At 36.4% G+C, this 72,089-nt stretch overlaps 1 protein-coding gene across 1 annotated transcript; it reads right to left on the reverse strand.

The window, feature by feature from the left end:
- Positions 1-4,435: 4,435 nt before the first annotated feature.
- On the reverse strand, positions 4,436-34,686 carry LOC132010101 (uncharacterized). Its single transcript, XM_059388060.1, has 7 exons — positions 34,580-34,686; positions 26,605-26,746; positions 23,525-23,618; positions 19,041-19,159; positions 16,258-16,379; positions 13,076-13,273; positions 4,436-4,743 (listed from the first exon to the last, which is right to left on the reverse strand). Exons 1-7 carry the CDS (start codon positions 34,603-34,605, stop codon positions 4,632-4,634), a joined length of 813 nt encoding a protein of 270 aa, XP_059244043.1. The 5' UTR covers positions 34,606-34,686; the 3' UTR covers positions 4,436-4,631.
- Between the last annotated feature and the right edge of the window lie 37,403 nt (positions 34,687-72,089).

Consider the following 72,089-nt stretch of genomic DNA (forward strand, 5'->3'; position numbering starts at 1 on the left):
TTTTCTTACTTTGGCTCTTTCTAGTTACCTTATCTCGACCCTTCCTCCTTCCTCCATCCTCCTGATCCCACACATCCTGCATATCTACTGTAAATAAAAATAGAACAGGATGGGGGATGGGGTAACTGGGTGATGGACATTAAGGAGGGCAGGTGATGTGATGAGTAGTGGTATTATATACAACTAATGAATCATTGAACATTATATCAAAAATTAATGAGGTAAAAAATTTGACTAATCGAATTTGAATTTAAAAGAGGAAAATATGAGAGTACTCTCAAGAACCTGGAAGTTGAGAAAAATTCCCTACAAGATGAAATTGCTGATACTTACTTGAGAGATTTAAACAATTGATTGGAAGCTGTAGAAGGCAGATATCATCAGTTCAATATAAGGAAGAATTTCCTACAGATTAGGATGGGCTAAACATAAGTTTCTCAAATACTTATAATTCTTCGATTTTACCAACTATGACTGGAAAATCCTTTACTGAATGTTGTAGAGTTGATATGAGCATTCACTGGGGTCTGGTGAGGAGGTGAACTAGTTGATGTGTAAGTTTTCTTCAGGCACTGAATTAGCTTCTCTCACTGAAATTATTTTAACAGAGGAGTTACCTGCATTGTGCCTTCTGTCAGAAAGTTGTCTTGGTTATACAGTTTAATCCCTGCTACTGTTTTGAACTGAGACATACAGATAATCATGAGCCTGCATACACATGCCATTTAGGAAAAGAATGAAACTGAGACATAATATTAGATGTGAGATGCTAAAGGACATTAGGTCATTCCCTTTTTTTCAATTGCCCTCCCATGTGTTGGAGGAGAACTGACTCTTTCGGAAGGATGGATGGATCAAGAAGTTTTAGAATGGGAGCTTGTTGTGGTTCTGTTCAGTTAAATACAATATGGCTAGAAGTTAGCCATCTTTTCTGCCTATGCATAAAATTCCCACAAATATAGCTCTATTGCTAATAATAATCTCTGTATATTTCCCGACATAGTATTTCCCAAGACAGTATATCTGCCAGTATGCTTAGTCCATGGGAGAAAATAACTCAGATCTCTAGATATTATAAAAGGTGCAAGGAAGTATTGAACAGGTCAAATGTGCAGACTTATTTGAAATAATAGCAATACTATTGTTGGACAAAGCTGCTGTCACTAAGGAGAGTGAGAAACTCAATTTTAGGTTTAATGTTATTCAGTTCTTTGACCTCCCGCCAATCAACTCCCCTCTGGCATAGTTAGGTATCACCAACTGAAGTTAACTCCCTCTAGCCACACTGCCTGTAAAATACGTATAGCTTTTACAACCAGCCATGAGAGTGCAACCCTACACAGGCTACAAAACACAAACTGTTTCTCAAAATTTCTGCCTGCAAGTTATCTATATCATACTTAAATTTCATTGGCCAAATCAAGTTGCTTGACACATCTGAATTCAAGGAGTAGGGGAAATATACACCTCATCTAGGCCTAGAGGACAATGGATATTGTTGAAGAGTAAAGCACTCAATCACATGACTTTAACTTTTAGAACAGGAGTCAGCAAACTACAGCCTGCCACACATTTTGTAAATAAAGTTTTATTAGGACACAACCACACCCATTCATTACATATGATCAATGGCTGCTTTTGCATCATAATGGCAGAGTTGAGCAGTTATGACAGAGACCATATGACCAACAAAGCCTAAAATATTTCTTCTCTAGTTCTTTACAGACGATGTTTTCCTACCTTTAGATTTAGAGAAGCAGAAGGATATATGCATAAACATCTAAAATGCAATGTGTCTGCTTTCTTTTTTTTTTTAAGATTTTATTTATTTATTTGACAGACAGAGATCACAAGTAGGCAGAGAGACAGGCAGAGAGAGTGGGGGAAGCAGGCTCCCTGCTGAGCAGAGAGCCCAATGTGGGGCTCAATCCCAGGACCCTGAGATCATGACCCAAGCCGAAGGCAGAGGCCTGACCCACTGAGCCACTCAGGTGCTCCTGTATCTGTTTTCTTATTTCATGATTACAGCCCTTTTAGGGAAGCAGGCAAGGTATACATTTAAATAAAAATCAAGTGGAGGTATTATTAAGAAAATGTGCCCTAAGACCAAGATTTTTTTAAGTACTTTGGAACTGCAAAGGAAACATCTGATTGAAAGGATGAGGGAAGATTTTTTAGAGGAAATAGTATTTGGAATAAGTATTGAAAGGAGGAAGGATTTTCTTAGGGTTACCCTCCAGGGAAAAGTATTGCAGAAGGAAGGAAAGACCTGAACAAGGAAGGTTTGGGGTATGTTAAAGGAACGGAGAATATCTGATTGTGGTTAAATATTGGTATTTATGATGGTGTCTGAGAGATGGTACTATCCCTGGAAACACAAAATATTATCTTGAATTTTTAAATTAGAACTATTAGAAATTTTTAAATTATCTTGAATTTTTAAATTTTAAATGGTACTATCCCTGGAAACACAAAATATTATCTTGAATTTTTAAATTAGAATTTTTAAATTATTATTAGAAGATGCAACAAGGGTGTTGAAAAGTGTTCAGGCTTTGAACCTTGCCTTTGTCATATGATAGTTGTGTGGCCTACCTGTGTCACCTTAACCAAACTATTTAACCTCTCTGAGCCTCAGATATCCCTCCTAGTGAAGTGAGAACAGTTAGACCCTCATAGTTTTTTAAGGATATAAATAATGAATGTACAGTGTTTGTGCTGTGCCTGATACAGAGTAGGTGTTCAAAAATTATAGCTGTTATTATTACTGTTTTTTTAAGCTATTGTCAATCTGCTTTGACTTTTGCAGCCTGCCCATTCCTAATTGATGTATGCTTTCTGAACTTTATGCCCCTTTTCTCTCTCTCTTGCTCTCTCTCTTTCTATATTTCCATAGATATATATATTTATATTCATATATTTATAGAATTATAAATTATAAATTAATGATTCAATAATTTTAATATTTATAAATAATTATATTACTAAGAATTATGATTTATTATCATATATTTATTATATATTACAATTATATAACTAATATATGCTTATATATAGATAAATATACATATATATAGAGGGGGGGGAGTGGTGTGAAAGAGAGAGAACACATGCACATGCATGGTGGCAGGGGAAGGGCAGAGGGAGAGACTCTATTGCAGACTCCTCACTGAGCCCACAGCCTGATGCGGGGCTGGATCCCACAAGCCGTGAGATCCTGACCTGAGCAGAAATGAAGAGTCAGATAATTAACTGACTGAGCCACCCAGGTGCCCTTTTTGCCCCTTTTCGTGTCATGTTTCTGGCTGATACAACCTGCTACTATTTGCTACCTGGAGAGATCTGTTACTATTTAACATCCATCTCAAATTATCTTTTCTATAAAGTCCTCAAAAGGGCTTCCCATAATTTAAAACTAAATCTTTTCCTTCCACTTCCTCCCATAATATTTATAATATATTTTATTATATTTTAGATCTTATGTGTGTGTTGTCTACTTTAGTCATTCATAAGTCTTGAGAGAAGGAACTTTATCTTGGTCTTGTTAGATTCTTTGTTGTATAATTTTATAAGCAGTTTTCACTCATAGTAGGATGATCCAGAAAATATTTTATTTCATGGTAGTAAGCACCTAATTGAAGAGCCATCTTGGAAAAGTGTTAGTTCTGCAACAAAGTTAATCTTTATAAATAATAAAAATAAGATCAGAAGTTGATCTAATTGTTGACCTTTCTCTAAATTTTGAAAGCAATTAAATTTAATTGTATTCTTTCCCTTTAATATATAGGGAAGGCAGCTTTAAAGTTGAATTTATGAAAGTCTCTGAACATAAAGAAGATTTACCATTATTGTTTATTTTCTAAATATTTAATGAATGGCCTGGGACCTTCCTAAATTTCTGTTGTATCAAAGTCACTAATGATTGACAGAATGTTCAAAATGGAGAATCCAAACATGTGGCTTAAAATCACACAGTTGTCTCTCTTGCTTTTGATAGGCCCAGATATTTGAAGCAGTACTCTCAAAGTAAAAGACTTATAGCCTTGAGGCTGGAAAGATGAGTCCCTGGAGTATGGAGGAAAACTTAGAGCTTTTATTTATGTTAAATTTTTATGCCATCACTTAAAGATCTCTCTTTTAATGTTTAAAATATTCATTATATATTTCTCTAGTATTTTAGGTATAAGATTTCTAAATAAAAATTATATGTATATGTTCAAAATTTATTTGAAGTGTGAATACTTCAAATATACTGTTGGAGTATGGAATTAAAAACTGGAGGGTGCCTGGGTGGAGAGCCTCTGCCTTCAGCTCAGGTCATGATCCCAATGTCCTGGGATCGAGCCCCGCATAAGGCTCTCTGCTCAGCAGGGAGCCTGCTTCCCCTTCTCTCTCTGCCTGCCTCTCTGCCTACTTGTGATCTCTCTCTCTCTCTGTCAAATAAGTAAATAAAATCTTTAAAAATAAAACAAAACTGGAGATCACTAATTTAAAGGAAAGCAATATATAAATATATCATATATATGATATATACATGGTAAGTGACATATTGATAATATGACAATATGTATCTCCTGTACTTATGAGTTTTTAGAAACAATAGTGATTGCTTTCTTTTTATACAAATTGCATTATGATATAATACACATTTTTGAAAACATATTGGCTTCTGGTGGTGAAGAATCTTCTGGTAGCTTCGGAATTCCGTCCAGCATTTTTAAGTTTGGCAAACAGGAAAACACTCTAAAGCAAAAGTAAAAAAAAAAATAAGTAACTATACTGAACAAAAGCATTATTGATTAAGAGATGAGTGTCTATCATTTTATTCTTTTTTTTAATCTTTACAATAGTGTTATAATAAAATACTCTATGTTCATTGAGCTGATCATGCTGCTGTAGCTTGTCCTCTTCGGGAGCTACCATATAGTTCTACAGATCATAATTATAGATCAGAGAAGTGGTGCTATGTACAGTCTGTTTTTATAAGAGAATTTCAGTCCCATTTTACAATGTTCTATAAAGGGGAAAAATGAAGGAATTTAGCCAAATAACCATGAGAGAAAGAATGAGATAATGATATGTGTGCACATTAGAAAGTTAAAAGTTTTTTTTTTTTTTAAAGAAGTAAAGTTGTTTAGTGATAGTTAAGGAAGAATTCTGGCTCTAAGGCATAAGAGAAGAGGTGGGAAATAGTCTTGTCCTGAGTTATTTTCTCTTGATAGAGAGCATTTCTGAAGATCACATTTCAGATTTACACAGTCACTTCCAGGTTCAGGAAGGGGTCCCGCTCATCAGCCCAGTTAAACAGTCAAATGCCTAGCAGAATTATAAAGCAGTGTTTCCTTTCAAGTGGATGGTTTTTCTAGATACGGGAGTTCTGTGGGCTCAGACCAGAGGAAATGCATATTAGGACTTGCCCAGGATGAAAGATACCAGAACCTGTCAGTAGACATGCTATGTCAACTAATGGTGGTGTTGACCTCATTGGGTGCTCTCATTGGCCACATAATTTTCTTAACACTAATTACTTCCTAAACGTTATCTTATTTAATCCTCACACCAGTTCTGTCAGGTTTTTGTCCCCTGTTTTAAGTCATTTATCCAAGATCATAAAGCCTGTGGGGGACAGTACAAAGATGAAAATCTAAGCCTTCTGACCCTAATGTTCAGACTTAGCTGACAGGAAACCCTAGCTACTACTTTTCAAAAAGTCAAACTGTGGTGAACTCAGATCACATTGACTTCTGAAGAAGAGTGAAAGAGTTTGTCTATGGTTGTCCCAGGACATGGGGCTGCCTTCTACCTACTGGGACTTACGCTATGAGCTTTATCAGTAAGTTTTTTCTCTTTTGAACTGTGCTTTCTTCTTATTGGAGGATCTGAGACAAAGGAGGAAGGGAAAGACAGTCACAATTCTAGGTGACAATGACCAAGAAAGTCTTATACTTAAATAATTCTGATTATGATGTAAAGGGACACTGAAAGTCTGGCCCAAATCCTGGACACAGAGATACCCAGAGACAGAATGAAATCTGTTATAATCCTCAAAGTGTGGGTTTTGGCTAGGTGACTGAACCCAAATTTGGATGAACTTGGGAGTTCAGTTTGGTTTGGGCAGATCTTTCTGTTTAAAGTATCCCTGTACTATGCAAGTCAATACAATCTGGCTTTTTATAGCTTGAATGCCAGTCTGTATCCACCTTGGACTCAATCCAACAGAGTTAACATTAGAAAATAGAAGAGCCTCATTATATCCCTCATTCTCACATAACTCTATACCACATCATAAATCTTGAAGACAGATTTATAGTGAGACCTCAGGGCATATCAGATTTCAGACAGTTAATCTTAATTCTATTGTTGTAAGGCATCCTTTGAGGGGAAGCAAGTAACTGAATTGGGAGCAAAATAAAATTCCATGTATAAATTAACAAAACTAAAATGTAATACTAATCAATTTTCTTTATGACTAGAAAGGTGCCTTTTTATGAATGATGTTGAAATGTCCAGCTAAACCTCCTCTGACTATAGGAAATACAATTTTAAATTTCAAAATGTTATTATAGTTAAATCTTCGTTCAATTTTAAAGCAACTGTGCTGCTAGTTTTCACTTATGTAAAAGCAATTTGAGAATTTATTATCACAGAACATGAATTTTGCCTTCAGTCTATAGTCATGGGGGAGACAATGGCAGTAATAAGATTTATGTAGGAGCAACAGAGATTAGAATTCTTATTTTGACAATTTTTTGTTATACATCAGGGTTTAGAGTCTAATATTATCTAGGCCTCAGAATATGGTTGTTGTCATGGGAAAATGGCAGTTTGAGAAAGGAAGGTAGTGAGAACTAGGATTTTATTGAAGTCGAATGTAGATGAAGGACATAATCATAGACCAGGTACACACCTAGAGATGATCTAATCCTTTGTATGACAGATTCAAACTGAGACATGAGTTGACTTGTTATCTGGGGACAAATACAAGTTCTAAAACTCAGTGGCTTGTTTTTGCCCTTTAAATTCCCACAGGTGGTGTTGGGAATTAGCTAGGGAAGAAGGAATTTTCTGCATACCCCAAGGTATACATTGCATTATTACCATTAGGAATCTTCCAGTAGTGACAAAGAAATAAAATGGTTTATTCTTCACAGGCTTTCAAGGACCTTCAACCAGTGGGGTAGATTGAATCAGTCACTTCTTTGTATCCATTTAATTGTGCCCTTGTGGCCCAAAGGAATGAAAATAAAGTCAAAGAATAGTGGTGCCTGGGTGGCTTAGCTGTTTGAATATCCAGCTGTGGATTTTGGTTCAGATCATGACCTCAGGGTTATGAGATTGAGCGTGGCATCAGGCTTTGTGCCAGGTATCAAGCCTGCTTGGGATTCTCTCTCTCCCTTTTTTTCTTCCCCTCCCCTGATCACTCTTGCTCTCTCTCTCCCAACAAAACAAACAAAACAAACAAACAAAACCCAGAGAATAAACCATTTATAAAACTATCACTTGGACATTGATAGGAATCTGTACATAGAAATCTTTAAAAAAACATAATATCTATTAAACATTATGAGAGAAAACACATAGGATTTGAAAGTCTAAAATGAAGCATCTTTGTATATGTAAAGTTACATTATAAGAGAAGCCTACAATTTTAAAGCAATCATAAATTATCTGAGAGAAGAGTGTATTGTAGAATTTTTTTTTTTTTTTTTCTCATAAGTTTTTTTTTTTTTTTAATTTTTTATTTTTTATAAACATATATTTTTATCCCCAGGGGTACAGGTCTGTGAATCACCAGGTTTACACACTTCACAGCACTCACCAAATCACATACCCTCCCCAATGTCCATAATCCCACCCCCTTCTCCCAAACCCCCTCCCCCCGGCAACCCTCAGTTTGTTGTGAGATTAAGAGTCACTTATGGTTTGTCTCCCTCCCAATCCCATCTTGTTTCATTTATTCTTCTACCCACTTAAGCCTCCATGTTGCATCACCACTTCCTCATATCAGGGAGATCATATGATAGTTGTCTTTCTCTGCTTGACTTATTTCGCTAAGCATGATACGCTCTAGTTCCATCCATGTTGTTGCAAATGGCAAGATTTCATTTCTTTTGATGGCTGCATAGTATTCCATTGTGTATATATACCACATCTTCTTGATCCATTCATCTGTTGATGGACATCTAGGTTCTTTCCATAGTTTGGCTATTGTGGACATTGCTGCTATAAACATTCGGGTGCATGTGTCCCTTTGGATCACTACATTTGTATCTTTAGGGTAAATACCCAATAGTGCAATTGCTGGGTCATAGGGCAGTTCTATTTTCAACATTTTGAGGAACCTCCATGCTGTTTTCCAGAGTGGCTGCACCAGCTTGCATTCCCACCAACAGTGTAGGAGGGTTCCCCTTTCTCCGCATCCTCGCCAGCATCTGTCATTTCCTGACTTGTTGATTTTAGCCATTCTGACTGGTGTGAGGTGATATCTCATTGTGGTTTTGATTTGTATTTCCCTGATGCCGAGTGATATGGAGCACTTTTTCATGTGTCTGTTGGCCATCTGGATGTCTTCTTTGCAGAAATGTCTGTTCATGTCTTCTGCCCATTTCTTGATTGGATTATTTGTTCTTTGGGTGTTGAGTTTGCTAAGTTCTTTATAGATTCTGGACACTAGTCCTTTATCTGATATGTCGTTTGCAAATATCTTCTCCCATTCTGTCAGTTGTCTTTTGATTTTGTTAACTGTTTCCTTTGCTGTGCAAAAGCTTTTGATCTTGATGAAATCCCAATAGTTCATTTTTGCCCTTGCTTCCCTTGCCTTTTGCGTTGTTCCTAGGAAGATGTTGCTGCGGCAGAGGTCGAAGAGGTTGCTGCCCGTGTTCTCCTCAAGGATTTTGATGGATTCCTTTCGTACATTGAGGTCCTTCATCCATTTTGAGTCTATTTTTGTGTGTGGTGTAAGGAAATGGTCCAATTTCATTTTTCTGCATGTGGCTGTCCAATTTTCCCAGCACCATTTATTGAAAAGGCTATCTTTTTTCCATTGGACATTCTTTCCTGCTTTGTCGAAGATTAGTTGACCATAGAGTTGAGGGTCTATTTCTGGGCTCTCTATTCTGTTCCATTGATCTATGGGTCTGTTTTTGTGCCAGTACCATGCTGTCTTGATGATGACAGCTTTGTAATAGAGCCTGAAGTCCGGAATTGTGATGCCACCAACGTTGGCTTTCTTTTTCAATATCCCTTTGGCTATTCGAGGTCTTTTCTGGTTCCATATAAATTTTAGAATTATTTGTTCCATTTCTTTGAAAAAGATGGATGGTACTTTGATAGGAATTGCATTAAATGTGTAGATTGCTTTAGGTAGCATAGACATTTTCACAATATTTATTCTTCCAATCCAGGAGCATGGAACATTTTTCCATTTCTTTGTGTCTTCCTCAATTTCTTTCATGAGTACTTTATAGTTTTCTGAGTATAGATTCTGTGTCTCTTTGGTTAGGTTTATTCCTAGGTATCTTATGGTTTTGGATGCAATTGTAAATGGGATTGACTCCTTAATATCTCTTTCTTCTGTCTTGCTGTTGGTGTAGAGAAATGCAACTGATTTCTGTGCATTGATTTTATATCCTGACACTTTACTGAATTCCTGTATAAGTTCTAGCAGTTTTGGAGTGCAGTCTTTTGGGTTTTCCACATATAGTATCATATCATCTGCGAAGAGTGAAAATTTGACTTCTTCTTTGCCGATTTGGATGCCTTTAATTTCCTTTTGTTGTCTGATTGCTGAGGCTAGGACCTCTAGTACGATGTTGAATAGCAGTGGTGATAATGGACATCCCTGCCGTGTTCCTGACCTTAGCGGAAAAGCTTTCAGTTTTTCTCCATTGAGAATGATATTTGCGGTGGGTTTTTCATAGATGGCTTTGATGATATTGAGGTATGTGCCCTCTATCCCTACACTTTGAAGAGTTTTGATCAGGAAGGGATGTTGTACTTTGTCAAATGCTTTTTCAGCATCTATTGAGAGTATCATATGGTTCTTGTTCTTACTTTTATTGATGTGTTGTATCACATTGACTGATTTGCGGATGTTGAACCAACCACTTTCTGAAAGCATATTTTCCTGGGGTTGTTGCCACCCTTTTAGTATTTTACTTGCCCCTTCATTTACTCTTATCTGGACAAAATGACAAGACGTAAAAATTCAACACAAAAAAAAGAACAAGAGGCAGTACCGAAGGCTAGGGACCTAATCAATACAGACATCGGTAATATGTCAGATCTAGAGTTCAGAATGACAATTCTCAAGGTTCTAGCCGGGCTCGAAAAAGGCATGGAAGATATTAGAGAAACCCTCTCGAGAGATATAAAAGCCCTTTCTGGAGAAATAAAAGAACTAAAATCTAACCAAGTTGAAATCAAAAAAGCTATTAATGAGGTGCAATCAAAAATGGAGGCTCTCACTGCTAGGATAAATGAGGCAGAAGAAAGAATTAGTGATATAGAAGACCAAATGACAGAGAATAAAGAAGCTGATCAAAAGAGGGACAAACAGCTACTGGACCACGAGGCGAGAATTCGAGAGATAAGTGACACCATAAGACGAAACAACATTAGAATAATTGGGATTCCAGAAGAAGAAGAAAGTGAGAGGGGAGCAGAAGGTATACTGGAGAGAATTATTGGGGAGAATTTCCCCAATATGGCAAAGGGAACGAGCATCAAAATTCAGGAGGTTCAGAGAATGCCCCTCAAAATCAATAAGAATAGGCCCACACCCCGTCACCTAATAGTAAAATTTACAAGTCTCAATGACAAAGAGAAAATCCTGAAAGCAGCCCGGGAAAAGAAGTCTGTAACATACAATGGTAAAAATATTAGATTGGCAGCTGACTTATCCACAGAGACCTGGCAGGCCAGAAAGAGCTGGCATGATATTTTCAGAGCACTAAACGAGAAAAACATGCAGCCAAGAATACTATATCCAGCTAGGCTATCATTGAAAATAGAAGGAGAGATTAAAAGCTTCCAGGACAAACAACAACTGAAAGAATTTGCAAATACCAAACCAGCTCTACAGGAAATCTTGAAAGGGGTCCTCTAAGCAAAGAGAGAGCCTACAAGTGGTAGATCAGAAAGGAACAGAGACCATATACAGTAACAGTCACCTTACAGGCAATACAATGGCACTAAATTCATATCTCTCAATAGTTACCCTGAATGTGAATGGGCTAAATGCCCCTGTCAAAAGACACAGGGTATCAGAATGGATAAAAAAACAAAACCCATCTATATGTTGCCTCCAAGAAACACATTTTAAGCCCGAAGACACCTCCAGATTTAAAGTGAGGGGGTGGAAAAGAATTTACCATGCTAATGGACATCAGAAGAAAGCAGGAGTGGCAATCCTTATATCAGATCAATTAGATTTTAAGCCAAAGACTATAATAAGAGATGAGGAAGGACACTATATCATACTCAAAGGGTCTGTCCAACAAGAAGATTTAACAATTTTAAATATCTATGCCCCCAATGTGGGAGCAGCCAACTATATAAACCAATTAATAACAAAATCAAAGAAACACATCAACAATAATACAATGATAGTAGGGGACTTTAACACTCCCCTCACTGAAATGGACAGGTCATCCAAGCAAAAGATCAGCAAGGATATAAAGGCCTTAAATGACACACTGGACCAGATGGACATCACAGATATATTCAGAATATTTCATCCCAAAGCAACAGAATACACATTCTTCTCTAGTGCACATGGAACATTCTCCAGAATAGATCACATCCTCGGTCCTAAATCAGGACTCAACCGGTATCAAAAGATTGGGATCATTCCCTGCATATTTTCAGACCACAATGCTCTAAAGCTAGAACTCAACCACAAAAGGAAGTTTGGAAAGAACCCAAATACATGGAGACTAAACAGTATCCTTCTAAAGAATGAATGGGTCAACCGGGAAATTAAAGAAGAATTGAAAAAAATCATGGAAACAAATGATAATGAAAACACAACGGTTCAAAATCTGTGGGACACAACAAAGGCAGTCCTGAGAGGAAAATATATAGCGGTACAAGCCTTTCTCAAGAAACAAGAAAGGTCTCAGGTACACAACCTAACCCTACACCTAAAGGAGCTGGAGAAAGAACAAGAAAGAAACCCTAAGCCCAGCAGGAGAAGAGAAATCATAAAGATCAGAGCAGAAATCAATGAAATAGAAACCAAAAAAACAATAGAACAAATCAACGAAACTAGGAGCTGGTTCTTTGAAAGAATTAATAAAATTGATAAACCCCTGGCCCGACTTATCAAAAAGAAAAGAGAAAGGACCCAAATAAATAAAATCATGAATGAAAGAGGAGAGATCACAACTAACACCAAAGAAATACAAACTATTATAAGAACATACTATGAGCAACTCTACGGCAATAAATTTGACAATCTGGAAGAAATGGATGCATTCCTAGAAACATATAAACTACCACAACTGAACCAGGAAGAAATAGAAAGCCTGAACAGACCCATAACCAGTAAGGAGATTGAAACAGTCATTAAAAATCTCCAAACAAACAAAAGCCCAGGGCCAGACGGCTTCCTGGGGGAATTCTACCAAACATTTAAAGAAGAACTAATTCCTATTCTCCTGAAAGTGTTCCAAAAAATAGAAATGGAAGGAAAACTTCCAAACTCATTTTATGAGGCCAGCATCACCTTGATCCCAAAACCAGACAAGGATCCCACCAAAAAAGAGAGCTATAGACCGATATCCTTGATGAACACAGATGCGAAAATACTCAACAAAATACTAGCCAATAGGATTCAACAGTACATTAAAAAGATTATTCACCACGACCAAGTGGGATTTATTCCAGGGTTGTAGAATTTTTTTTAAAAAAGATCGGTTCAAAGTTCTTCAGGTGACATCAGAGGCATGAAATGCTGAAAGTATAGTAGATAGGATAAATATTTGCCAAGTAAATTTAAGTGCCAGGGAAACAGCCAGTCAAAGTATAACATTCAATGAAGAACATAGATGACAAAGATGTTTGGGGGCCTTACCGTTTCCGGTAATTTTGGTGAAACTCACAAGGGTTCCTCTTGAGCGTAAGGGATTCTAGTGGAGTGCAGCATAAACTTGAGAGCCCAGTCAGAGACTCAATGTGGTTTTCGGCCAAGGATAAATGCTGTATCTGAGGTATCTTTGGCAATTGTTTGAAAGATGTGAGATGGTTTTTGTTCATATTTAAAACCCTGCATCTGGATTAAAAATATAAACACCTTGTCATTTGTCTCCTGAAGAAGATGGTTGACTACTAAATCTTGGACAGGACTAGCATGCCTCATCTAGACCATAACCCCTCAAAGAAATGACAGTGATATTTTCTACAACTGTGGTTTATAAGAGAAATATTTATATCAAAATATGGAGAGAAAATAAGCTGAATATATGAGACTATAAGCTTGCTGAATACAGTCTGTTTTCTTTTCCAGGGTATACACTCAGTACTTGGCATGGTAGATAGTCCATGGTGGGTTTGCAATATGTCTCAAATAAAGGAGTGAACGGCTGCGGTGAATGAGTGAATCTCAATGATCTAGTCGTTCACACAGACACATAACAACTTACGGAGAGTATTACCTCCAAGTAGTGAGATCTGTTCTTATTTTCCCTACTTAAATTCTAATTAAATTTCCCATACTTAAATTTTATATTGAAAAAATAATATTTTAAATTAGAAAAAGGAGGGGTGCCTGGGTGGCTCAGCGGGTTAAAGCCGCTGCCTTCGGCTCAGGTCATGATCTCGGGGTCCTGGGATCGAGTCCCGCATCGGGCTCTCTGCTCCGCAGGGAGCCTGCTTCCTCCTCTCTCTCTCTGCCTGCCTCTCTGCCTACTTGGGATCTCTCTCTGTCAAATAAATAAATAAAATCTTAAAAAAAAAATTAGAAAAAGGAAAAAAAAATCTGGTTATATATAAAAGAAAACTAAAAGGTATCCTTAGGAGAAGAAATGTGTGTTGGGCACTGAGGTTGAATACATTTTCCTGACATATCCTGCTTCTCAATATTTTTGCCTTAAAGCTCTAATTGTATAAGGCCATGCAAGTAGAGGAAATAATTCAAATCACTAATACATTGCCTTAAGGAAAAATTCTTTATGTATAAGCTGGGATTAAATACCATGAGAGAAACACAGGGAACTTATTTATGGCCTTGTACCCCACAAAGACACTTAGTAAATAATTATTGCTAATGGTAAAGATGGTGCTAAACAGAGAGAAAGAGCTTCCACACAACTCTATTAGAAAAATCCAGTTTGAATTCCCTACCCGACTGAATTGTAATTTTTTCACAACTCTTCATTTCCTTGTTTCCTTCCACTCTCTCTTCATATGGACATTTTGTACACTCCTAATCATACATTTGATAACTTTGGGGTTTTACTCTTTTCCAGGTTACACATAAGCTTTTTGGAGTACTTTAGTGTGACGATGATTTCTAATTGAAACCCCAGCCTAACTACGATTTCTAATTGAAACCCCAACCTAAGCAGTTCCTCTGCGCCTCTTTCTGTCCTCTTGTGAAATCTGTTCTTTTCTTGTCTGCTAGTCATTCTCTCATTTTCAATGTATATCCACCCTGGGCTCTGAGATTCAGCCCATCACACATCCCCAATCTGCAGGATGTTAGGGGTGAAAAGCAGCAAACCAAGTGTGGTGTTTTTCCCTGGGGCAGAAAGCAGGAGGCCATGAATTAATACATCAACTTTTTTCTCTTTTGATACTTTGATTTGGCAGTTGTAAAATTTGAATTGCAATTACATAATTTGATATTATATAGTCTATTTCTATAGAAAGAAAAGCCAAAAAAGATATCAAGAGAACACTAAATCTGGGGCAAGTCTTTTCTTTAATGATTATGGTTTCTCTCTTTCTCTTTTTTATGTAATATATCAAAGATTTAGAGGTTTATTGATCTGGATCAGGTCAAGTTCAAATACTTCAAGTACACTATATTCTAGTTTAGTATTTCTAAAGTATGCCATGTGACTATTAAACATGTTTTTGTTGCATGTATATTTAAATATGTATTAGAAATATAATTAATGTTATCACCATCATATCCCTAGAAAAGAGTCTGGCAAAACAAAAACAGAAACAAAAACCTGAATAAATCAATATCAACTACCAATGATTTTTATTTATAGTAGTGATATTAATTTTATTTTGAGAATTTTTATTTCCATATTTAAAAATTTATTATTTAAGAAGAACCTAAGTAGGGGTGCCTGGCTGGCTCAACTACTAGAGCATGCAACTCTTCATCTCGGGGTTGTGCTTAGTTTAAGACCCACATTAGGTGTAGAGTTTACTTAAAAAGAACACAAGTAAAGTCAAATGCTATGCAAGTCTATCTAAAATTTCAGAGGGGCTTTAGAAATGCCTGAAGATACCCAGGGACTTTGCATATTCTGACAATTCCTCCATCTCCTGACCGTTTCCCTCTCCCATGTGGCTGTGATGGTCTTTTTATCACCCAGGGATATGTGTTCCCAGCTCAGAGATGTAACTTAACCAGCTCTAGGATTTACCCTTCCTTCTTGTGTCTGCTTAATTTCCTTCATCTCCTACTTCTTGGCACTCTACCTACCCAGTGCGCCTAGTGCAGCAGACAGCAGCTCTCTAAGAAAAGAGTTCTCGCAATCATGAGCAAAAAGGCAGATTATCTTTAATGTCAGGAGTTTGGGATCTTTGGAAGACCAAAGAATCTATAGATATATTTTTAAAACTTTTAGTTTGTTTCTGTTGCTATTCTGATGGACTACCCTCACCTCAGAGAAACCAAGACTCTTGTCAGCTACCTGAAGTCTCATGGGTGCTCAACAAATATGACTAAAAATGTCTATGTTACAACAATTGTACTTATATAATGTAATTGCATTTTCCAGTGTACAATATAAGGGATGTGGCAAGCTTTTCTGCCAGTGTGATTCCCTCATACCAAACTACTCCTCTAAAAATTGATGATAATATTAATTTGGAAAGGAATAGATTTTTTTCCCCTCTAAAGTATGACATTTTGATGTATAAATTTACCTTTTTGCCTTGCTTGGGTATCACTTACCACTATTACCTTTAAGACTTGACCATTTGGCCATAGTAGGTACAGAAAATCATCATATATGTCCAAATACCAAATATTTGACTTTAACTTAGTAACTAGACATGTTAAAGGGCAGGTACCTTGGCAATTTTGTGGCACTTAAGTCCACCAGTGAATTATCCACTAACCAGAGGGTTTCAACTCGAATTAGTCTTCTAAGAATCCTGTTAAAATTTGCAACTTGATAAGGGTCCCCCAAATCCTGAAATGAAAGGTTCAAATTCTGAAGGGAAAAATAAATAAAAAGAAAAAGCAAGTTCTTTGTCAACTTTTAAAAATAGTTATTAATTAAAATTGTGTTGTAGATGTTATTTAAACCAGTAGTTTTCCACCGTTTTTGGTGTGCACTCCAAAACACTCTCACATCCAGATACTCACAATTATGTAGCAGCAATTCATTCTCAAGGTAGGGGAGGTGAAAATCAGACCTGATTCTGATTACATACAAGGTTGGAAGTGGGGAAGGCAGGATCCTGAAACTGATTCTGAAATTTTCTAGGGTTAAAGAGTGGAAGGGATACAATTCTATTTTGGAATTACTGATTGAAATGATTAGTTATCCTTGGCCTCCTTGGAAATATGCAGAAATCACATTTAAAAAGATTTCACTCCCCCACCCCCGTGCTAACTTGTCTTCTGTGTATTATGAAAATTTTTGTTGTCCCCCTTTTCTTCTTAAAGAAAGTAAAAATGACACCTAATAATAATAATAGATTATTTTTAAAATAATAAGTAATATAAGTAGTTTAACAATAAATATTTATATACTTATATAATTTATATATTTATATGTTTAATAATAAGTAAAGAATAAATAATAATAAGTAGTATTACCTATGAAGTAATAAGTAATATTAATTATGAATGGAGATACCATCATTCAAAAGATGGAAGCTATTATTTTGTTTTAAAGTAGCTACAGATACATATGTGAAAATGACTTTACCATATTTAACAGACAGTGGATACTTTATTTTTGCTTTTAACGTCAGTCAGTTTTGATATAAAGGTAATTCAAGCCACTTTTGCTGGTAGCATTGGCCCTATAAACTCTATTCCTAAGAGTTAATCTATTTATTTCCAGAATTCTGCTACCAATCTGTCAAAAAAATTAACAAATAAAATGGCAATCCCCTTTTTAAAAGATTTGAATCAAAATAATTTAGTTTTAAAGGAATATAGATAACTCTATCTTTATAAAGATCATTAAGTTCTTGATATTTTTAGATACTAAACATAAACTTTGATACTTTAAGTTCCATTTTCCAAAAGGATAAAAGAAATAAAACTTAAGAAATGATAAGAGGTTATATTTGTCTCTATATTGAATGTCACCTCCTCAGAGAGGTTTTTCTTGGACAACTGTGTTCCAATTAAGTTTTCTAAGGTAGTTAGAATTTATTTAGCCGTTCTCTTAGTGTACAGTTATCTCAAGGCCAATTAAATTTTCTATGATAATTTATTAGGAAGGTTCCACTGGCTTTTATAATATAGCCATAGTTTAAACAGCAGCTATAAAGAATGAATACGGGTATACAATGGAATTATTACCTCTGAAGATAGTTCTGGGGGTGGAGGTCAACGTTTCAGGTACATTGCTTAAATTTTAAACAAATAAAATAGATGTATGGTTTAATTTTTAAGAGTAGAATGTGTCCACCCATTATATATGAAAATTTTAAATTAATTTTAAAAAGAAAAGAAAGCACCATGCAGGGGAAACAATATTCAATTTTTATATCTTCCACTACCAAGATGTATAACCTTTGGCAAATCATTTCTTTCTGGACTTCCCCTTCCTTTTTGAAAGGATGGGATTTAGAACAGACCCTCTCTGAAACTCCTAATTCCATAATTTTATAACATCTATGGTCAACCTATGAAGCAAAACTGGCTTCAAGAAGCCTCAGGGAGCAGGTTTTAAACTCAATCTATTTCTGGAAGAATTCCTAAATTCTTCATGTACACAATTTGATCACTCCAAAGACCAAAAATATTGGGGCACCTGGGTGGCCAATCCTTAAGCATCTCTTTGAGGTCATGATCCCAGGGTCCTGGGTTCGAGCCCTCCATCGGGCTCCCTGCTCGGCAGGAAGCCATCTTCTCCCTCTTCCACTCCCCCTTCTTATGTTCCCTCTCTCACTGTGTCTCTGTGTCAAATAAATAAAATCTTAAAAAACAAAAACAAAATATTGGCATCCCACTCTATTCCGAAGAGGTTGATTCACTCTTTTTTTGCCACCAACACATCCTTCCCGGTTACACCCTCAGGACTCTGCCTAACATGACCTGAGCCAGCTGGGATTAGAGGCTTGAAGAACTGCAGCGCCATTGCTTCGTAGTGCTCTGGCTGATGTAGGGAAAGGGCTGCATCAAAGCTAGCGGCTTGTTCAGCTGGGTGATTTTCAGCACCAACAAATCACAGCTCCTATTTTTACTGGTAAGAAGTTTTGTTTCTGGAGAGTTGTGTTCAGACCAGGCTGGCTGCTCCAGCTGTTCAAAGTTTTGGGCTGAATGCATTATTCAAGGTATTCTGGATTGCATCATAAAGTCTTTCACAAGGAATATTGTCCAACATTTGACACTTACTATTATCAAAAGGAACAATTGCTTTCTCAAGTATTTTAAACTTTTCCAAAGCTCAGCAATATTAAGATAAGATACAGGTCAGAAAATAAGTATCACGTCATGATGAAGAAGAGGTGAACAAAGAGATGGAGAACCCCAAACACGCTAGTTTTAGAGAAAATGGCGGAGGAATGCTTAGAGTTTTGATTTTGCCCTCAGAAGTGGGGGGGGGGGGGTGTGTCGTAACTGAATCAATGAGAAAAAGAGACTTTTTTCCCATCTTTCAAGCTCTCACCGTGCAGTCCTCCCAATTTTCTTGTAGCCATGTTTCCCATTTGTTTTTTTCAAGGACTCTTTTCCCAGCAGGCCGGGTGCACTCCTCCTGTCTGAAGAGCAGCTCTTCTGTGGAGGGTCCTGGGCAAATACCACAAGGTGAGATCTAAGAAGTAGGTTTACAGTGGCAGGACTGACATCTTGCCTGATATTTGTCCAGTTGTTTTAAACTTCTGCTTGATATCAGGATTGAGGAGAACATGAGCTGGCCCATATAGTGTAAGCAATAGTGTAAGCAATAACAAAATAAGTCCAGTTTTAACCTATTAAATTATTTGGAGCACAGGTAGGTAAGAAAATCACCAAAAGAGTGACTTAGTCTTTATACAATCTTCTCTTTGGGGATGTCACTTACGGCCTTCCCTCTCTTTTGTCTCTCAACTCAATTGGCCCCTTGGTTCCATCACTTTCCCCTTGAGAATCTGTCCCTCACTTTTGCCACGTTGGGACTCTCATAACTTCCTACCTGAACTAAAACTACTTTCTCTTGGATTGCCTTGTTTCCAGTGATCTCTCCTTCAATATAAATGATACACATGGCCATCCAGCTTTCCTAAAAAAACAGCTTTGCTTAAAATGTTTCAGAATTTCTCCCTGTCTACCAGTTCAGGGTGGAGAATCCTGGTTTGTCAAATAAGGTTTTCCACAATCTTATCTCAATCTCCATTTCCAAACTCATTTCCCACTATTTCCCAAACCTGTTGTCCTCCACATCAGGCTTGCACAGATTTCCATGGTTAGGGAAAGGAAAGCCTGTTTTCAGTCTAAGGTTGGGTGCTAGGTGGTTGGGTGACTCTGGATGACTAATTTTAATTTTCTGAGCTTTAGTTTTCCATGTCTGCAAAAATATAGGGAAGACTAAAATCAAGAGCCCAACATCAGCTGAATATGATGAGAAATTGTTTGAAGATCATAATGCTTTATAAAAATACTTATTTCCAATTTTACTAAAATGTATTTTTCTCTGAGAAAGTACAGCTCCATTGTATTACTCAATTACCTAAACTTTGGTCTGTTGTGATGTTAAGCGGGCCCCTCACAGCAATGCTAAGCTCAGTGATTTCAATTCCCTCCCAATTCCAGCATCCTGTGTTTCCATGAATCCTACCTGGTACCATTTGTGCACACTTCCCCCTCTCCATTTTTCTGGAGTGTGTGATTCTTAGTTCAGAGGTGAAAAGAAATTGTTATACTAAAGAAAAGGTTACTAAAGGCATCAGGAACAAAGACTTTTTGTGACAGTCTTGTCTGGTCTCTGATGGGAGATAATGAGTCCATTTGTGAAGGATTTATGGAAGGCAATAAAAGAGTCCGATGTTCCATTATTTTGATAGAAACATCAGTTCTTTCCTCAGACACAGGTAGAAGCTGAAATGCAACCTGACCTTTTGAGCATTTCTCTCATAATGAACTGTACTTGTCCACCAGGAAATCACATAACCCTGAAGTATACTAACCAGTTTACGAATAAAATATCTTTGGGTTAAGAAATTTTCTTCTTCATTGATTAGGCTGATTGGAATTAAAAGTCATAGAACTAGAAAAACTGGGCAATCATCTAATTGGGTAGAACTCAGGTTCTATTGTCTTTAATATGACCACCCCCAAATTTGGTAACTTGCTTTGTGCAGTAGATACCCCCAGAGTTATTAAACTCTGTCCTATATTGTTTGTTTGAGTTCTATTGATCTTCTGCTCTTTCAATTATTTTTTTTTTAAGCAGCTCTCAAAGATTTCTTTGAAGTTGGAGGCCAAAGGTCATTTCCACTGTGAGGAGTTATATTAAATTGGATTCTTTCTTTTTTAAACTCACACATGGTTGATAATTGAAGATCTATCTTAGCAGTTGAGAAGTATAGTCTGGAATATCTGACAACCTTGGAATGTTGCCTTTCACCTGCTATCTCTGAATTTGTCCTTTATCCCCTCACTGGATTTGTAACTCAGCAGCAGTGACTATATTAACACTTGCTGAGGGATTTTCAAATAGAAAGCATCTATGGTTTAAAAGAACTCTGCCCAACTCTTGGCTCTTTTACGTCATTTAATTGGGAGGAGTTAAGTCAGTCTTGATCTGGCCATCAAAGCCTTAGGAAATTGCTGTTTATCACATACCAGATAACCTTTGTTCTCTTAAGTACACTTCCCAGATGCCCAACTGGGGCAACTTGAGATGAACTGAAGTAGTTTTAATGGGTGTTTCAGGATCTAATCTAGAAGAAGGGTAATTATTATTAGAATCCTTTTGAGAAGTACTTGTTCTCCATCTCACACAAGCACACACAAAACTTAAAATGAAGGGCAATGAACAAGGGACATCTATTTTCTTCACAATTTGAGCTGATGGGATTTTCCAACGTTTTCTTTCCCCCAGATCATGCTCTATTCCTTTTACAACTAGTCACTTGCAAGAGATCGGGTGTTGCTAATGGTCTGGAAGGAAAATGTGCCTTATCTCTGCAGAGCGATGATGTCCTCTGCATGACTGGCCGCCGTGGTCCTTATATGGGGTTGGTTTTGTTGGCTGATGACTTCAGCACGTGAACTGGCACTTAAATCAGGAAAGAAGGGAGGCCACTGGACTCTCTTTACACATACTCGTTTTCAGTTTACTCCTACATCTTACTTATTTCTATCATCCCCCGATGTCTTCAGTTTGGCAGTTCTCTCTAAACTTCAACCCTCCAACCATGCTCAGAATATAATTTCTTTTTGCCTCATTGTAGCACAATCATCAAGCACCACCACACCTCGCATACACAGGCACATGCATACACACACACATACACACACAAGTGCCAATACCCTTAGTGTATCAATTTTTCACTTTCTATTCAAATTTCTTCCCTCCAAACTTCCTAAACTAGCATTTCTCATACTCTGGCCCTCGGGGCTCATCTGCAACAGAATTTCCTGTTAATTTTTTAAATTATCAAATTCCTGGGCCCTATTCATACTAATTATATCAGATTCTTTGAGAGACAGTCCTGGAAATCTGTATTTTCCACAAGATTCTGGGTAATCTGTCCCAACACTAAAGTTTAAGGACCAGCTGAACCCTGCCCACTTTGGTCCCTGGTAAAACCATCTCTGTCTTTTTGCCTGTGAACTTCTTACTCATGTGACACACATGGCCTCTACTTCTTTTGGTCTCCTTTCTTCAAAATTCTCCATAATTTCTGGCCATTTGAAAAATATTCTCTCTTAGGTCCCCACAGGATAACTTGCATTTACCTCTAGTAGTACTGCCTACAAATATTTTAAAAATAGGAGTCAGTACTTATCTGCAAACAGAGCTAACAGAGTTAAAACACAAGAACATATTTTACTTAACATTTCAGAAAAGATGTTTTTTAAAGCTTCCTTTGTCAACTGAGTTTGAGTGAAAGAAGAAAAGCATTGTGTGGTAAGCACTGAGAGAGGGAAATGAGTAGGCAAATATATCTAAAGCAACTTTTTCTAAATCAATACTAAAATTGTACATTGTACAATGTAACTGCAAGTCTGCAAACACAGATGGCAGATAGCCAAGATATTTGATATTTTATAAAGACTAAATACTCACTGCAGCCAGAATTATGTCTAATATTATTTCATCAGCTTATGGGATATGCAAATGAGACATGAGAAATGTATGGTGCTTGTTCTTACATAATTTAGAATCTATTGAAAGCTACTTATAAAAATCAAACATTATGTATATAAGGGGCTATAGATAAGAGTTCTTCAAACTGTCACACTAGTATACTTATGAAATCTTATAGAATAAAAAGGAATAATAAAATATTGGTTTATTCTACTGAACTTAAAATGCTTAGTGAACATATAAAATGAAACTATTTGCTTCATTTAGATGCCCATTTGGTGTTTTAAAAACAAATGATAGAATGAAATCAGGTTAAAATTATTCATCTAAGTGACAATGTAATTCATGATCATGAAATATTGTAAATATATGAAAATTCCAACAAAGATCATTGTTTAAACATATTTAATAATATCTATATGATAGAGAGATAAGCAACCTTTAAAAACTGCATTTTGAGTAATGTTTAATAACATGGAAGAAATGCTCACAAAAACAAGTTAAATGGGAAAACTCAAGAAACAAAATCATTTGTACAATTTTGTAAAGAAATATGTGTATGTACCTTTCAAAAAAAACTAAATGGAAACAAAAGTCACAGTGATTATTTCTGGATAGTTGAATTACAAGTTCTTTTTCATCTTTCTACAGGATTTAATACTGAACATTTATTATGTATATAATCAGATATGTGAATATGCTTTAAAGTGGCTTCACTAACTATATTAGTAATTCTATGGTCTTGAAAAGGGGAATTTTTCTATCTCCAAGGAATATCTTTTTCCCCCAAGTAATTTTTTAAGCCACAAATAAAATCTACTCAGAGTACATATACAAAGATACACACATTTGTTCTTTACCTTCTCTTACTCTTGGGCAACGCAGTTGACTTCCTTGAATGTCATGTTGTTCTACCTTGTGCCAAGTAAGGTACTTACAAGAGTCTGATGGAAGCTTTAAAATAAGAGAAGAGAAATAGCATCTGGCAATATGAGACTCATTTACTTTTATGTGTAAAAGTAATACAAATCATTGCCAAACATTCAGCCAAATTAAACTCCAAGTACCTAACCGTGTCCTCATAGAAGTCACTTTAGTTCATTCTAAATTATATTTGATGGTAAATGACAAAAGAAATAGATAAGTGTACACATTCATGAATCCACTTTATACCACCTCTGATAAATCATCCTTTAATATTTATTGAATGGTTTTTAGGGGCTACAGGTAACATCTTTATACTGTTACACTAGTACATTTATAAAATCTGATAGGATGCAAAGTAATAGTACAATGTTGATTTAGCCTACCAAATTTAAATGCTTAGTAAAACTATAAAATGAAACTATCTGGTTTACTTAGATTGAGAAACCTCATTCCATTTTCTGTCTTATAACAGTTCTAATTGTTGAAGATTTCTTTAAAAATTTTATTTATTTATTTATTTATTTATTTATTTGACAGAGAGAGATCACAAGTAGGCAGAGAGGCAGGCAGAGAAAGAGGAGGAAGCAGGCTCCCCGCTGAGCAGAGAGCCCAATGCAGGGCTCAATCCCAGTACCCTGAGATCACGACCTGAGCAGAAGGCAGAGGCTCAACCCACTGAGCCACCCCGGCACCCCTGTTGAAGATTCTTTATTGTATGGGGGCCCATACAATAAAGCTTGGGCCCCCAAGCTTCTTTAACTATCTCCAGTTGTGAAAGTTCTGCCTTTTGAGGCTACGCAGAAGCCACATGTGACTATGATGTTGTTTGTAGCATTTGTCATCTTTTCCCTAAGTCATATAATTCTTGCTCATGGATCATGATCTACAGATTATTAACTATCCAACAAGAACATACGATTCTCCTTGGGAAGAGTTCCAGTTTATTGACATTCCTCTTAAAATGCGTAGCCAGTATGAATGAAATATTTCAGGTGTGGTCATCTTTCTTGTTCTAGACAGTAAGTATATTACTGACCAGAATGTGTGCAAGACCATATTTAGGGCAATTTTATATTATTTACTATGATTGAGGTTGTAGTCAATCAAAATTCCCTGAAACTTATATAGCTTATGATAGTTTCAAGGTTAACACAAACAAAAGGTGTATTACTCAGAAAAGAGCATTATGTTAAATATACCACAGATTCAATCTTCAGTTAGCCAGTGGTATGCACATAAACAAAGAGACCCAGAATATTTGATATAAAGAAATGTCATTAGAGTATTCAGAACCAATGCTTTCATCTCACAGAGCAGCATTTCACATAGCTTATGATTTGCTTAAGCTGTAAATTTGTGTGACTAATACTAACATAAAAACATTTCCACCGCTGAATAAGCTTATGAGGCTCTGGATTAAACTGAGTTAAGTGTTTCTCTTTGCTACCAGACTCCACAGAGCCTTTCTATATATATATATATATATAAATACATTATGAGTCTAGACTCACAAAGTGTTCCCCTGGACTTTTAAATCATAGAAACCTTTATTCTTGGAGTAGCACATGGGTCTCATGCATTTTATGAAGCAGAGTTTAGAACATGCTGATTCAAAATAAATTGAAAAGTGGTGGCTTTTTAATAATAATTATTTTTTATTTTTGATCTTCATTGCCTAATCACTGAATGACCATGGTGATTCTAGTAAATATGTCAATGTCTCCATTTAAAGAATAGAACTAGTAGCAAACTAGTTGGTATTAAAAAAGCAACATGAAAAAAGCTAGTTAGCACTTGAGCAATTTGTTGAGAAAATCTGAGGATTTGCTAACATGCTTTCAAGGAGTTTATGCATTCTTTAGAAATAATCTTTAAAAAACCCAGAAGCACAATTTTTAGGTTATTGAGGAATGTGGTCCCTGGACTATTCTTGGTCATTCAGTTCACATGTTTATGGAAACTTTTTTCCCAACTTCCAGTGTGCTTTTGGATTTTTCTTTTCTTGCTTCTATCATAGAACATAAATTTCTTAGAAGTTAAATTCCCTAGGGTTGCCACACCCCATTGCCTTTTTGTGTCATTTCATGAGGATCTTACTGGGAAAAAAAGAACCTAAGCTAAAGCTGTGTTTGAGAAGAAAGTTTCCATTTTTCAACCACCATCTAATTTTGTACAAAACGCTGTTTGCTTTTTGAAGGAGGTATGCGGTTGACTTCACAACTCCTGACCTTGTAGGAAAATGAGGCATTACATTTCTTTGTTTATATTTCTGTAAGGTTGTCAGTGTGCTGCAGCTGAGTGACTGTTGCTTCCTCCTAAAGGAATAGTGATTATTTGTGTCTTTTTGTTTTTCCTTTTTTATTTCTGAAGGACCAAGTAATTAATCCATTGGTTCAATAAATATATTCAAATTTGGTATGTTTCATTTCATTTCATTTCATTTGTTCAAAAATACATACTGTACCCTGCTGTGTATCAGGCACCAGGGATATGAAGTTAAATAAAGTATGGCATTTGTGCTTGAAAACTCATTTTCTGTAATTTGGGAGGCAGGTATTTGAGTAACTCATCTGGAGCCAGTGGGATAGGTGAAACAATGGTGAATAAAGGAAAGGAGGGAAAAGCACAGGTGGTTACAGAAAAGTCTTGGAAGTGGGGAGTTTGGAAGGAAAAATTTTTATCTTGTGGACAAAGGACATTCCAGAAAGAAAGGAGACAAATCTTAGACTGAAAGGAGAATTCAAACTGAGCAGGGGGAAAGGAAAGCATGCCATTTCTATTCTGGGGTTCACTACCTTTTCTCTTCCTCTCTACTATTGTCTTCCTTCCTCCATTCCAGCACCTTCTTTCTGTCTCCTCTCTGAGTTGGTACTAAAAGTATCAAACTTTCATTCCTCCCCAATTACAAGGGTAAATTTCAGAAGTTAAACACTTAATTAAAAAATGTTCAATGTAACATGAAGTACATTTTATAAACTTAGTCTTAGGTAAAGAGCTAATTAAACATATTTACCGGGGATGATATTCCAGAATCCGAATGTGGATGAAGTGTTCTGTTCCTTGACAGAGCTGACCAAGTGTGTGACTCACTGGGACCAGAGCAGTACGATGAACTAGACGGGCAAATCTGACTGCTTGAGTTTCGACCTGAGGAGCTAAGTGAAAGAAAATGCTCAAAGTGTTTGTGTGTCTCTTTTAAATTTTTTAACTGGAAATATCTCCGTGTATAACAGCAATAGCAACACAACGTAAGCACCAGCTTTTCCATTTAAAGGATAAATGATGTCCTAGAAATTTATCTAGCTCTCAGAAGGACTTTGACATCTTGTTTCAGTCCTAAGCATACTTTTGTGGCTAACAGTTAAGTCAAATTCTCCCCAAAGGAAAGAGGGTCTAGGTGGACTGCATGTGCTAGAGAGGTAAATCTAATGGTACACACAAATGCACATGCAAGCTTCTAAGATATGAATGAGGTGGTCAGCCTTCCTAGGAAAATACGATTCTTAGTGGAGCTCCAGCAGCTGATCTGCACAGGGAAACATCCTTAAACTCTTGATTGGTTTCCTTATTAATCTGGCCCTTACCTTTTCCCTGAAATTTCCCCCAGACCTCTTATATTTCCACAAATTGGTGGCAAACAAATTAAAAAGTCAGTTTCTTTAATTAGTTTTACTCACTTTGGAAGACTATTCAAGCATTTCACTTAGCAACACCCCACTGCTCTCTGTATCCTATTTTTATGCCACTGAGATATAAAAGTGTCTTTTCTACTCTCCTAGTAATTCTCTGGTTTATTATTCATAGTTTTTCTTAGAGTTTTCCATATCTCTTCAGTATTAGCTACAAGTTTCTATTTCTGTAATTGGTGCTGTATATTATTTTAAGCCAATTTTTAAATAATTTCTAAATATTGCTTTTTCATGTTAAGTAAAACTAGACATCATATCTCTCTTTATTTCTGGCCTCTTTTTTACTCTTGGTAAAAAATTTGCAGGTTCCAAGAATCTTAAGAGATGAACTTCTATATTTTATGGCACAATTATTGTGCCTCTGTAGCAATTTTGCTTAAAAGATACCACACGTCTCTTGTATATGAGGTTGCCTTCATAAAGTAAAACATAGAAATATCTTTTATTTTTCATGGATTAACTGAGCTGATACAGTAGAAGAGCATAGCCAATACATCATATTTAAAAAATAGCACTATTGTGTCATTAAAAAAATAAAACAACTTATCCTATTATTGAAGAGAAAATTATTCCTCCATCTGCAACTAAAGAACAAATCAAGAATTCAGTCTTAATGATGTGAAAAAGTCAGAAAGTGTTTATCTTGGGGCGCCTGGGTGGCTTAGTCGTTAAGCGTCTGCCTTTGGCTCAGATCATGATCCCAGTGTCCTGGAATGGAGCCCTGCATTGGGTTCCCTGCTCTGCTCCCTCTCCCACTCTTCCTGCTTGTGTTCCCTCTCTCACTATCCTTCTCTGTCAAATGAATAAATAAATTCTTTAAAAAAATGTATCTCTTTCATATCTTTCCCACTTGAGCAATTCATAGTTTGGATATTGTTGATTGAAATTCCCAAAGTGTATCTTGCCAATGAAACAAATTAACAAATATTAGAAGAATAACAGCAAATTATGTGAAATTAATTATTCCCTGAGACAGGTATATCCCATGATCAATAACTGGAGTTTTGGCCAATAATCAGGAAAAAAAAATGGGGAGAAAATGGAATAATATATTGGGATAAACAGAGGATGAAAGTTTAGCTGACTTTTTGGCTCATTTGTCTTCATTAAAACATGCTAGGTATTTTCTGCCAAAATGAAGTCAGGAAACTAGATAATGGACGTGGCTGACTCATCAGTGACTGTCATCTTGTTACTCTAAACTCTGGTAACAGTTTCACAGTGGTAATAAAATAATATAGATATTTCCTTCTCTCTTGTTTTTTTTTTAATCTGAAGTCTGAGAAATGGTGATAGTTCGCTTATATAGTCTTTCTAGAGAAAGCACAGGGGACACACAGTAAAGTCACATAATTAAAGGATTGGACAAGAGAGATCCAGTTGATTAGGTTTTTACTATACTTTTCTTGTGCGGTACTACAGACTTAGTACAACCATATCAAGTGAAATTCAGTTTAATAGTAACTGAAAATTATCATCTTAGTTTACATTAGATTATTTGGGGATTTAAACTAGAAGACCTTGGGGCGCCTGGGTGGCTCAGTGGGTTAAAGCCTCTGCCTTTGGCTCGGGTCATGATCCCAGGGTCCTGGGATCGAGCCCCGCATTGGGGGTCTCTACTCAGTGGGGAGCCTGCTTCCCCCTCTCTTTGCTTCCCTCTCAGCCTGCATGTGATCTCTGTCTGTCATATAAATAAATAAAATCTTTTAAAAAATAAATAAATAAATAAACTAGAAGACCTCTTTATGCCATTATCCTGGTTAATACTAGATATTTATTAGTAAGAGAAGGTAATTAAAACTTGGTAACACATATAAATAGGCTGTTAACATCCCCAGTCTCTCTCTCTTTCTCTCTGTCTTGTCTTTTCTTCCCCAGAATGAACTGAAGTACGGTCAAGAGTTTCATCCCCAGGTAGGTTATCTGAAAGATGCTAACCAATAGATGACTAGCCTGATTGTCTTTCAGTGTGAGATCTTTCCTTAGGTTTCAAAGTCTAGTTGCTATGCTTCACATTCTCATTTAGTCCCAGGCACCATACCAGAGTGCTGTGTCTGAAGGGCAGTGTGATGGAATCTTGTGGTAGAAACCATAGGGACATTCTCTAAATCTTCTTTGTTCTATTTCTTCTGTCTTCTTTTTTTTTTTTTTAAGATTTTATTGATTTATTTGACAGAGAAAGAGCAAAATCACAAACAGGGTGAGCTACAGCTAGAGAAAGAGGGAGAAGCAGACTCCCTGCTAAGCAAGGAGCCCGATGTGGGTCTCAATCCCAGGATCCTGAGTCAAAGGCAGTTGCTTAATTAACTGAACCACCCTGGCGCCCCTCTGACTTCAATTTCAAATAAAATTTCTCTTTGGTCTGCCTTTTTGGGAGAAATCTAAGCAAAATAAGATTTTTGAGTCTTTAGTTTATAAAAGGGGGGGGGCATCTTTCAGATTATGTAACTAACTCAGACTTCCACTTCATCCGCAACTGTCTTAATGTACATGTCACTGAAGTCACAACTGTGACTTCCTAGCTGCAAGTGCTAGGAATCTGAGGGACAGACACTGCTGGTACCTCATGCAAGGAATTTAACATCTCTAATGGCAGTTCCTTATCTTTAATATTCAGCACATGATAGAGATTCTGACTGATAGGGATTTTTGTTTGTTTTGTAACATTATTGCTGTCATGGCAACTACCATTATTTACAAATACAATGATTTTGTAGTTCATAATCATTAAGCATTTGCTAAGGACACCTGGGTGGCTTAGTTGGTTGAGCATCAGATGCTTGGTTTCGGCTCAGGTCGTGATCTCAGAGTTGTAAGATGGAGCCTTGTGTCGGGCTCTGTGCTCAGTGGGAGTCTGCTTGGGATTCTCTCTCCCCCTACCCCCTCCTCCCATTCTGTCTCTCTCCCTTTTTCTCTCAAATAAATAAATAAAATCTTAAAACAAAGTTTTTAAAAAAGCACTTGCTAAAAGCTGGAGAGTATACCAAGGACTTTGCATGGATTAATTCAATTTATGCATCACAGCCACCAAATGAAGTGCTGATTATTTTGATGAACACTGTTATTTTGTTTATACTGTTGTAACATAATAAACATTCTTATTTTATAGATGAAGAAGCTGAGGCACAGAGAGATGGTATAACCTGCTCAAGGCACATGAATAAATGACTAAGGGCTCTTAACCACTTGGATTCAAGTTAGATTCATATAAGCTATTGTGATTCTTTAAATAACTGTAAAGCTCTGTCATTATTAGAGTGCAGTTGTTATGAGGGAAAATCATTAATACTGATTTTCTTATTCCAATTGCCACTTAACTACATATAAATAATTGTACTAGTTAATAGAACATGTAAATCTGAGCAGCTATTATTTACTGAAAACAAAAGTTAAGCCTCACATAGTAGAACCTATGAGAACAGCATTCCAGATACCATCAAGCTATTTTTAAAACCCTCTCCTATTTCCCCTCCACAAAAGAAAATAAAACCAGACACATGCAGTTTAGTTGGTATATTGGTTTACTCATTTTTAATCTTTCCGCCTGCAGTGAACAAACAGTTATCATAAATTACAGATCTAAGCCCTTATGAAAGAGAAATTAATTTTATTAATGCTCCAATATAAAGCTGCCACGGAGAAGATGCCATGGCTAAAACTGTACAGCATTTGTCAGCAGTGATTTATAGTGTCTTTAAAATAGGTGGCATTATCTGAATTGGCCATCTATTCTTGGTTTTAAAAAGTACAGAATGGCCAACGAGAAGGAATCAGGTGAGCTGAGACTGCTGGATAAAAAGTAACAATAATGTAACTTATCAACTCACGAGCACCTTTCATCTGAAGACTGCAACATCCTTTACAGTCATGAATTTATACACCTCATAAATTGTTGGCCACAATGGGTGCTGTTTAATTAAAGTGTCAAGTTGGTGATTATGTAACTTTGTAAGTCGAGTGAAGGAGGAAGTGGCAGATGGTCTCATTTCTGAGGAGAAACTGAGCTCCTGCCTAGAAAGACTGTTGGGCAGCCATCATACAACAGCCCAGGGGACTCCTTTCGGACATCTAGGAATGTCAGAATTGTATTCATATGATTCCATTTTTAAGCATTTCATTTATACTTATTGCTGCTCACGAGAAGTTTGTATTTAGGAAGGAAGGAAAAAAGCTCAAGGTTATTGTTCAGTTAGCCAAGGTCACTTTTCCCAAATCTTCAAATTCCCCCTCTCTCTCCCTTAAAAGTATTGAGGTTCTCCAGTCTTGTGAGATCTTGTTAAAACCAGGCACTTCGGAAGTAAACACTAGAAGAAAATTGCCATGGACTCTAGAGCGTTAATTTTGGATGAAAGGAGGTATTATTTTAGCCTTTCTTATGTCTTTGATCATTCTTTCTTTTTTTTTTTTAATTTATTTAAATCCAGAATCCTATGCTCTCTCTGCCTGTATTTTACCCATTTGTAATATGGGAATGATTGTACATCTCTACATAGTAGAGATGGTGGTGAGATAATAGAAATACTCTGGGGGCACCTGCGTGGCTCGGTCGCTTAGGCATCTGCCTTTGGCCTAGGTCATGACCTCCAGGTCCTGGAATAAAACCCCACAGAGGCCTCCCAGCTCAGAGGGGAGTCTGCTTCTCTCTCTCTCACTCTATCTCTCCCCCTGCTTGTGCTCTCTCTCTCAAATAAATAAATAAAGTCTTAAAAAAAAAAAAAAAGGAAATACTCTGAATGGGGTTCTTGTAAAGTCAGGAGGAAATCTTGATATGTCTTCATTTCTGAAATGGCAAGTCGGATATACCAGGTTTTTAAATTTCTGATGCCTCAAAATGAAGTTTGTGACCCATTAACTGAGTAAATAGTAAGATACCAATAAAATGTAGGGGCGGAATGCTTTTCCCTTCTTCTCTTGTAGGTTCTTTGGCTGATCTTAAGTTAAGTTGACATAAGAACAAATGTAATTTCATGTGTGTGGGAGCCCATGAAAATGTGATAAAGAAATGACATGAGGGCAGCTTTATACCTCCTAGACCAAGAAATAATAAATTTTTGAAGACTGACAATTTAAAGAAGTTTAGGCTTGGAGTAGGAAATAATTGTTTATACACGTTTCTTGGCCCTGAATTCCCCATCTCTGGTGATAACAATGCCTTCCATCCTCCTGATACAGGGAGGGTAACTTCACATGGGAGATTTATTTCCTGCTTTCAGGAAGACAGAGGAGGATCAGAATGTCCTTCTTACACTAGCTGTTTCTTAACTAATTTTATTCAAAATATTCATTATGATGAAGTAGCATATTTTGGATGGCATATTCTTCTCCCCCCTTCCGTGTTGTTCCAAAAAACTATGTGTTTTATAGATATTCCAAAAATACTTCAGATAAATCTTAAATTACTTAGATTGTTGATTCTAAAACCATAAAACAATGTATTTTGAAAAAAGCACAACTAGAATTGTCATTTATCTTCTTTCTGAATGAGTCAGATAATTTTATGTGAACTTAAAATCTGTGAATTTTTCAGTTTTTTATGGGGTGCATTTTCATTCTGCTCTTTAGTTCTATGAGCATTCTTATAGAAACAAACAAGCCCCCAAATTAAGGTACAACAAAAGTAAAAGAACAAACATCTATCGGACATCTCCAGAGGGAAAGCTTATAAACTTCAGTAACCAGTAGCGGGTTCACTGACATTTATAGAAGTATAAATATATTTAAATGCCAGAAACAATGAAGAGAAAGAGATTGAGACACCTCAATGTTCCCTTTACAAGATGATACTTAGAAATTTTGAGAACTTTATTATAACCACATATATAGCTATATATATGTGCTACTTGGGTTTTCAATGCTTGAAGAATTTTTTACCACACTATATGTTATTGTAATAGAAAATTCAACCACATACAAAACACTACAAGAGAGAATAGACACACTACAGGATAATAAGTGATTAAGGTGGATATTGTGAACAGAGATAAATCTATGACATCCCAAATGAAACCAACTGTATATGGGGAAGGTAGTATGAATAAGACTTCTGTCTTGTGATGTGCAGAAATGTGATAGAACAAATACTAGCACACAGAAATTTTTTTTTTTTGCTTTCTTTTTTCCCTTTCTCCCAAACTACCTACTTTCATTCCTCCCTTCCTTCCTTCCTTCCTTCTTCCTTCAAAATTTAAAGATTAAAGTTTACCTTGTAATTTGGACATCACTTTTTATACCATGTCTAAAATAATTTTATAGATATTTACTCATTTAAAAATAATAATATTGATCATAAATGCCATTTTATACAGAGATCACAAATAAGTCTCCTCTGGTATTGTGTATTAAAGGGTGTCAGCAAGCAGGGAAAAATTAAGTGTTTAAGTCTCCACAGAATTTCTTACCCTGCTAAAAATGATTATTTCACATGTCCATGTCTCCAAATTATGACAGTTTTTAACATTAACATTAACCACATTGAGGCACTGTTTGAGATATACACAGCTTGCTAACAAAAACAAAACTTTAGTAAGGGAACTGTTTTGGTCTCTAAACCCCACACCTGAGCCTGATTCCTCTCTTAGCTGTAGGCAGTGTATGGAAGCTATCAGTAAGTTCCAAGTACTCACATGAAACCTCAATGTACATATACCTGAGAACTGAAGGTGCAAATGTCATTTTTTGAAAGATGAGAGCCAAATCACACATCAATGTAAAGATAAAAATGAATTCAAGAAACTTGAAAACCCTCTAATTGTATAGTGTCTAATAATTGGTATGTTTTGAGAAATGTTTACAAAACAGCTATGCAATTTGAAAGTGAGGAAATAAGGATTGGGTTTTGGCCCCTTAATCTGATTCATGGCTTTATTGAGCTAGTAAAAGTCCTGTTTCTGTGGTAGTAATTTTATTTAAATTTGTTTAGTTAATAGGTGTTAACTAATATTCACTAATAACTAATAGATGTTACCCTAACAGCTCTTTACTTTCAATCTTCTTGCCTCTTTCTCCTGCAGCTCATGCGCGCTCTCCCAAAGAGCCCTGTGTATTTATAGACATACCATCGGCTGGAACAGTTACAACCACCTCTCTCTGCCACAGTGATCAACTGAATTGCATTTGTAAATAGTTGCATGGTGTTAGGAGAGAGGGTGTCAGTAGGGTTTGCCTCTCTCTCAAAGCGATCATCACCAGTAATACAGGTTGCACGACTTTATATTTTTAAATGAAATGTAATCCAGTAACCCTATATGTTTGTTTTCTCTCAAGTAATGTATAAAGTTCCTTGCAACACGTTTTTCTTACCTTTCGGACATGTCTTGCTGGTACATAAAGTTCCTCTGGCCTTCATAAAGCTATTTTTCCAAAGACATTTTTCATCATGTTCCCAGGAGGGGATATGAGATTGTCCACCAAGAATCTGTTGCCTCTTTGGGGGAGTCTTTAGTGTATTCACTGTGACCGAGGAAACAAGCTGTTACCTAGCAACCTGGCCTTTCAGAAGGTATTGTTACCAATCTCTTAGAGCTCATCAAAGGAATTCTTGTGCTACTGGAGCAGCATAACAGTGGGCATTGTTTCCAGGGAGTTGTCTACACTGTGGTATAACTGAACCTTGACTACAGAAACATAAATGGTAGCAGAGAGAACAAACCTCTATAGATCCCTGAAAACTTTGCTGCCTTCAGTTCCATTATTTCTTGAATTGTTTGCATCCAGCGTGGGTTTATCCGAAGTGGTACTTGTACAATAGATCCCTCAGTATTTGGTTTTTTTGCTTCTCTTCTGTAGTTTCAGAACTAGCAGAAGGAGCAAAAGGTAAGTTACCTAACTCCTGCTTGAACCTTGCTGAGATAAAACACCTTTGAATCGAAGACAGAATTGTTCACGAAAAAGAATAATAGATTAATAGTACATTTTTATTTCAAACCAAATATTTGCAACTTTTCACGGAAGAGAGGAGAAAGTATTATATTACATTCATTGATTGCTCCAACCAATTTGTTTAGAGTGTCTACTATGAGTATAGTAGGGAACACCATGAATTTTTAACTTTATGAGCCAATAAAAGTTCTCTCAATCCTTCCCCAGAATAGAAAAATGTTAGCCGTGTTTTTGAAAACCGAGAATTTGTTGTTTGCCAAAAGCACAGTAAACACTTCCATAGTCTTTCCTGCTTCAGAGAACAAGATATTCAGGAAATGATTTCATTCAAAACCTTGTTTCAAAAGAAGATATTTGGGATGTCTTGGAAAAAACACCCATGTTTACATTTTCATTCCCTTTCTTCATGCGGCAATAATCCTTCCATAGACTGAAAATGTTTAAGTAATCTTATGAATGTGTTTGATATCAAAAGAATGAAAACATATTCTCCTCCGCATTAAATTTCTGTTAGAACTTCAATTTTACATTCCAAATGCTTTAGGTTCAAACCTAGCATAGCAACCTTCCAAGTTAAAAAAAAAAAAAAAAGTTTAACACTTTTGATAAAGATCCAGATATTGATTTGTTTTTATCCTAGTTAATATAGTTTTTAAGGGACTATCAAATATCTTAAATATTATATCTTGTTTGTTTGTTTGTTTTTTGCTTGTTTTTTTCCATGAGAGGGGTAGAGATGCCAAATGTCAGGGCATCTCTTTTACCCTTGACTTTTCTAAGCATCCTTGGAATTTCCCCAAATCAACATTGTAGATCAATATTATCCAAAAATGAATTAATTAAGATAAGTAAATCACAACCAGTCCTCATTTATCTTTTTAGCTTTATAGCCCATAGTAATTACTCTGTTCTTCTACTGCCTCAGGCAAAAACTATGTAATACCCCAGTGATTTATTTCTGACTTTGTCAGAATCCCTGGACCCTTTCTCTCCCCCAGTCTCCCAGATGATTCTCATACAGTCTCCTCTCTCTTCTATCTCATCCTCTTTGACCCATTTTTATTCTCACTGGAACAATCAGAAAAGAATCTCTGCTGGGCACCATCATCCATTCATCCACCAATTCACACTTACCTGCCCATTTGCTCTGCTTTCCCCACGTTAAGAGTTAGGACTTATCAGCGCTTCGGTCCCCCTTCATGGACTAGATCCTATCCCTTCATCTTTACCCAAGGCCATGGATCCAGACATTCTGCTACATCACTCATCTATCCTCTGTGGAATAATTCTCACAAAGATATAAATATGCTATAATTCTTCCCATTTGAAACAGAAACAAAACAAAATGAAGAGCATTCTTTGGCCCATTTCTCACGTAAACTTCCGTCCCATTGCTTTACAGCCATCACAGTGTGTGGGAAAAGTGTTGAAAGGACTATGTTTGCTGCATCCAGTTCTCCTCCTGTTCTCTCTTGAGCTCATTCAAGTAATCTTTTTCACTCCACTACGGCACTGAAACTACATTTGGCAAGGTCACTAATGACTTCAAGTAGCTAAATTCAGTGGCCAGCTTCTAGTCCTCATCCCCTTGATCCATCCACTGCATTCTCTTCTCTGAAGCACTCTCTTCATTTGCCTTCTAGGACTCCATCAGTTTTCTTTCTACTTTATAATCTCCTTTGCTATTCCCTAATCCTCCCAGCAATCTCTAGACATCAGCATATGCAGAGTTTAGCCCTTAGACTACTTTCTCTCTTAACTCACTCCATTAATGACCTTATCCAGTCTCATCACTTTAAAAACCATCTATATGCTAATGACTCCAAAATTTATAACCCTATCCTAGATCTCTCTCTCTGTCCTGAATCTCAGGTTCATATATTCACTTGCCTACTTCAAGTTCCTCTTGGATATTCTATAGTCATCTCAATCTTAGTATCCCCAAAATAAATTTCTAAATTTCCTATTTTAATCAGCCCTGTTCATATCCTCCATTTATTCAAGCCCCAAATCATGGAATCATCCTCAACTACTCTCTTTTTCCTCCAATATCACATCCAATCCCAGATAAAATCCTAAAAACTCTACCTTCAAAATGTATCTAGAATCTGACCACCTTTCACCAATTTCACAACTACTAGCTTCATATGAGACCCCATATTTCTTAACGGTATCATTGCAACAGCCCCTTTACAGGTCTTCTGCTTTAGACCATACATCCCTACATTGTATTCTCAAACACAGCCCTCAGAGTCACTCCATTAATGCACAAGTTGTTCTGCTGATCAATATACATCAGTGGTTGCCCATTTCACAAAGAAAGGATTAGTGTCCTTACGATGAGTTATGTGGCACTGATGTGTCTGATTTTAAGAAAGAAAAAAGTAATACTTCAATATTGAAAGTAGTTTCGGTATGTTCCCCAAACAATCAAGGTTTACACGGACTAAAGTTCTTTGACAACCCAAGTTGTTTATGTTAGTTAAGGACAGTTAGGCAGTTGGTACATGTTGTTAGAAAACTAACAACACAGTAGTTTCCCTATTTCACTACTTGATTTTTCTCATGCCAAACACAGTGACTAGAACATCATAGGCATGAGATAAGTATTTGTTAAATCATCGAGGGAAAGTACAGGGTCTAAAGGCATCCTGTTGATATGGAAGATGGAGACAGTTTACAGCTGAGAGGTGGTCATTAAGCTGGAGAGTACTTCACAGTATAACTATAGGGAAAAGTTTTTGTGTTTACATATGCTTTGCTTTTGGAAAACATTTCATGAGGCTTCTTTCAGTAGAAAATCATTTTCATTCCCAACAAATTGACCTGCAGCTTTAAAAAAAGAAGTGTATATTTTCCAACAATAATAGTATGAAGAATAGCTGATGGGGAAACCAGGCAAAATCTGAAAAAAAAAAAAAAAAAAAAGTGGTGTTTGTAACATAGATATGTGGATCCTGCCTCAAATTCCATTGTTTGGCGAAAAAATAATCATATAGAAAGCTTTTGTTTTTTTCCTGTAGGATTAAATTGAATACAAATTAAGGTTTTGTCCTTTCTTTTTCTTGTTGGATTAGCAGTTATGTGCTTGGTCTAACAGAGTTTTGAGTACCTGGCCGAGGCCTGATATTATTAATAGATACTCAACAGCAGAATGAAACTAATGAATTAGAAGTGCTTTGAGAGATTAGAGATGAGAACTTTTCTCCCCTAGAGAAGTCAAAGAAAATTAGGCAAACCAAAGACTTTAGCAGCTCACACTGAAAAGCAGAAAAAGAGAGTTCTAAACATAAATTAGAAGAAATTGCTTTTAGGCAATACTACTAATAGAAAACATGAGGTGGGTCTAGTTCCTGTTATTTTAGATCTTTTTTTTTTAAAGAATCCTTGCTTAATATGGAATCTCCTAACATAATTACATGAACATATATATTTGCATGTTTATGTATATATATGTGTAAAATTTAGATTTTTTCATGTAAAATTTAACTTATTTGAGCAGCTCCTATTACAAAGTCATATTTTATCATGAAATAGTACTTTCCAGTCTGAGTATTTTATAAATATGCAAGCAAATTTCAAATTAATTAGCTGACATTAAATTGACAATTTTTTATTATTCAAATAAAGTAAAAATAATAATACTGCATACTTTCATCATTATTTCCAAAATGAAAATATACATTAGGTAACCTCAACAGGAAAAACAGTATTTTAAAATAAAAAAATATTCCTTTAAGTTAACAAAATATCTCCTTATAAAACTCTACTATGTTTTGGGTTTGTTTGTTTGTTTGTTTGTTTCTTTTTTTCTTTCCTCATCCGCCCTTGGCTTAGCTGATACTAATTTGTGGACCAGTCTCTGGGTCTTTGGGAGTCAATCTCTGAAATCTATTTTAGAGAAGGAAACAAGCTGCACTACAGAGTAGAAACATCTTATTTATTTAGCAGATTTATCATCCCAAAAGTCACAGCAGGCCATAGGGCATGCAATACTAATATAACTCATGTGTTATGGTATGATAACATCATGTGTACACAAGGGATTTATATGAAGTATGAAGAAGTGTTTCTTGCTTTCAGATAAATAATGGGATTAGTTAACAGATCAACTCTGGAGAAAAATACAAGTATAGAGTGTGTCTGATAAAAGGTACAAGAGATCAAACTAAAAGGTATGTGGGGTTGTCCCAAATCTGAAGTTACAGCGCTGCTGACTCTTGGAATATTGAATTTTTTCTCATGTAGATATTATCTTTTTAGCTTAACACAAGTTAACTCATGAGTTCTAAAGATTATTTTTTCTGCAGTATAAATGGCAGCTGGCCAAATGCCGATGAAAATTCACATTTTTGAATTTTCATTTCCCAAAAAATATGATATGTGCCAAGATTTCTGCTTCATTTTGCCAGAGCCTGTTAAAATTATCAGTGTTTCCTAGTCATAATAACTTGCTCCTTTAAGCAAAAGGAGATTAATAAATGTTCAACACTTGATGAAGCTACTGTATATACTTCTTTTGCTGCATTCTAGTTTTTAATCTCCAAATTTTGGTTAATATACTAATGTGGGCATATATCACACCAATTTTCAAAAACAGCTTATTCCTAAAAAGTTCTAACGTTTTGTTACTTTCCTGTTTGAAGTCAATTAATTATTCAATGAAAACATTGTTAATTGCTTATTGACAATCCTTAATATTAAGATTCCAATTCTGACTTTATTGTGTTGGATATCTTTTAAACTGTTGCCTTGCTTTATGTTTTAGTGTGAGATATCTACTCTGGTTCTAGAAATAACTCTAAAAGCATCGAGGAATTTCACTCAACCTGAATCATTTTAATTAACTGAAACTACCATGTAGCCTAGCAACTCAGAGAGAAGTGATTAAAAAGAATTATTATGACAAATACCAAATAAAATAAAATTATATTTATGTTTTAAATCATCTACTCTTGTTTTTAATTAAGGAACGGTATTCACTGTTCACTCCATTTTCCAGTGGCAAAACTTGATAACATAAATACAGTGAACAAGGCAAAAATGCTGAATAGTCATTGCTTATTAAATCACAAGTTAAACCAATTTAATGAAGAGCTTTCATTTAAACTTAAACTATTTTTCAGATTGGTTAAAAATTCTATCATAGTTTGTTAAAAGGCACTTTAGCTTTTACTGCATATGCTAGACACTATGCTAGGTGAAGAAATACAAAGTAAACAAGTCAGACTTCTTTAAGGAAGAAACTTATATTGTGAAGGTAAATGAAGTAGTAGGAAATTATTACCAAGAAAAGTGCTGCAATAAAAGTAGCTGTGGAATACTATGGATTCACCTAGAAGGGACACATTATGCATTAGGAAGGAGAAGTGTTAGAGAAGGCTTTCTGGAAGAACTGGCATCTAGCTGACACTTGGAGTTTAAAGCAACAATCAGGTAGGCAAAGAAGGGGAGAGGAATGTTTCTGGAAGAGGAACAGCATGAGCAGAAGCCTGGAGGTGAGAGAGTGTTGTGGTTTGGACATCACTGGTAGTTTAATGTGACTAAGGTTCAAATGGAAAAAAAAAAAAAAAAGATTAACAAGTGAAATGATGAACTGAACACTATGAGAAATTAACAGATCCAGCAAGTAGAAAATCAGTAAAAACATGGTTGAACTTAACAACACCATCAATCAGCTGGTTGTAATGAATATCTATAAACTACTTCATCCAACAATAGAATGACATTTTTCTTGAGCACACATGGAACATCCACCAAAGATAGACCACATTTTGGACCATGAAACACACCTTAACAAATTTAAAAGAGTAGAAATCATACAATGTCTGCTCTCAGACCACAGTAAAATTAAAGTAAAAATCAATAACAGAAAGATAACTGAAAAATTCCAAAATACTTAGAGATTAAACAACACACCTTTAAATTATACATGCATCAAAAGAGAAATATCAAAAGAAATTTTAAAATGTTTTGAACTAAAGAAAAAAGAAAACACAACTTACTGAGATTTGTAGGATGCAGCAAAAGCAGTATGGGGATACTTACTTTATGGGGAAATTTATGGCATTGAGTGCATATATTAAAAAAGAAGAAAAATCTAAAATCAGTTACCTAAGTTTCCACCTTAAGGAAGTAGAAAAAGAAGAGAAAAATAATCCAAAGTAAGGAGAAGAAAATAAAAAATAAAAATTAGGGCAGAAAACACTGAAATTGAAAACAGGAAATCAAGAAAGACAATAAAGCCAAAAACTTGTTATTTGAAAAGAGGAACAAAATAAAAATCTCTATCCAAGCTAACTGAGAAAAAAAAAAGAGAGAGAGAGGAAACAAATTACTAATATCAGAAATTAAAGAAGGGACATCACTACAGATCTCATGGGCATTAAAAGGATCATTAAAATAATAATAAGTACTATTAATAACTCTATGCCCTCAAATTTGATAAGCTAGATGAAATGGACCAATTCTTTGGAAGACACAATTTGCCAAAAGTCAAACAAGAAGAAATAGACCCAAAAAAAGAAAGTGAAAAAAAAAGGGATAAATAGACCATTTGCCTAGGCCAAAATCTATTAAAGTTTAATCAAGAATTAATAATCTTTCAAGACAGAAAGTACCAGATCCTTGTGACTTCTGGTGAATTCTACCGAACATTTTAGGGAAAAGTTATGCTACTTCTCTACAATCTCTTTCAGAATCTAGAAGCAGGGGGAATGCTTCCCAATTTATTTGTGAAACCAGTATTACCCTAATGCCACATGAGACTAATAAATTATAAGAAGAGGAAACCACTGGCCAATATTTCTCACAAACATAGATCCAAAAAAGTCTCAACAAAATACAGTTGACCCTTGCAGAATGCAGGAGCTGGGGTACTGACCACCCCCATACCCTGCACCGTTGGATATCCATGTATAACTTTTGACTCCCCTGAAACTTAACCGTTAATAGCTTACTATCAACCAGAAACCTTACTGATAATATAAATAATCAGTTAACACATACCCTGTATACTGTATTATATACTGTATTCTTACAATGAAGTAAGATAGAGAAAAAAATCAAGGGAGAAAAGCATTTCCAGTAATGTACTATATTTAATGAAAAAAATCCACATATAAATCGACCCATGTAGTTCAAACTATGAACAAATGTTGTTCAGGGGTCAACTATATTAGCAAATCTAATCCAGCAATGAAATGTATAGAACGAATTACATACCACAACTAAGAGGAATTTATCCCAGGTAGGCAAATCCAATTCAATATTCAGAAATCAATTACAGGGGCACCTGGGTGGCTCAGTGGTTTAAGCCTCTGCCTTCGGCTCAGGTCATGATCTCAGGGTCCTGAGATCGAGCCCCGCGTCGGACTCTCTGCTCAGCGGGGAGCCTGCTTCCCCCTCTCTCTCTGCCTGCCTCTTTGCCTATTTGTGATCTCTCTCTGTCTATCAAATAAATAAATAAATAAAAATTTAAAAAAATCAATTACAGTAATCCATCACATTTACAAGATAAAGGATAAAAATCACATAGTCAAATCTATAGATACAGACAAAGTATTTGACAAAATCCAACACCATTCATGATTTAACAAGTGCTCAGTAGAGGTGTGTGGGTGGCTCAGTGGTTTAAGCCTCTGCCTTCGGCTCAGGTCATGATCTCAGGATCCTGAGGTCAGCCCCGCATCAGGCTCTCTGCTCAGCAGGGAGCCTGCTTCCCCAAATCCTCTGCCATGCCTCTCTGCCTACTTGTGATCTCTTCCTCTCTGTCAAATAAATAAATAAAATCTAAAAAAAAAAAAAAAATGCTCAGTAAACTAAAAAAAAGAGTGAAGTATTTCTTCTGGCTATAATTTAAATTTCAAAAATCATTTTAAATAGTATACTTTTATGGCAAGTTGCATATTTGGTTATTGTTTTCAACTTAAGACATTAGATCTTCAGACTTTTCCATAAAATAAATACATAGACAATGATTAGATTGATTTTTTTAGTCAGGTTTATGAAGGCATAATTTATACCCAATAACTTCATATCATTTGGCTGTTTGGTTCTATGAATTTGAAAAACGCATACAGTCATATCATCACTACTGTACTCAAGAGGAAAGTAGTTCTATTATTCCCCAAATTACCCTTGTGAACCATTCTAGTTCACCTCCATTACCGGCAACTATTAATTTGTCTTCTGTCCCTATAGTTTTCCATTCTCCAGAATCCCATGAAAATATAGTCATACATATGTAGCCTTTTGAATCTGAATTCTTTCTTTCCTTTAAATGCATTTGAGGTTTACTGGTATTGCTGCATGTAGCAGCCCTTGTTGTTTTCATTTCCAAGTAAGAGTCCATAAGCAAATGGACATTTAAGTCATTACATAGAGCCAGGGGAGGGATTATTCACTTCTCAGGTCCAAGGGGGCTTTTAGGTTCATCTAATTTCATTGCCACAATTTTGAAAATTATTTCAATCATCTTTTGCAATCCTTCCCAAAGTTAAAATTTATGAATAAGATAATGTGTATATGCAAAACAGAAGTCCACATTAAACTGGAAGTTAGAGGGAGATGGTGTTTCAGACAAATCGTTTGGATTAAGGAGGGTTGTGGGAGAGTGTTCAGGTAGTAGTCAGGGAGGAAGGTGTCAGGGAATGGATGGGACTATAAAAGGTCAGACTGAAGATAGCTAGGAGAGTCCGCTCCATTATCAAGGTCTCTAGGGGAAGCTGGTAGGTATTGTGGGAAATAAGGATCACGACAGCATTCAAAGGATAATTTTTTTTAAAAAAAGGCATAAGTGACTCTTAATCTCACAAAACAAACTGAGGGTTGCTGGGAGGAGGGGGGTTGGGAGAAGGGGGTGGGATTATAGACATTGGGGAGGGTATGTGCTTTGGTGATTGCTGTGAAGTGTGTAAACCTGGTGATTCACAGACCTGTACCCCTGGGGATAAAAATATATGTTTATAAAAAATAAAAAATTTAAAAAAAAGGCAAAATCATATTTCTCATATAGATCTTAAAAGGATCATATGTCAAGTATTTTTAACTCATCAATGATGAAATTAGTAACATGCTATAATCAGATCAAAGAGAAATCTAAAAACATCGGGTATTTATAAATTGGGGATATTAACATAAACATGCAAATAGAGGCACAACTAGCTTCTTCCACGGTGATTAAGGGAAGTCGATTGGATCTCTAAGGAACAGAATTTGCATGCCATTTTATAGACAAAAATGACTCTGCTTTGTATGAGTTACTTAAAATTTACAGAGTTGCAAAATACTTTGCATCATATTAGAATCAGATAACACAGAAAGGTATGCTCTACACAGGCCAGACAAATTACTGCCCACTCACCAAATCTGGCCCATAGTTACTTTTTAATAGAGCCTGTAGCTAAATGGTTTTTATGTTTTTAAAGGGTTGTAAGGAAAGAAAAAAAAAAAGGCAAAAAACCAACAGCAACAAAGCAGAATAAACAGCAGAGATATATGTGGCCCTTATCAGAGAAGTTTGCCATTATCATTTGTTGACTCTTCCTCCTTATAGAGGTCAACAAGATGCCGTGGGCCAATCGGGGGCTGCCTGATTTTTATAAGGTTTTCTTGAAACAACGCCATGTGCATTTTTTTTTACATGCTGTCTGTTTTGTGTACAATGACAGAATTACATAGTTGTGATAGAGGAAAAACAAAAATATTGACTATATGGCCCTTGATAGGAAAAGTTTGATATACCTCTCTACATAACATGTAGTTCAGTGAAACAGATTTATTCCTCTTGTGAAGATCTTTAATTTTTCCTGTTTCCATGTTTTCCCTCTGGTTCTTTTGCTGGATTTATCTCACTTTTTTCTTCCTGTCACCCATGATTCTTTCCCATATGTTTCCCCTTTTTAAGTCTTTCTTTCTTCTTTAAATAGCTATATTGTGAAACTAATCTACAATATTTAAAAATAATTTATCGAAGGAATTTTTAGGTTCTTTCTTGAATCTTTAGGAAAATTCTATCTTCTTTAGTCTTACGACCTCCAATGCCCTAAGGATCTAAGTTCACTAGAAATTAATTTTCACTGTGTTATAAATATGTGCCTGTGGTTCAGGGGGCAGTTAGTCACTATCCCTTCAGGGCACAAGAAGGAGTATTTGTTCACATTTCAGTCAGTGAGAACTGAGAGAGTGACTTAGTATAATCTTCTCTGAGTAACTTTTTACTCCCACCGGTATGGAGATAAAACAGAGGGTGAAGTTGGGAATCACTACTCAACGTGTAACATCAGCTCTTTTAAACATAAATGTATGAATGTAATGTGATATATAGTGTATCATAAATATAAAGTGTTAGCATTCTTAAAACCATAGATTTCCAAGCAATGAAGAGATTTACAAAGAAATGTTTTCTGACACTCTTCAGTCTGCTGATTCTCTTTTGCCTCCTTTATTCCTACTCTTTTGTGTTTTCTTTTTACCCCTCTACATGTTTTCAGTGTCATTTTTCTCAGGATACTGTCCTTTATTTTCTTCTCTTTCTATTGTCTCTGCCTGAGCTTTCTCATCTACTCCTTTTATTGTAACTACCAGCTGACGATTCCCAGTCTGTATCTCTAACTGTGAAATATAACTAAAGCTTTACATGCATAACTCAAATTGCTATCTAGATGTCAGTGTTGTTGGATAAAACCCAACATGGCATCTCCCAGTCCACTCCATTTACTTTAATTTCTACATTCTTCCTTATCAAGCATAAACTTGAGAAACAACCCACCCTCCCTTACCTCCATTTTCAACCAATCTTACATTTTTGTGTTACAGAGAGGTATACTGATATTTGTAGCTGACACTGAAATATATTAAAAAAATAGATGGATGAATGAATTGAGGGATGAATATAGGGATATGTATATGATAAAGCAAGTATAATAAAACATTAACTATAGAATTAGGTGATGCAGATATGGGAGCTCATTGTAAAAACAAATTTGAACTTTTTGTATATTTCATTTTTTTCATTAAAAATAACTGCCATTGCTTTGGCCTAGGCCCTCATCATCTCTCATCTAAACTGCTATAGAAGTCTCTTTGGTATTCTTGATATAATGTTTGTCCCTGTTGGATACTTCAAAAGAAATTTTCCAGTGGGGCAGCTCAGGTCATGATCCTGAAGTCCCAGGTTGGAGCCTGGCATCAGGCTCCCTGCTCAGGGGACAGTCTGCTTCTCCCTCTTACCCTCCTCCCTTTCATGCTCTCCCTCTCTCCATCTCTCAAATAAATAAATAAAATCTTAAAAAACAAAACAAAACAAAAAACCCCCCAAAAACAAGAAAGAAAAGTTTCCTAAAATATTGCTACCAGAGTGTGATCCACGGACCAGTAAGCAGCTAACATATCATCTGGGAACTTGGAAATGCAAGCCCTCACCAGACATACTGAATCAGAATTCAAAAGAGACCCCCAACTACTTTGTATAAACTTTTACCTATGAGAAGCACAGCTCTATATGGCATCTCTATCCTATATTATTCCCTTGCCTGAAACCCTTTTGCAGCTCTCCATTGTTTATTGGCTTATGTCTAAGATCTTTTAGCATGATACCCAAAGGTCTCTGTGGCTTAGCTAATATCTACCTCAAAAGTCTCATCTCTTACTGCTACTCTATTCCTCTTCCAGCCCCAGTTACATACCTATCATGTTTGCCTGTTTTGAACATTTTGAATTTTTCCAAGGCACATATGTCTTGTCTCATTCTGTTCCACCTTTCTGTAACACTCACCAAACTTTAATGCTTTGCCTAATTCTATCCTTATGTCTTTCAAGATAAATTAGTCCACATTGTTCCTTTCATATTGTGTCCATCTTTGTGATAGTCCTGTATTGTGATTTTTTTTTTGAAATAAGAATATATTGGTTAGTTTTTCCACTAAGTTAGCAGCCTTGGAAAGCAGGAAATACATCTTCTTCATGATTATATTTCTAAGTCTTAGCTTAATTCTTGTTACAGATACCATATTTCAAAAGTGTTTATTGAACCTAACCCAAAAAGAAGTGACCATTGCTGAAGTATCTAATTCATAAGGACTAGTGGTTCAGAAAGACATGGCTATAAGATGAGCAAACAAGTAAAATGAATATTATGGTAACTATATTCATTTAACTTTATCTATCAACTCACCCACCTTGAGTTCTTAAATCTACTTTCCAGCTCTCTGAATGTATTCATAATAAAACAGATATTCATTAAGTGTGTGTATTCTGAATTACAAATATAAAAGACCTGAAAATTTCCTGAGCATATATATTTACCGAGTATCTATTAGAACAGGGTTAGTCTAATTGAGATGTAACATTGCCTTTGTTGCATTTGAAGAGATATAGGTGCTTGTTTTCCAAAAGTTTTAACACTTGTCTTTTGTCATTTTCACATGTGATAGATGAAAGTACAATGTCATATTTATCAACAAAGGTAATGAAGTGTCATTTAGATGTTCATCGGCAATCAGCCATCTGTCAACAAAGCATAATTGAATTTTGATTTTTGCCTGTGAGATTATTACAATTAAAGAGAATTAAGTATTTTGTTTATGTACCTTTTTAGTAGGGTAAATCAGGGGTGAAAGAAACAGAACAAAAAGATAAAAAGTTCTTGCAGTTTAAGCCTTAATCTCATTCAGGACCCAATAAAAACAGTTTTTAGCCATATTAGCTAAATAACAAGATATGTATTTTATTTTTAATTGCATTTTAAAATTTTATTTAAATTCAATTAATTAAAATATAGTATATTATTAGTTTCAGAAGTAGAGTTCAGTGATTCATCAATTGTATATAACACCCAGTGCTCATTACATCACATGCCTCCTTCATGCCTATCACCCAGTTACCCTATCTGCCTATCTCCTTCCCCTCCAGCAACCCTCAGTTTGTTTCTTATGATTAAGAGTCTCTTATGGTTTGTCTCCCTCTCTGATTTCCTCTTGTTTATTTTTCCCTCCCTTCCCCTATGATCGTTTGTTTTGTTTCTCAAATTCTACATATGAGTGAGATCATATGATAATTGTCTTTCTCTGATTAACTTATTTCACTTACCATAATAGCCTCTATGCCATCTATGGTCTATCTATGCCAATGGCAAGATTTCATTTATTGATGGCTGAGTAATATATATATATATATATATGTGTGTGTGTGTGTGTGTGTGTGTGTGTGTGTGTATACACCCCACATCTTCTTTATCCATTCATCTGCTGATGGACATCTGGGCTATTTCCATAGTTTGGCTATTGTGGACATTGCTGCTATAAATATTAGGGTACAGGTGCCCCTTCAGATCACTACATTGTATCTATGGAGTAAACACCTATTAGTGCAATTTCTGGATTGTAGGTAGTTCAATTTTAAACTTCTTGAGGAACCTCCATATTGTTTTTCAGAGTGGCTGTACCAACTTGCATTTTCACCAGCATTGTAGAGGGATCCCCTTTCTCTGCATCCTTGCAACATGTCGTTTCCAGACTTATTAATTTTAGCCATTCTGACTGGTGTGAGGTGGTATCTCATTGTGTTCTTGATTTGTATTTCCCTGATGCCAAGAGATGTGGAGCATTTTTGCATGTGTTTGTTGGTCATTTGTATGTCTTATTTGGAGAAATGTCTGTTCATGTCTTCTGCCCATTTCTTGACTGGATTATTTGCTTTTTGGGTGTTGAGTTTGATAAGCTTTTTTTTTTTTTTTAAGATTTTATTTATTTATTTATTTGTCAGAGAGAGAGAGAGAGAGAGAGAGAGGGCAAATGCAAGCAGAGGCAGAGAGAGAAGCAGGTTCCCCGCTGAGCAGGGAGCCTGATGCAGACTTGATCCCAGGACCCTGGGATCATGACCTGAGCTAAAGGCAGTGACTCAACCAACTGAGCTACCCAAACATCCCTGAGTTTGATAAGCTCTTTAGAGATTTTTGGATACTAGCCCTTTATCTGATAAGACATTTGCAAAATTCTTCTCCCATTCCTAAGGTTGCCTTTTAGTTTTGTTGACGTTTCCTTTGCTATGAAGAAGCTTTATCTTGATGAAGTTCCAATAGTTCCTTTTTGCTTTTGTTTCTTTTGCCTTTGGGGACCTATCTGGCAAGAAGTTGCTGGAGCCAACATCACAGAGGTTGTTACCTGCGTTCTCCTATAGGATTTTGATGGAAACCTGTCTTAATGTTAGGTTCATCCATTTTGAGTCTATTTTTGTGGATGATGCAAAGAAATGCTCCAGTTTCTTTCTTCTACATGTGGTTGTCCAGTTTTCCCACACCATTTATTGAAGAGACTGTCCTTTTTCCACTTGATATTCTTTCCTGCTTTGTCAAAGATTAGTTGACCATTGAGTTGAGGGTCCATTTCTGGGTTCTCTATTCTGTCATTGATTTATGCATCTGTCTTTGTGCCAGTACAATACTGTCTTGAGGATTACAGCTTTGTAATAGAGTTTGAAGTCCAGAATGATGCCACCAGCTTTGGTTTTACTTTTCAACATTCCTATGGCTATTTGAGGTATTTTCTGGTTCCATACAAGTTCTAGAATTTGTTCCACCTCTTTGAAGAATGTTGATGGTATTTTGATAGAGATTGCTTTGCATGTGTAGATTTCTCTGTGTAGCATAGACATTTTAACAATATTTATTCTTCCAATCCATGAGCACTGAACACTTTTCCATTTCCATTTCTCTTTTCCATTTCCATTCAAGTGTTCTGTAATTTTTAGAGTACAGAACTTCTATCTCTTTGGTTAGGTTTATTCCTAGGTATTTTTGGTTTGGGGTGCAATTGTAAATGGGATCGACCCCTTAATTTTTCTTACTTCTCATTGTTACGTATAGAAATGCAACTGATTTCTGTGCATTGATTTTATATCCTGATACTTTACTGAGTTCCTGTATGAGTTCTAGCAGTTTTGGGGTGGAGTCTTTTGGATTTTTGACATAAAGTATCATGTCATTGGCAAAATGTGAGAGTTTGACTACTTCTTTGCCCATTTGAATGCCTTTTATTTCTTTTCGTTTGATTGCTTAGCCTGGGGCTTGAAGTACAATGTTGAACAACAGTGGTGAGAGTGGACATCTCTTCCGTGTTCCCAACCTTAGTAGAAAAGCTCTCAGTTTTTCCTCATTGAGAATGATATCCTCTGTGGGCTTTAAATATGGTTTTTATGATACTGAAGTTTGTTCCCTCTATCCCTACACTGTGGAATATTTTAATCAAGAGAGGATGCTGTACTTAGTCAAATGCTTTTTCTGCATCAATTGAGAGGATCATATGATTCTTGCCCTTTATTTTATTAATATGATGTATTGCATTGATTGATTTGTGAATGTTGAACTACCCTTGCGGCCCAGGAATAAATCCCACTTGTTCATGGTGAATAGTCCTTTTAATGTACTATTTGATTCTATTGGCTAGTATCTTGGTGAGAATTTTGGCATCAACATTCATCAGGGATATTGGTCTGTAATTCATTTTGGTGGAGTCTTCCTCTGGATTTGGGATCAAGGTACTACTGGCCTCGTAGAAAGAGTTTGGAAGTTTTCCCTTCATTTCTATTTTTTCAAAGAGTTTCAGAAGAATAGGTATCATTTCTTTTTTAAATGTTTGGTATAATTCCCCTGGGAAGCCATTCGACCCTGGGCTCTTGTTTGTTGGGAGATATTTGACTACTGCTTTAATCTCCTTGCTGGCGATTGGTCTGTTCAGGTTTTCTATTTCTTCCTGATTCAGTTTTGGTAGTTTATATTTCTAGGAATCCATCCATTTCTTCCAGATTGCCTAATTTGTTGGCATATAGTTACTCATAATATGTTCTTGTAATTGTTTGTATTTCTTCAGTGTTGTTTGTGATCTCTCCTTGTTCATTTATTTTTATTTATTTGGGTTCTTTCTCTTTTCTTTTTGATAGGTCTGGTCAGGTGTTTATCAATCTTATTCTTTCAGAGAATCAGCTCCTAGTTTTATTGATGTGTTCTTCTGTTTTTTGTTTTTATTTCATTGATTTCTGCTGTAATCTCTATTAACTCTCTTCTGCTGGTGTATTTACTGTTCTTTCTCCAGGTCCTTTAGGTGTAAGGTTAGATTGTGTATTTGAGACCTTTCTTGTTTCTTGAAAAAAAGTTCGTATTGCTATATACTTTCCTTTTAGGACTGCTTCAGGTTTTGAACCTAAATGTGTTTTCATTTTCATTTGTTTCCATGGATTTTTTAAAATTCTTCTTTAATTTCCTGGTTGGTCCATTCATTCTTTAGTAGGATGCTCTTTAGCCTCCATGTATTTGAGTTCTTTCCAACTTTCTTCTTGTGATTGAGTTCTAGTTTCAGAGCATTGTGGTCTGACAATGATCCCAATCTCTTGGTACTGGTTGATTTTAGTATATGTGCTGCTGAAGTGAGCACTCTTGATACTGGTTGAGACCTGATTTGTGACCCAGGATGTAATCTATTCTGGAGAATATTCCATGTGCACTAGAGAAGAATGTGTATTCTGTTGCTTTGGGATGGAATGCTCTGAATATATCTGTGATGTCCATCTGGTCCAGTGTGTCACTTAAAGCCTGTATCTCCTTATTGATCTTTTGCTTAGATGATCTATCCATTTCAGTGAGGGGGAGGACAGTGTTAAAGTCCCCTGCTATTATTGTATTATTTTCAATGTGTTTCTTTAATTTTATTATTAGTTGGTTTGTATAACTGGCTGTTCCCAATTTAGGGGCATAAATATTTACAACTGTTAGATCTTCTTGTTGGATAGACCCTTTGATCATGATGTCATGTCCTTCCTCATCTCCTATTACAGTCTTATAGTTTAAAATCTAATTTGTCTGATCTAAGTATTGCTACCCCAGCTTTCTTTTGATGTCCATTAGCATGATAAATGGTTTTTCACCCTCTCACTTTTAATCTGGAGGTGACTTTGGGTCTAAAATGAGTCTCTTGCAGAGAGCATATTGATGGATCTTGCTCTTTTATACAATTTGATACTGTCTTTTGATTGGGGCAGTTAGTCCATTTACATTCAGAGTAACTATTGAAAGATATGAATTTAGTGCCATTGTATATCCCATAAAGTTTCTGTTTCTGCAGATTTTCTCTGTTCCTTTCAGTCCATGTTACCTTTGGGCTCTCTCTTTGCTTAAAGGATCCCCCTTAATATTTCTTCCAGGGCTGGTTTAGTGATCACAGTTCTTTTAGTTTCTGTTTGTCTTAGAAGTTTTGTGGATTTGGGTGTTTGTTGTTGTTGTTGTTGTTTATTTTATTTTATTTTATTTTATTTTATTTTATTTTATTTTATTGTATTGTATTGTATTGTATTTTTTTTAGTGTTCCAAGATTCATTGTTTATGCACCACACCCAGTGTTCCATGTAATATGTGCCATCCTTAATACCCACCACCAGGCTCACTTAACACCCACCCCCCTTCCCTCCAAAACCCTCACATTTTTTCTCAGAGTCCACAGTCTCTCATGGTTCGTCTCCCCCTCCAATTTCTCCCAACTCACTTCTCCTCTCCATCTTCCAATGTCCTCTGTGTTATTCCTTATGCTCCACAAGTAAGTGAAACCATATGATAATTGACTCTCTCTGCTTGACTTACTTCACTCAGCATAATCTCCTCCAGTCCCATCCATGTTGATACAAAAGTTGGGTATTCATCCTTTCTTTTGGAGGCATAATACTCCATTGTATGTATGGACCATATCTTCTTTACCCATTCATCTGTTGAAGAGCATCTTGGCTCTTTCCACAGTTTGGTGACTGCTTTAGACTGTGTCTTAGAATTTTTTTATCCCTCCTTCAATTTTGAATGACAACCTGACTGGGTAAAGTATTCTTGGCTGCATATTTTTCTCATTTAGCACATTGAATATATCACGCCAGTCCTTTCTGGCCTGCCAGGTCTCTGTGGATAGGACTACTGTCAGTCTGATATTTCTACCTTTATGGTTTATGGACCTTTTGTCCTGAACTGCTTTCAGGATTGTCTCTTTGTCTCTGAGATTTTCAAGCTTCACTATTATATGTCAAGGTATTTACTTATTTTTATTGATTTTGAGGGGGAGTTCTCTGTGACTTCTGGGCTTAACTGTCTGTTTCATTCCCTCATTAGGGAATTTCTCAGTTATAATTTGTCCAATATACCTCCACCCTTTTCTTTTTTTTCTTCTTCTTCTGGGATCTCAATTATTCTTATATTATTTCACTTTATGGTATCACTTATCTCTCAAATTCTCCCCTCATGATCCAGTAGTTGTTTATCTTTCTTTTTCTCAGCTTTTTTATTCATCAGCATTTCCTCTTCTATATCACTAATTCTCTATTCTGCCTCATTTATCCTAGTAGTCACAGCATCCATTTTTACTGTATCTCATTATTAGCCTTTTTTATTTCAATTTGATTATATTTTAGTTCTTTTATTTCTCCAGGAAAGGATTCTCTAGTGTCTTTTATGCTTTTTTTAGGTCTGGCTGGTATCTTTATAATTGTCATTCTGAACTCTAGTTCAACATCTTACTTATATCCATACTGATTAGGTCCCTGGCTGTCAGTACTGCCTCTTATTCTCTTTTTTGAAGTGAATTTTTCCATCTTATCATTCTGTACAGAAAACAAAATACTAAAATGGCAACAACGATTCCAGAAAAATAGACACTAATTAGATCAGAAGAGACCCAAAACCAAAAAAAATAATTAATTAAAGTTAAAAATTTAAAAAGAGAGACTATAATCTGACAGGGTAACAGAACAGAGCTATACACTGGATCCTGTGTGTATTTTGGTCTGTATGTCAGAAAACTAGGTCCTAAAATTGTAAAGGAAGAAAAACTTTTTCATGTACAAAAATAAAATTAAATACAATGAAAGGATAAAAATGTAATTGTAAAAATTAAAATTAAAAGACAAAAAGCAAACAAACAGAAAAAAAGAATATAAACAGACAAGACAAGTGAACAGAATAGAGTAATACCCTATATCTTGGATGTATTTTGGTTTGTTTGTTAGAAGAAACTACATCTCAAAATTGTAAATTAAAAAATATATATATATATAAAATGTATATAATATATATAAACAAAATTAAATACAATGAAAGGATAGAAGGTAACTACAAATATGAAAATTTACAAAGATTATTTTAAAAAAGAATATTTTAGGATAGGTGAAAAGAACAGAGCAATACACTAGCTTCTGGTTGTATTTTGGTCTGTTTTTTAGAAGAAACTGCATCCCCAAATTGTAAAGAAAGAAGAAAAAATATCTGTACAAAAATAAGATTAAATTCAATGAAAGGATAGAATATAACTGTAAAAATGAAAATTAAAAAGACTTTTTTAAAAAGAGTTGTTAAGAAATTGGTTGAAAGGAAAAAGAAAAAAATTGAAAGACTAAAGACTAAAGAGAAAACCATGACTTCTATATACTATTTTCCCCTAGAACTGGAGTTTTACATTTCTATGTGATCAGCAAATTTGGTCTTAGCTGAATGTTATTGCTGATCTTCTGGGAGAGGGACCTTTTGTGCTGATTCTCAGGTGTCTTTGCTCCCAGTGGAACTGCACCGCCCTTGCCAGGGGACCAGGCTAAATATAAGTGACTCTGGATTGCTCTATGTGGCTTTTGTTCCCTGAAGGCTTTCTACACAGCTCTAGAGGATGAGAATGAAAATGGCGGCTTCCTGATCTCCAGTCCCAGAGCTGGAAGCTCCTGCTTCCCACTTCTCAGTGTGCCCTCAGGGAGCAGCAGTCACTCACTCCTGTCTCCCTGGTCTCCATCTGTACTCTGTGCTCACCCAGCCTGTGACCAAACATTTCTATCTCGGGCACATAACCCCCTTCAAGTCTACCTACCCAGCAGACTGCTCCTCCCCATGAGGAGGAAGGGGGTTCTTGCCCATTTCTGCCACATGCTGGGCCCCTTCTTGGAGAGCAGTGGTCCAACCATGTAGCAGTTTGTGTTTTATGACAACCCTGAGCTGAGAGCCTACTCCTGTGCTTGCTGATTACAGCCAGCTTCCATACTCAGATGCTTGGAACTCTTAACACTCAGGCAGTCCTAATCTTCCTATGACCCCAGGGATCCTGAGATCACACTTTCCCACCTGAGTGCTTTTCAGAAAGGGGCATCCCTCACCAGAGCAGACTTCTAAAAGTTCTGATTTTGTGCTCCACCGCTATATCACTTTCTGGTAGCCAGCTTATAGAAGCTCCTTCCCCACCATGGTTTATCTTCCCACATATTGCCTTAGATTCACTTCTCTGCTCCTCCTACATTACAGAAAGTGGTCACTTTCCTATTTGTAGAATTGTAGCCATTCTTTTATTACATCTCTGGCTGAGTTCACAGGTGTTCAGAATGACTTGTTGTCTGCCTAGTTGAATTCCTGGGACTAGACAAAACTAAGGTCTCCCTTAGTTCTCCTAATTCTCTGCTGTCTTGGAAAGTTTCCAAGATAATGCATTTTAAAATCAAAATATGAGTATCTTTGCAGAATTTATCTAACTTTATTTTTTAAAGGATTTTATTTATTTATTTCGAGAGAGAGAAAGAGAGAGTGCAGGGAGGGGCAGAGGGAGAGTGAGAATCTTGAGCAGACTCCACACCAAGATCTCCCTGCAAGGCTCCATCGCACAACCTGGAGATCATGACCCAAGCTGAAATCAAGAGTTGGGTGCTTAATGAACTGAGCCATCCAGACACCCCAGAATTTATCTAACTTTAAAATAATATTTTAGTTCTTATCACATAGAACTAAATAAATTATTCTTTATATAGAACTAATAAACTAATAAACTGAGAAATGGTTATTTCTTCCTTCTACACTCCTTTTTTTTCTCTCTTCCTTCCATAATACTCATTGTACAAAATATGGTAGTTTTCAGGGACATGAAGTAAAGCATCCCTTTATTCATTCCAGAGATATTCAGCATCTTCTATGTGCCAGGCACTGTTTTAGGCCTTGGAGATAGAGCAGTTAATGAACAAAGTTCCTGTGCTTATAGAGTTTATATTCTGGCCATGAGTCAGACAACAAGTAAACAAATGGTTAAGGAGTACAATTACAGATAAGTGCTCTGAGAAACATAAAGCAGAGTAGTGGTACAGAGTATACAAGCTTGGGAAACACATAAAAGATGCTATTTTAGGTAGAGTCCCAGGGAAGCCCTCTCTGAGAAGACAATATTTGAATAGAGAATGGAAAAATCTGAAAAAGTGAGCAATTTAAAGCATCAGTAGGGGGAAAAGTATTCCAGGCAGGGGGAATACCAACTATAGAGACTAAGATAAGACTGAGCTTGGGAAGTTTTCAGCAAAGAAAAGGTAAAACTGGTTGGAATGCAGAGTACCAGGTTGAGTATGGTAGGACAAAATGGGTCAGGAGGATAGGCATCTCAGATGATTTAAAGTTTGGATTTTATTCAAAATGTGCTGGGAAGCCATTATGGAGATTTAGACAGTGAAAATCTGTGAAATGATTCTCATTCCAACTGCTGTGTGGAGAAAGAACCATAGAGAAACAGAAGAAAGGAGTTAGGTTCTGAGGCCATTACAGAAAGTAAGTAGTAGCATCTTCAATTTGTTCCCATGTAGGTAAAGAGAAGTGGTTGAGTTGGAGGTGTGTTGTAAAGGCAAAGCTGATAGGGTTGGTGTTTGCTTTAGTTTTAGGGGAATTGAAGAAGAATCATCAAAGCAGACTCCTCTGTTTACATAATGAGATGAATAGTGAAGGGAGACGGCTAGAGGAGACAGAAGTTTGTGAAGAAAAGTGAGATTAGATGTAAGATACCTTATTCCTCAAAGTAGAAAGCCCAGACAATCAGTGTTATATGTGTGACTGGAACTCAGAGGACAAGTCAGGGCTGGAAGTACAAATTTGGGAGTATCTTCATGTAGATGATATTTTAAATTGAGGGACTAGATGACATCATCTAAAGAAGAAAGAAATAAGAGAAGAAGGCTTAGGGGTGACCCAAGTCATACAACATCTAGAACCAATAAGGAAGATTGAGAACACACAGGAGTGATGTAGCAGGAAGCCCAGAAAGCGGATCAGGCTTCACAGGCATGTCAGCTGTGTAGCTACACAGGGTGTTGCATCCAGAAGGGCCCATACTTGGCGGCTCAACTGCCACCAGTTCTTCATAATTTTATCTATGAACTAATGTAAAGTGAAGTCTGATAAAAAATAATGGAGCATGCAAGCTGCGGAGAGAAGATAGTGCAATATTTATGCTCATCATTTCTTTTTTTTTTTTTTTAAGATTTTATTTATTTATTTGACAGAGAGAGATCACAAGTAGACAGATAGGCAGGCAGAGAGAAAGGGGCAGGGGGGAAGCAGGCTCCCTGCTGAGCAGAGAGCCTAATGTGGGGCTTGATCCCAGGACCCTGAGATCATGACTTGAGCTGAAGGCAGAGGCTTTAACCCACTGAGCCACCCAGGTGCCCCATATGTTCATTATTTCTTAATGTTCCATTCACATTAATGATGCCACATGAGCACAGAAGTCCAATGGATCCACAGCACTTGGCTGTTCAGTCAGACTCCAGCACAAGGAAGCATATTAGATCAACAACTAGTTAGTGGTGCTAGTGGTGGTGTTGATGCCAACAGACTCAAGATGCCATGGTTTCTTTCAAACCAGAATATACTTTTAGAGCAGAAAAAAGGCAAAAGTGATCTAAGAATCATGAATAACCAAAGAATGCTATCATATCCTTTTTTACTTCCCTATATTAGCCAACCACTTACACTGGAAAACAATGACACAGAAGGAAGGGGAAAGGTAAAGCAACCCATGGGTGCTTTTCCTTTCACTCCTCCCTTACCCATCTCTAAACCAGAGGCAGAGAATATTGATAGACTATGTGAGCATCAAGAAGCAAAATAAAAACAGTTGATTAGTTTTGTGCAACATTTCCACTGTTCTGGGAAGAATGAAATATATACACATATATAAACTCCTGTGCAATTAATACAACTTAAATGCTCATATTGTCATTTAAATTTGTCATTGTAGAATATTAAGATAAATGGAAAAACTCATGCTGATAATTCTAATTTAAAATTTTTTCTTTACTCATACACAACATTGAAAGCAAATAAAAAACTCTATGACAAGTTCAGAGAATGAAGGAAAGGATAAAGCTTTATAATTTAGTACCTTACAGACTTTTTTTTTTTTTTTAACAAGGGAACCCTCAATTTCCTCTTGCTTTGGACCCATAAATTATGTAGATGACTGTCAGAAGAATATGATGTCCTGGAAGCCAAGTTAAGAAAGTGCTTCCAGAAGGAGGGAGTAATCTGTCAATTGTGTTTGATGCTGCTGAGAACTGAATAAGGTAAGGACAGAAAATTGTTCATTGCCTTTGGCATTGAGACTATCTAATTCAAGTGAATTCTGTCAGTTCAGATCGTGAAGTACATGTATATAATGGCTTAACAATAGGAAAAATAAGCAGAGTGATTTATATACATTCATTCTTATCTGTGTTGTTTCCATTTAAATATATTAGTTTTATTTACTCTAATTGTATTTCAAAAATAAATTAGCATTTGCTCAATGATAAAATGAAATTGCCCAGAACTGAAATAATTTTAGAAATATAATTAAATTACACACTTTTCATGTCTTCTGTTGAAGATTTTCATATCTTTTTTTTCCTGTTTTTATTTTTCCCCTTTATTTTGAAGATGCCTACAAAGGGAGTGAACTATTATTAGACTAAATTTGGCACTAAAGAAATAGTTTTTTTAAATAAATATCTATCTCTCCTACTTTGTTAGAATCATAAGAAAAAGTAGACTGAATACAATGACCAGAACTTTGCCGCCTCAATATTATTTCCATAAAAATAAATTTTCTAGTTCATTATACAATAGCTTAAGTCAGCCACTAGATGGCATATGTTACCATCGGCAGCAAATCCTTTCATGAAAGGAAACTCGTTTTAAGATCAGAATTATTGTTTGCAGAAAAATAAAATTCTAATGATCCATCCTCTCCATCGACCTTGTTCTTAGAAAATTCATTATGGGGATATGACTTGTATGACCATTTTCCTTGCATAGAGATGTAGGGAGTAAAGCTTTTCCCTATGCCGGTATCCCTACTTTCTTTTTTTTTTTTTAAGATTTTATTTATTTGTCAGAGAGAGAGCGAGAGCAAGCACAGGCAGACAGAATGGGAGGCAGAGAGAGAGGGAGAAGCAGGCTCCCTGCCGAGCAAGGAGCCCGATGTGGGGCTCGATCCAGGACGCTGGGATCATGACCTGAGCCGAAGGCAGCTGCTTAACCAACTGAGCCATCCAGGCGTCCCCGGTATCCCTACTTTCTTAAAGTTCATGTTATGCTGCTTTGTTTCCATAAAAACACTTTCATTAGTACCAGTTTTTGCTAACTATAAAAGAAACCCAAAGATTTTCACCTTTAAGGGGAAAAAAAGCATGTTATCATACTCTTCATTTTATACCATTTCAGCCTATGAAAGTTTTCTTAGGAATGCTCTACTTTTGGATAACAGGGGAAATGTGTACAAGATGGATGATTCTGAAAGCAATTTTGGAATCTTATCAACTCCATAAAATATAAAGTAGAATCACAAAACTGGGAAACAAATTGCATTTAGATGACTATGAAGATGAATGGCAATATACTGGAATGTTTTCAAGCGAGGCCAAATGGATTAACCTCATTGATCTTGTACCTTGTGTCTTACAAAGAAGGACATGACGTAAAGATCACAAAACAAAGCTAACATATTTACTGCTATGTTAAATTAATTGTATAACATTAAAAAACTTTGATATAGTGTTTTTTCATTTGATCACTATGTTAGTTATTTATTCCATATTTGGCAGTTCTATCAACATAGTGAGAAGGAAGACACTTGAGCTGGTAGAATAATGTTACACCAAAGAGTTTGATGTTATCCCCCAAATATAAAGATTGAATTTCAGAATCTCCTAGCAATTATAATTCTAATTAAACAAATTCCTTTTGTAGACTTACATGTTATTTGTATTTTGACCGGTGACTTGAAATACATTTAATTTTTGTAAATTTATGATTTTCCTAAGTTAACATACTGATCTTTCCTTACGATAAAGAGATTTCTTTTCCATTTGATAACACTGTGAATATTTCATTTCATTAAGATGGTGGTGGATATCCTGCAATTTTTCACCCCAGATACCTTTTTTTGTTGTTTTGGGGGGTAAACATTAAAAGAACAGGAATTAATTAACATGATGGGAAATTTTGGAATTCTAAATAAAGAATCAAGGTCAGAAAATGAATCGAATTCCCTCCTGGAAGTGTCTAAGACTTCTGGGACTCTCTCCCTCCTGGTTCCATGACCTGCTTTCCTCCTCTCTCTGCTGCTCCCTTTTTGTCTCTTCCCTGGGTTGCTCTTCTGCCTACTTCTCTAATTCTTTTGCTCTCAGCTTTTTCTTATCACTATTGTTCTATACACTCTTGAACTTTTAATCCATTCCCCCTATTTCAACCACAACGAAAACACTGGTTCTCTCCAAATCCTAGAAGTCAGCATCATGTAGGGGTTACATTAAGGCTCTAGCATTAGGCTGCCTGAGTTGAAATGCTGGTTTGACCAGTTAAAGTTTAGGTGATCTTGATAAATTACCTAAGCTCACTGTTTTTGTTTTCTATCCTGGAATTTGAAGATGATAATAATCCTAGTATCTTGTTGTTAGATTAAAATGAAGCAATTTCTGGGGTGCCTGGGTGACTCAGTCAGTTAGGTGTCTGACTTTGGTGCAGGTCATGATCTCAGGGGTCCTGGGATGGGCCCCTCATGGAGCCCTGCATGAAGCCCCACATCAGGCTCCAAGTTCAGTGGGGAGTGGAATCTGCTTCTCCCTCTGTCCCTTCCCCTGCTCGTGCTCTATCTCTCTCTCTCTGAAATAAATAAAATCTTAAAAAAAAAAAAAAAAGAATGAAGAAGTTTGTGTAATGCATTTAGCACAGTATCTGGCAAAAATAAGGACCTAATAGACATTTTATCTGGGCTTTTTCTTAGAAATTAGAGCCACTGGATATCTCCACTCAGATATCTTACAGAAACCTTAAGATGATTTATCCAAATCTTACAAATCAATATTTTACCCATCCCCTAAATCAGTTCTCTTTATTAAATTCCTTATCTAACTTAATGGCAACAATATTACCCAATTTTGTCTCTCTAATCTCTCACGTTTATTTAGTCCCTATATCCTGTTGACTCTACTAGTAAATATCACCTGGGTTTATTCCCTCTGGTTAATTTCTTATTTATTTATTTATTTGAGAGAGATAGTGAGAGAGAGAGCATGAACAGAGGGAAGAGGAAGAAGCTGGCTTCCCGCTGAGCTGGGAGCCTGACATGGGGCTTGATCCTAGGACCCTGGGATTATGACCTGAGCCAAAGACAGATGCCCAGCTAGCTGAGCCACCCAGGTGCCCCCTCTGATTAATTTCTACTCATTTATATATATATATTTTAATACTTTCATTCATTGAAGAAATACATTGTCAACTGTAATGGTATTTAAGGACATGCCCATGAAAAAGACAGATGGTACAGAGTAGGGAAGGCTGACATGAAACAGAAATTATAAGTAGCTCCTTTCTTAGTTTGTATCATCAGTAATTCCTCACCTAGATCTTTACTAGTATCCTCCAATCTCCCCACATTTTGCAATAGCTGTCAAAATTTGCCAGCGGTTTCTCTTTAAAGCACAAATCAAAGTCTTAAAATATTAGCCAAGATAATCCAACAGCACAGTTTTAAAAAAATGGATATGACCCCATTGGTTTTATTTCAAGATTTTAAGGGTGGTCCGGTATTAGTAAATCCATTATTGCAGTTCATTATATTAATGAGCTGAGAAGAAAAATCATGTGATTGTCTCCATATATGCAATAAATACATGAGAGAAAATCTAACACCCATTCATATTAAAAATACTCAGTAAACTTCCATAGCATGTTACAGTGAATTTATCTCATCCAAAACTTGGGGAAACTGTAATTCAGTGTTTAAGGTCTAATACTTAATGTTGTAGTCTTTTTCCTCTAAAGTTAAGAACAAAGGTACCTAGTGTATCCATACCATTGAGTATTATGTTGCAGATACTAACAAATGCAATTAAACATGAAAAAGCAATTACTGGAATATGAATAGGAAATGAAGAGGTAAAACTATTTATTAAGAGATGATGTCATCATAATCTGAAAATTCAAAAGAATTCATGGAAGAATACAGCAATCAATAAGATAATAAAGTATAAAATTATAAAATGAGGACATAAGTATCAATAGTATTCATATGTATGTATATAGATAGATTCATTCTTGTGTGTATATACACATACACACATATACATATATGAATAAACAGAAACAGAATGTATAATTGAAGACAAGATCACATTTAGTACAGAAAATAGAGAAAAGATAAGAAAATACTTTGACATAAACTTAACAAGAAATGTTCAGTACTTATAGAAGAAAAATTGTAAATTGCTTTTGAAATAACTAGATCTTAATGAATAGAAAGACATATCAGTATTGTGAGAGAGAGAGCCCAACATAATAAAGTTGTCAGCTCTTCTTAACTTAAGGGCCAGGAAAAAAGCTGTATCAGATTTTTTTAAGTACTATACTACCTCTATAATTCAAACAGTTTGATATTAGTACATGAAGAGGCAGATGGACTAATGGAAAAAAATGGAAAATCCAGAAATAGGGGCAATTGTATAGGGACATTCAGTATACAATATAGGTAGCATTTCAAATCACTGAGTTAAAGACAAACTTTTAAATATGTTGTTGTTGTGATTACTGGATAGCCATCTGGAGAAAAATTAAATTGGATCCATTTCTTACACCATAAGCTAGGATAAATTCCCAACAGATCAGATATTTAAATCAAGGGTAGGAAAAAGAAAGATGCATGTATTTGAAAAAGCACTTGTGAATTCCTAAATATGACTCAAAATCTATAAGCAATGAGAGAAAAGAATGATAAATTACATTATATAAAAATTGAAAAAATTTTCACAATAAAAATATACTACAAGGAAATTTTTAAAAATTCAAATGATGGCCTAAGAAAAAATTGTTGCAAAGTATACCATAAAAGTTGTACCAATACATAATACAAATGTCTTCCTAAGGCATAAAGTGCTTCTAAAAATTAATATAAAAATGGTCATGAAACTGATCAGCAGAGAATCCACAGAAAAAGAAATACAGGCTTGCTGGGGTGGCTCAGTCAGTGCCTTCGGCTCAGGTGAGATTGAGCCCCACATCAGAACCTGCTGCCGCGTCTGACTCACCTCCCTCTTGTGCTCTTCCTCTCTCTCTCTCTCTCTCTCTCAAATAAATAAAATCTTAAAAAGAAAGAAAGAAAGAAAAGAAATGCAAAGTATTCCTAACTGTATGAAAATTTCCCAACCTTATCACACAACGAAATGATAATTATTGGCTGGGTGATTGGATACGTGGGTGCTCATTGCATACCTGTGTATAAAAATCTGATCATGTCACTCATCTGGTTGAACACTTCAGATGGCTTCCCACAGCCTATAGGATGAAGACCTAACTCCTTACCATGTCATTTAAGATGGTTTTTGCACTCCAATTCTGCCTAACTGTAGAGCCTAGTCCCTCACTACTGCCTAGCTCTACAACACTATATTGTGATCACACCAACAGTTTTATGATTCCCCAAACCAGCCATGTATTGGTTCATGTCCATGCCCCTACAACATTCTATTGCCTTTGTCCACAGTGCACTTTTTCTGTTCTCTGCTTGGCAAAATCTGGCCATTCTTCAAGATACACTGAAAGTTCGATTGAACCTCCCTTTGGAGCACTTTGCTTGCTGCTTTGAGCTCCCACTGTATTTTCTGCAGGTGTATATCGAAGCCCTTCTGAAGTAATTGACTTTTCTGTGTGCCTTTGCCATGAAGATAAGGCTCTTTCTTGCCCCTGTCACCCTGTCCTTAGCACAATGCCTGGTCCCAAAAGGCATGCAATACATTGTTGAATAATATAATTATAATATAGTTTTTATGTACTTGTCCAAGAGACTTCAACATTTCCTATATAAGTCATCTTTCAGGACAGATATCAAGGGGACTAGAAGGAGGACAATAGATGTCTTGTAGATTTTGTTTACTTAGCACCTGACTTTTGGCTATTAGTCAGGACTCTTTTAGTTAAGCAACAATGATTCGGTTTGAACTAGCTCTGCATATGGGCAATTTATTTGCTCCTAATATCAAACCTTAGAAAGTATATGTGGCATCAGAGACTATGGATTTCTCTCTAACTTTCTCAAACACATACACACAGAGATGCACACACACATGTACACACAAATGTACATGTACATACTTCTGCCTAACTCTGATTGTTGCCTTCATCATCTTAAGTCTGTGATGTCCATGAGGTAGGAATTAGTAGCAGTTGGCCTGGGGCTTATACTCACATATCCTTGTAACTAGCAAAGAACAGAGCTATTTCCTGCCTTCAGTTAGAAATAGTCCTTGAAAGTAGTCCAACTGGCCTGAGGCCTACATGTATCCCTAGAGTAATTTCCATGACTACAAAGGCAGAGGATGTGACTGACCCCAGTCTGGCACCATGCCCCATCCTAGGGGTAGTATAGTGTGTCTGGCAGCCCTCAACAGGACTGTATTTGGAATGTGAGAGGAGCAGCTCCCCAGGTTGAAGATCTTGTCACGGCCTTCAAAAGAATAACTCTATGCCATACATGTGAAGAAAAAAACAAGATTAAATACTGGAAGGAAAGTTGCATAATTTTTATGGTTAAGACTTTCTTATTCTGGATAAATAAATAGTGTGACTCAAATGTATGATAAAATATATATATATATTATATATATATATATATATATATATATATTTACTTATTTGACAGACAGGGACCACAAGTAGGCAGAGAGGCAGGCAGAGAAAGGAAGGGAAGCAGGCTCCCTACTGAGCAGAGAGTCCGATGCGGGGCTCGATCCCAGGACCCTGAGATCATTACCTGAGCCGAAAGCAGCGGCTTAACCCACTGAGCCACCCAGGCACCGCTGTATGATAAAAATATATTGAGCCACCTGGGTGGCTCAGTCAGTTTCATGTCTGAGGACAGCTCTTGTCATGATCTCAGGGTCCCAGGATCCAGCCCTGTGTTGGTCACTGCACTCAGCGGGGATTCTGCTTTACCCTCTGCCCCTCCTCTTGCTCATGCTCTCTCTCTCTTTCTCAAGTAAATAAACCTTAAAAAAATACTGATCAAAAGCAGCAGCTGATCAAGAATCTTATTTGGATACTTTCATCTTTTCCTTTTCCCCTTCATAATTATTTTTTTTAATAAGGATACATCTAAAGAGTCAAATTCTCTAACCTATACTTTCTAAAGTTTGATGCATTTTACTCTTCACCAAACATATTCTCTTTGTTCTCTCACTGAGCCTATTTCCCTAAAACCAAGTATACTATTCAAAAAAAAAAAAAAAAAAGGAAAGAAATTGAAGAGAAAAAAAAAATTCTAATTTATGAGTAAGTTTCTGCTCAAAGATGTTTTCAGAGTAGAAAAAAAAATGGATTGAGCAATTCCATGATATTCACTCTTAACCAAGTTTTCCACCAGCACCTGGGATGCTATTACAACATCACGTTGTTCAGTATTAGAAAACTGGGCTGGCTGGGCAAGATTGCCACCAAATCTGGGACTACGTCTGGGAACTGCAGTCAGGAAGCATCATGGTCAGATGTTATCAAGCTACATGGTAGCCCTAAAAACAGCTTTCTCTTGGTTGTATTTGGTCCACACACATTTGAGGCCTTGTTATGTGCAAAGAGCTGTTCTAGCAACCATGGATGGACAAGAGAGGTTAGACCTCCATAGGAAGAGAAGTGTGCAAAACTGTTGAGGAGGATTTTGAAATAAACATTTCTTAAGCAAATTAAATTCTTGAAAGGTATTTTTATTTTGCTTATCTATATTTTCAGCTTTGTCTCTCACAATGAACATACATTTCAAGGATAATAAAACAAAATGAAATGAAAAGTTATTGTAAAATATAAGCAGGTACTCTTCACTTGGCATCAAATATGTACAAATCCCATTTGTGCCAGTCACCAGCTGTGTGAATTTGGGCAAGTGGATTAAACTCTCTAAACTTTGGTTTCTTGGCCGGGAAAACGGACCTAATAATTTTACCTATCCAATCACGCTGAGAGTATCAAATAAGATAAAATGTAATAAAATGGTTAACCCTATGCCTAGACTATAGAAGATGCACAAAACAGATTATGTTCATTATTCTTGTTATTAAGGTGAAAGAAAATCTCACGTGAGGGTTGGGCAAACATAAAATCTAGGAACAAGAGGTACCTAACCCAGTTTATTCTTCCCCAATATTTGCTGAATTTTGAGTTCTCTAAACTCTTCCAACTTAACACTGAAGCTATGTTCAGGTTTACTATCGGAGAGTCTCCAGGGTTTGGGTTTCTATTGCCTCATGTTTATTTTCTAGCAGCAGCAACTGGCTAGAGCTTCAACCCTGTTTCATGAGAGCCTTAGAACTGGGTGAAACTCACCATCCCACAAGCCCAGCCTTGGGATTAGAACAGTCTGCACATTTTCCTCTAACTGAAGCTCAAGAGGAGAGTAAGTGTGACTTTTCTTTCTCTCCTCATTCCTACAACTCTGTATTTCAAAGGTATTTGGGTCAGAAGTGGTGAATAGTGACGATCTGTTATTTGCCTCTTCTCTGTTCTTTCCTCTACCCCCCATATCTGCCCCCCACCCCCAATTCTGGATGGGCTCTTAGTGTTTCTTCCACATAATGAGGAAGTTAGTTGCTGACTCTCCTTCTACTCAGCTGTCCCCAGTTTGCTTACTGCCAAACTGGGCTTTCTTTTGAGAGCTTCATTTCTTTCACTTGACTAAAATCTATTGAAACAACAACAAAAATATATTCGGTTTTATCTACTTCAGAATTTCTCTGTTCAAATAATCAAACTCTTGACTTAAGTGTTTCTTCTGACTCACTAATTATAAAGTTTTAAAGATGGATGTTATCTCCTTGGATATACATCCTCATATCCTTATATAAATGCAACTGAAAAAATTAGCAGCATAATTTTCATTAACAGAATTCTTGGAAGACAGAGTTGCTGGTGTTCTAAATATGGTAGCTCCCACTACTGATACTTCTATTAGCGAACATTTGGTGAACCCTTGCTATGTGTGAGCCGCAGGGTACAGGCATCATTTATTAATAGCCTATGAGTTGTTATGATTTTCTTTCCCACTTTGTAGCTGAGGACACTATGGCAAAGAGACAGGTGACTACTTGGATCAAGGCCACCCAGCTAGTGAGTGATGAAGTCTGGAACCTACTAATTAAATTGTGAAGCTAAACAGATTTTATGATTTACTCATATCAGACAGGAATGAAATCATTGAATTAAATATTTCCAATGTACTGAAGTCCCCCCATAAAAATATGAATTTGTCCCTACAACCTATTTGCATTAGATGAGCAACTTGTTTATTAAAGTGGTTTATTAATGAACTACAGTATGATATTCTTTAAGCATAATCTATGTTACCTACCATTCCAAGTTTGTGATCTTCTCAGATCCCTATAGCATTTTAGCACTGAAAAGAATTTAGAATCTGTCTACTTCAGTGTTTTTCCAACAATGTCCTGAGATGGTCCAGGCCACCAGAGACTGTCTTTGAGGAAAGGGTGGAGTATCTGGCACTCCTGGCATTGTCTGACTGCATAATTACTTGACCTTCCATGCAATAATAATGTAGAGATTATTTTCTCTGTAGAGATTTTTTTCTCTCTAGGTGACTCGTCCATAACTGGCTGGTGACTAACAGTTCAGCAATTTGTTGAAGCTCCCACCAAACTGATCATCTGAATGCTTAAATTTTCAAACAGTTTCAATAGTAGCCTAACTTTGGCTACATGACTTGTCAAAGGAGGGAAATTATGTCACTGCTGATAAGATTTATGTCCAAGATGTACAGACACCATGGATTTTCTCAGGTACCCCCAATTTCAAATAGTTTTGTATTTTTCGAGGTCTGTTGAAGTGTCTCCCAGATTCTAGTTTATAGAAAAAATAATAGCTAACTGAATTAAGTCAACAAACATTATGAAATGAACTTGTCACAGAAGGTGACACTACACAAAAGATGGAGGGGTTATCTGGTTGCATTAAAAAAAAAAATCATGATTATTCAGGAGAATGCCTAAGTGTCTAGCATATATGAGGCACAGCTCATTATGAATGTGGTACTTTTCCAGCCATAAAGTTTTGTAAAACGATGATAATAAAAAAAAGCTGTATAATTGAGGTTGCAAAGAAAATGGAGGCAGCACAAGTTGTATGATGGGATAATCATTATGTCCATTATGGGCAATTACTTTGTCTATGGTCAGAAGAAGTCTGCATTATATTGGAAGGGATGTAGTTAGAATTTCATGTATTATGCGCCCAGGCAGAAACCAGTTTTCACTTATTTATGTAATGAATATATATACATACGAATAGATACATAACTTGTACAGGAAGTAGTTGGAGTAGGAGTGGTAGGGACTGACTGCCTGGGCTCAGATTCTGGTGCTGCCACTTGCCAGCATCTAAACTTGGACAACTCACTTCACTTTTCTATTCCTTAATTCACTCATCTGTAAAATGGGAAAAAGAATCAATCCTAGATCATATCGTGGATGTGGAAATTCAAGGACTTAAAATAGCACCTGGTACATTCAGTGGCACAAATACTGATTGAGGGCCTCTTCCAGGCACTGCTCTTCATTCTAGGGACCTCGAGGTGAACAAACCAGAGAAGGCCCCTGTCCCAGCCTAAAACTACATTCCAGTGCAGGAGAGAGACAACCAGGAAGTATATATCATAAATAAATCAGATAATTGAAGTTTATGATCAAGTGCTGGGAAAACAACCCCACGAATTTTGTAAACGATTGAACTCACAACATAGCTTGAGAATGATACTTTTGTTTTGCTGTAAGTAATATAAGCGTGCATGCATATATATATATATATATGCTACTGGCACTTGGGTTTTGGTGCCCCCTCACAAAAAAACTAGTGAAAATATTTTGCTAGACATATCCAGTTAATATATTGACCTCTGTTCAACACAGACTGCACTCCTCTTCCTTCATATATTCTCCAAATCCTATGACACCTTCTCTCTCTAGATACCCCATTTATTTTCAGGGCTGTGACCATCCTGCCATCTTTGTCCACACAGTGAGTTGCCCCACACTAACTGCTGAGAGGGCAAGAGAGGACTGCTAAGGAAGATTTGCCTCACTCCCAATCCGTTTTTGCAAAACATGCCTAGGGGTAAGAGCTTTTGCTAACCGTGTCTTTTCTCTGTGCCTGCCTGACACTGCAGATCTGACAGTCTCTCCCCGTTGGTCATATTGCCTTTCTCTTGCCAGCTTCCATTCAGTCTTTGCCCATTGTCTTCTGTGCTGCTGTGATAGGTTATTTAGCTTAGTTTGTCTGGAAGAATAGTTTTATTTATTGGGGTTGAAATGAAGTGATGTGGGAAACAAAAGCAGAAGATAAATTATTAAATTTCCTTACTACTTAGAGCCCATTGGCAGGTCCTTGGAACAGGCAGAGTGACATTCTCCTAGGAACTCAACTACCTGGATGCTGACACTTGCTAAGGGCAAAAGGCCATCTTGGCCAGACCCCCAGGATTCTCTAAGTCTACTTCAACATATACAAATTCCTTTGGAAACTTCCTTTATCTCTACACCGCTCCCACTCCCCCAACCTTACCCCATGCCCGCAAGATACACATTGGCAATCATCCCCCAAGTAGGTCATAGACCCACCTATATACATCTGAAGTGCTCTTATTCAGTAAGGGACAGGTGGAGCTAGGTAGGTATTGATAGGTAGGGGGCTATGTGATCAGGCTCACAGAAATCCCAGAGGTGAAGAGGTGTAAGGAAACTACAGGTAAGGGAAGAAAGCAGACCCACCCTGCCCTGGGCATCCAAGGTGGGGTCTTTTAATGGCAGTTGCATAGGAACCAAACCCCAAAGCAACAATAAGCCATTAGAGATATTTTCAGCAGTCCTTGCTCAAAACAAGACATCACAAGAATGTTAAGTCCACAAGCTCCCTGGTCAATTCTAAATAAAAGACCGTCAGTGGAGGTCCACATCGGCACCCTTTCGGGACCCCCCTCTCACTCCTGAGAGCTTTTTTCTGTATCCTTGCATAATAACACTCTATCAGTTTACTCCCTCTCTTTTGTCCACGAGATTCATTCTTCCACTCCACGAGAAAAGATCCTTGTTCTCCTCCTTCAAAAGCAGATTTTCCTCAGTGAACAAAAATGAGAATGCCATGACACTTCTCATGTAATATAATCAGCCTCTCCATGGCTGGCATGTCTCAGGAGTTTACTAATTAACACTTTTGTGCCCATATGGTGTAGACAATAAAATATAGTGTAGTTGCTAGCACAAAGGGGCAAAGGATCATATCACAATGTCTATTATTGGACAAATAACTCTTTGTTAGACCATTTACAACGGATTTTGGGTTGAAAATATTTACTCAAGGAGTAGAAGTCTCTGATATCGAAATATTATTATGTATGTAGCACTTATAAAAAGAACTGTCTGCTAAAATAATTTCTAAGTATACGTCCAGAATCTGTAGTGAATTGCGAAGACTGGGTTAGTGAAAATGGAAGTCAGTTTGCTATCGCCCTATTTTCACATCAATGGTACGGAAGTATTAGCAGAGGGCATTAGGGAATATGCTCTTTCTGGGCATCCCCTCTCAAGAGGATGGACAGTTGGTCACAGCTTCCTCTTCCGAGTAAACAGGACCTTCAGAAAGGAGTATTTCTTGAAGTTTTTGATAGTCCATTTTTATAAAGACCATTGTCTGAGAGCCTGCAGCATGGGAGCTGTATCTCAAAAAGCAGTCGCAAGCACCTAGCTGTCTCTGCAGAGATCTTTGAATACTCAAGGTTCCTTTCTTAGCAAATAAAATATTTTTCAGGTATTTATAGCAAAATAACACAAGTCACACCTTCAAATTATGACAAAAATTTAGCTAGGATTTATTTCACCATGTTGTAAGCATGTTAGCTGTATAATTTTATTTTCACTATCCCAAATTGTGATTGTGTCACAATTTGTGTCACAATTCACAAATTTTATTTCACAATGAAGTAAGTATTAGCATCCTATGAGTTCTTGTGATGGTTAAAGTGAAGCATGGAAAGCCATCAAAAACAAAATTCTTAACCATTATGTTCGCCATTAGCATCATATGGATGCCTAAAGGGTGAAATTCAGGAAATAATGCAAATTGAACAATTATGTAAATAAGAGGTTTTGCTGTAATTCGGATTCTCTTCAGTGTCAAACAATTCAAAGTCTGAACTTTGGGAGGACATTACTTAGTGGGGAAGGTATTTGTCATTTGGATAAGAGAATACTGCAGCTGCTTACTGAGTTTGAATGAATGGTTGCTAGGAAAATATCTTTATTGACAACCATTTGTCTGCTATAATGTATTCTTTTTCATTTTGGATTGGTTGTGTTAGTAGAGATGTTTGTTGCACTTCAGAGACAGATGATGTATTGTAGGTCCCTACCTACTGACAAGGGGTTTACAGCTTTGACTGGTAAGTAAGAAACCACTGGCTGACAGGACCAACAAGACAGGCGAAAAACACAGATGAAATTTTAAAAAACATTTGTTTTGAACCAAGTCTCAAGTATATCTTTATTTTGCATTACGGATTCAACTCTTAAGTTAGATTTGTAGCTCTTGCTCCGTGTTCCC

Source organism: Mustela nigripes, chromosome 2 (genome assembly GCF_022355385.1).
Source record: "Mustela nigripes isolate SB6536 chromosome 2, MUSNIG.SB6536, whole genome shotgun sequence".
NCBI lineage: Eukaryota > Metazoa > Chordata > Mammalia > Carnivora > Mustelidae > Mustela > Mustela nigripes.

Excerpts from the sequence above, each read along its gene's own strand:
- LOC132010101 (XM_059388060.1), bottom strand. The coding sequence starts at position 34,605 with ATGTACCAGCAAGACATGTCCGAAAG. Across the intron at positions 26,747-34,579 it reads CAGCAAGACATGTCCGAAAG|CTCCTCAGGTCGAAACTCAA; the intron begins GTAAGAAAAACG and ends TCTTTCACTTAG. Across the intron at positions 4,744-13,075 it reads CACCAAAATTACCGGAAACG|AGTGTTTTCCTGTTTGCCAA; the intron begins GTAAGGCCCCCA and ends CTTTTGCTTTAG.